Source organism: Vicugna pacos, unplaced genomic scaffold, assembly GCF_048564905.1.
Source record: "Vicugna pacos unplaced genomic scaffold, VicPac4 scaffold_21, whole genome shotgun sequence".
In the NCBI taxonomy this organism is placed as follows: Eukaryota; Metazoa; Chordata; class Mammalia; order Artiodactyla; family Camelidae; genus Vicugna; species Vicugna pacos.
This window is the reverse complement of record NW_027328742.1, coordinates 9483100-9550788: the sequence shown is the minus strand read 5'-3', so window position 1 is coordinate 9550788 and position 67689 is coordinate 9483100. Positions and strand designations below refer to the sequence as shown.

Genomic DNA, 67689 nt, shown 5'->3' with positions numbered 1-67689 from the left:
ACCGTGAGCTTGAACACGCCTTCCTACTTTCTTCATCTTCCCTGAAGCCATCAGAAAAATCGATGCCATCCTGTTAGAATCACGACCAGGGTTTGAGAACCACATTTACGGGCACATCTGATGGAGTATGGGCAAAAGGACAGAGCCATAAATACCACAACCAAACAATATCCCACCTGAGAAGTGACCGTGCTTCTAAGCTTTGCATGAAATGCCTTCATTCCTTTATGACTTCAGAGGAGGGATGGACAGCCTCCTGCCCATCAGAGTTTGCAAAGGTGGAGGGCAGAGGGCTGCCCACCCCTCTGGCCAGGTGTCTCATGAGGGGCCACTCACAGCGTAGCCCACATCGTCAGTGACTGAAACAAAGTTTGAGACACAACGAGGGACTGAAATCAGCGTCTGAAACAGTGGGTTGTATTTGTCTGTTGAGCCAACCCCAAATGCACTTCCATCGCCTGCCTCACCTCAGAGTGATCTCAGGCCTGGTCTTGCCCTGACTCTGCCCCTGGACGGTTCCTCGTCATAACAACTTGCCTCAATGCAAACAAACAAAATCTATGAAAACATGGGTGTTGTTTCTCCCTTGGAGTCTGCAGCTTTATGTTTCCAAAAGAAGAAAATCTGATAGCAGTGAATATATGTCTTGGAATGGAAGGAACTAGAGAAATGTACATGAACCACAGAGGAGTCAGAAGAGACCTCCAGAATGTAAGGCAATCTGCTCTCAGCGTGGACCCAGTCTAATGACATCCAGCACAGGACGGCTATGAAAGGGCACATGCCTGGGCTTCACCCGGACCTTCTGGGTCAGAACCTCTAGGTCGTGGGCTTCTGTACTCTCATAACCTCTCCAAAGGACTCTTAAGCACACCAAAGTCTGGGAACCACGAGTTAACCTCTGCTGGCCAAGTTCAAGCCAGAGGTATCGTGGGCTCTGCAACCAAGGGCCCACACCCATCTCAGCCTGGAAGGCAGTCACTTGGCCTGAGTGTGACAAACACAGATGGAGATGCCCGCAGTTAATGAGTGGAATCCCTGACGAGAGCATGAGAGGCCCAGTGCAGGACACTAACACGCTGCTGCCCTATAGGGAGGCTCACAGGGGTACGTTCCTCAACTTTTAGGACCCTGGAGCTCTCCTTGGGATTCTTTCTCAAGAAAGGACCCTGTAGCCCCCATCCTGTCCCCTAACTCTTCATAGCAGCAAGGTTGAAGCTTGCTTATCCCCAGAAAGTCCCCCAGAACTGGCCTGAAGCAGCACTGGTCATCTCTCCATTCATATAAAATTTCATGTCCACGCAGTCCATTTCTTTTGTAATTCCCAAGGCAGAGTTTTCTGGAAGTGGATGTGGAGATTGGTGTAGTGAAATCCAGGAGCACGGTCCAGGAATCAAAACACTGGGATGCTACCCATGGAGGTCAGAGCTTTGGCTTCCCCACCCTAAATGAGGAGGTGGGGTTCAGTGCTTTCTAAAGGTCCTTCCTGCCCCATTGCCCTGTAATCAATCTCTAAGAAAAAAGCCAGAGTCACTTCCTGAAAGAGTCGGGTATTCCGCCTCCTCCGGAATACATATGGAAGACAGTTTATACCTCTTCACTGCACACCTCTGCTAGCAGTAATTTAGGACAGAAAGGTCCGAGGCAAAGTAGCAGAGGACCTGAAAACTACCTTCAAAAAGTAAGAAAGGAACCAAACTGCAAATGCTGTTTGTCATGGGCCTGGCGCCATCTGGTGCATTTGGAGACCATGTCGTGCTGGCTGGGGCATGTTGGTGTACCCTCCTTACTCTCATGTTCTGACACCAAGTGAATGTTCACGACTATACTTCTACTGAGTACACACTGTGCACATTCTGTGAATGTTGTACAATAAATTATTTTAGTGACAACCTGATAATTTTAGTGAGTCTAGTGGAAAAATGGTAAACCCAAGGTTTTATTGAAACAAAAGCAGAATCGAAGTTAAAATATACTTGATCCTTTTTTGAAAAGCATAATAAAATGCCATTGTGAGGCAGGAGGGTATAGCTCAGTGGTAGAGTACCTGCTTAGCATGCATGAGTCCTGGGTTCAATTCCCAGTACCTCCATCAAAAACAATTAGAATAAATAAATAAACCTAATTAGCTCCCCCACCCCGATTTTTTTAATGCCATTGTGGAATCTATCTCTGTATCTATCTTCTGAGACGGCACTTCACTAACAATGTGATATGTAGAAGCACACATGAAAGCGGAACATCAAGGTTCATGACCCTGCCCATCCAAATCACTGGGCTCCCATGTTTCCATTGCACCCCACTTCTTCCCACTCCAACGCAAATACCAACAACAACAAAGCTGAATTTTAAAGTGTAAGGGAAGGTAATAGAGCTTATGGAAGATAATGAATAAAATGAATGTTTAGCTTGGGAGAGATTTCTTAAACAATAGGCAAATATTGCAAACCTCAATGAAAATATCATAGTGAAATAAAACACTTTTGGACAACAAGAGATATCATAAAATGAAAAAATAAGTCACAGCCTGGAAAATGATATCTGTAATGGAATCTAGAATAAAGAATTGCTGCAAATCAATAAGAAATAGACACAGAACTCCCCTGCCCTTAAACAAAACATGAAAGCCTAAATGACCAATAAATATGAAATGATGCCAGCCTTATTAGCCTTCAGAGAAATGTAAATCAAAGCAAAAAGGAGATATCAAAGTACAGCCACTGAGTACAGCAAAGTACGTCAAAAAAAACAAAACAAAACAAATGCTAATCCAAGCATTTGCATAGAAGGTTCATACACTGCTGGTGGGAGTAAACAATTTGGCTAAAAGGGAAAGAAATTTGTCTATCTTGTATACCTTTGGGTGGGGAAAGTATCTCTCTAGGTAATCTAGAATACACACCTGCCCTCGGTGGGCCTGAGATTCAGAATATGCTATTGGAGTAATCTAGGAAAACACAAGCCAAGGAATTAAATTAAAGCAGTCCAAGTTTCATAGTTTCTTGGGGCACCTGTGAGAAGTAAAAACATAATCTGGAGAAATGCATGCTTATTACAGGCTTCACAGGATTCCCACAAATAAGCATTTCCATGTGAGTTTAAAATGCAAAATTACAAAACACGTGAGGAAACAAATCACCATGAATGAAAATCAATAAAAATAATAAATCGCAGTATTAGACCCCTCAAGAATGCAGAAAAAGGAATTTGCAGGTGCATAATAAAGTAAGTGTATCATATTAAAGTAATTTAAAAAATGGAATCAAAGACATGAGAAAGGTATACAGCATTATCCAAAAGGTCAGGCAAATTTGGAAATTAAAAAAATATATAAAATTAGATTAAGTAGTCATTGAAAATTTAAAACTCAATGGTCATTTTAAACAGCAGATCTAATGATCCAGCTGGAAAGAGAACTGATTAATTGGGATATACATCTGAAGAAAATCACCCATAACGCAGCACAGAGACATAAAGAATGGAAAATATGAAAGAGAGGTTAACAGAAATAAAGGATAAAAAAAGTCCTATTTACTGTCTAACGGGAGTTCCAAAAGAAAATAATAAGGAAGAGGTAATATTAAAAGAAGACAAATGGCTGAGAATTTGCCAGACCAGTATGATAGGAATGAATTTCTCAGACTGAGGAACTACAATCAGTCTGAAGCAGGGAAAATAAATAGCTACACTTTGACATTACAACGAATATATAGAATGCCAAAGAAAAACAACTTACCTGTAAAGAATGACAGATTTATAGCAAACTTCTCAATAGCAACAGTAAAAGTCAGAAATCGATATGATGTTATCTTCAAACACTGAGAAAAAAAACTGTCAATTTAGAATGGTATGTTACTAAATAATCATTTAAGTATGAAAATGAGATGAAAATATTTGCATTCAAATAAAAGCTGAGAGCATTCACCATTAAGATACTCTCACTAAAGACATTTCTTCAGGGTGTCCTTGAAGGAAAGGATCCTAGAAGGAAGGTATGAAGCACAGGAGGAACAAAGAATTTGCTAAAATGTGAGTAACTGGCCAGACATTATAAAACTGAATTACTTAAATAAAATTAAATTATTTCTTAAGCCAGTTGAAGTGAACATGGGCATTCATAATTTTATCCTTTATTCCTTATTGTGGGGCTAAAATAGCCTACTGGATTTTTTTTAATAATGCAGGGAAGAGAACTCCAGGCAAAGGCCCTAAGGTTGGAAAGAGCTTCACCGAGTTACAGAACTGAAAAAGGCCAGAGTATCTGGAGCACAGTGAGGAGGAGTGGGGCAAAATGAAGCTACAGAGGTCAGCAGAGACCAAATCAAAGAGGCCAAATCGAAGGCCATTTTAAGGATTTGTCACAGTCAAAAGGAAGCCATTAAAGAATTCCACACAAAGGATTTAAACAATCTAAAATGCAAACGTAATTCTATCTGCTCTGTTGGAAAGATCTGGGAGGTACCAATACCTAATATGTGAGGTCTAAATGTATGTCACTGTATTTGTCACTGACCCTGATTTACCCAAGATTTATTCAACTGTACCAAAGGCATAATTCTCTCCAGCCTGCCTGGTGATATTCAGACATGACTCCTCTGTACTGAACCACATTCAGTTCATCTTATGACACAAGAGGTACCCCTATGCAACAAGATTGTCATTATTCAAATTACATTAGAGATATCCTAATGGAAAAGGAGATTGCAGCTACATGCTCCAGTATTGAGTGCAGGGAGAAATCTGAAGGTTGTGAGGCACAGGTGGTTCTAAAACTGACCCATGAATGATGAGGAAAAAACATGAACTGATGGAGAAAGGAGTGGGCACTGCAGATGAGGGGAACAGGCAACACCACTAAAAAAATGTTGTAGAAACATTAGCACGTTACATGGGAATACTGGCTTGATTAGTACTCTGAATTCCATTATGGATTAGTAGTAGAAACTACTGGATGGTAGCATGGAGATGTATTAATGAATCAGTACTTTTTCCTGAGGTCTACAAAGTAAACAGATTTTTGAGTAGGGGTGAGCTTTTTTAAAATTGAACTATAGTTGAATTATAATATTGTGTTAGTTTCAAGTGTACAGCATAGTGGTTCAGCTTCTGCTTTTTGTTTTTGTTCTTTGCAAATTATATTCCATTATAGGTGATTATTGGGCGTAATTTCCTGTGTTGTACCATAAATCCTTGTTGCTTTTCTATTTTATGTATAGTAGTTCATATATGTTAATCCCATAGTCCTAATTTGTCCCTCCCCCCTTCCACCCCATCCCACTTGGTAGCCATAAATTTGTTTTGTCTGTGAGTCTGTGTCTGTTTCATATATAGATTCATTTGTATTTTTTTATTCCACATGTGATATTATATAGTATTTGTATTTCTTTGACTAATTTCACTAAGTGTAATATTCCCTGGGTCCATCCATGTTGCTGCAAATGGCAAGATCTCATTCTTTTTTATGACTGAGCAATATTCCATTGTATATGTGTACCACATCTTCTTAAGCCAATCATCTGTTTATGGGCACTTCGAGTTACTTCCATGTCTCAGCTATTGTAAATAGTACTGCTATGAACATCAGGCTACATGTATCTTTTCCAACTAGAGTTTTCATTTTTTTCCAGGTATATATGAATTGCTGGACCATATAGTAGTTTTAGACCATTTGTAGTTTTTTAAGGAAACTACCTGCTGTTTTCCATAGAGGCTGCACCAATTTACATTCCCATCAACAGTGTACGAGGTTCCCTTTTCTCCATATCTTCTCCAGCATTTATTATTTGTAGATTTTTTGATGATAGCCATTCTGACTGGTGGGAGGTGATACCTCATTGTGGTTTTGATTTGCATTTCTCTAATAATTAGCAATGTTGGACATCTTTTCATATGTCTGTCAGCCATCTGTATATCTTCTTTGGAGAAATGTCTGTTCAGGTCTTCTTCCATTTTTTGATAGGGTGGTTTGTTTTTTAATATTGAAATGTGTGAGCTGTTTGCACATTTTGGATATTAATCAGGGGTGAGCTTTTGCATAGAATACTTCTATTTCCAAAAAAAAAAGTATACAGAAAAGAGAAAATGAAGACTGTATGCAGGCTTTTATTCGTAGCAGCTGAATGCACCCTGCCATCTCCAGATGCTTCCTCCACAATATACCTGCCGCACTGTTACCAGATCACATCATTCCTTGCTCACACAATTTGGCCAGCACTCTACTGCTTAAATGGTGAAGTCCAAACTCCTTAGTCCGGCATTCATGACCCTGTAAGGCTCAACTACAATATACCTCTCCAAAAAGCTCACTGTAAGTCAAGTTAATACTCTGGCCAAATGATCTATAAGTTAAATTCCGAATAGACCACAGCATCTCCCACCTAGTTTCTCTTGCTTATGCTGTTCTTTCTCCCTGGAATGCCTCATTTACCCTGTTTACTTCCGCAAGACCCACCCAGGTATTAAGGTCTAGTGGAAACCCTCTATCCTCTAGGAAGGCTTTTCATACAACGCAGATAATTCTTTTCTCTCACTCTCCTCCGGCATTTAACACAAGCTACCGTACTAGAAGTTACCCTTTAGGTAGAGGCCTCCATACCTCTCAAGCGGGAACCTGTTAGTTTGTAAATTTTTAGCACCCTCAACTGTTCCCGACCCAGTGCCTTGTACACCGAGAGTTTGACAGCTGTTGGCAATCATGACCACCTTAGTCTGAAGTAGCTAACCCATCCCCCTACCGGTAGGCAGCTGGGCCGGCTTCCTCACCGAAGCCCCTATGATGCATGAGGGAAGGGGGACGACTTCAACGTGAAGGATGGTTCACCCCCTGTGAGGTCAACAGCAGTGGAAGGAATGCTGTGTGAAGTCTGATTTAAATGCAGTAAGAGTGCCAAGGCGGTGACGCTCAGACTAAGATCGGACGGGGAAACGGTTTTTGATCACCTCGCGCATCGTTTCTCCGAGGGCTGCAAAACAGAAACAGCCCGCGTGCCCCGCTGGCCGGGGGGGGGGGGGGGGGCTTCAATTTCCTTGCCCCTGATTGGCTCTCTGGAGCCGCCGCCTCCGGTGATTGGCCACTGCCGCGAGGGACGTCGGCCCGCACGCGGCGGGCGCCCTCCGAGCCTGAGGAGGCGGCGATGGCGGCTGAGGCGTTGAGGGCTCGGCGCGGCCCGTCTTCCTGCGGGCAGGTGGAGAGGCAAGCCCGAGCCCAGGCCACGAGGGAGGCCCTGTGCGCCCGGTGTGGAGGAAGGGCGCCCGGAGCGTCGGGTGAGGGCCTGAGGGTCAGCCCGCGGCCCGCGCGGGGGCGGGGCGGGGCGGCCGCGGCGGCGAGGCGTGCGCGGGTCGAGGCCGGGCCCGGAGCCCGCGGGCCGCGAGGCGAGCGAGGCTGGGACGCGCTGAGACGGGCGAGGGCGGCTCTCCTCACCCCCAGCCTCCCCGTGCGCCGCCCCTTCCTCACCGGCCGGTTCGCAGGTCGGTGAGAGGGGAGCTGTGAGGCCCTAGCCGTCATCCTGTGGTGAAGCAACGGAACATGGCTTCCTTGTGTAGTTTTTGTTGTAGTAACGAATAGACCACTGTGAAATGTTTCTAAAATTACACAACGGACGTTGGGGATGGGCCGGGGCACGCGGCTCGGTTTGGCAGACAGCACCTCACTTCTGTGCGTCTTGCGTTCTGACCTTGTGCGGCAAGGGAACGAGCGCCCTTGATTCGCTCCCTCAAGACTCCCCTCAGGTGGAACAGGTTCAAGTTACTTAATGTAACCGGAAAGGCGGTACGGCGCTGTGTCTCTGCCAGGGGCGAGTTGTTGAATTGCAACTCCTGGAGCTGCTGAAAGCCTTATTACGCTGTGTACCTGTTAAATCTTTGCACTTTCGAAGGGAAAGTCAGTTTTCTCAGTCCCTCCAAGACGGACTCCATTTGGGAGACATGAGCGAGTGGGAAAAGTCGGTTAGTTGTGTTTTCGGTGGGGAGCCAAATTTCCCCTACCCCAAATTTCGATCACTGCTGTTGCATAGAAAATCGCCATTATTCGAATGAGATAGTATTACAAAGAAAAGTTTTAGAACATGGCATTTTAAAATCACTGCTTCTTCCATACATTTTTATTATAATGCTGAGAAGTACTCAATTGGAAAGATAGTGCCCGTGCATACAAAGTTGTGAAACTGCTGTAAGCTGTAATGCAGCACAAGTTATTTTGCTTTGTACAATGCCAGAAACCTTATAAAAGTAAAACAATTGAAATAGTTTTGATTTCTTTAGTAACATTATCTCTGGAATTTAAACGAGCTTTAAAATTTAGCTTGATTGTGAGCTAGCTTCAGATGTTTCAGTTGGCTTTAAAACTAAAGCTTTTTTTAATCAAAAGAATGCAATTATTATAATATAAATTAGCAAGAACACTAATTTTATAGTGAATGGTGACTAATTTTATCTAGTTTCTTTTTCCCTTTTTTTCTTGCAAAGTCTTTTAAAACGACAACCTGTGAAAGTGACATAGCTATAATGAATGCTTATTATGATAAACTCCAAATTCTACTTAGATTATTAACATCTTGATACTAGGTTTTTCAATCAAAATTACGGTATCATACAGAGGAGAGGCAAGACTCAAGACCACCTTGCTGGTGTGAACATGGCACAGGGGTTAGGGTTCTGGAATTGGCCGCAACATCATTTGCAACATCCTGATTGTGGCACGGGCAATAGAGCCATTGGCATTCCAGTTCTCAGTGTGGTCGGGGAATCACTCTCTGGTTTCTTTTTTATTGTGGTTTAAAAAAAAATACCATTAAATGTACCATCTGAACCATTTTTAAAAGAACAGTTCAGTAGTGTTAAGTATATTCACATTGTTGTATAACAGATCTCTAGAACTTTTTCATCTTGCAAAACTGAAATGCTACCCATTAAACACTAATTCCCTCCCTACTCCAAAGATAAGATTATGGTATTTCCCTTCATAAATGCTAAGTTTGTGAAGATGATCTTTATATGAGTCATGTGTGTGTGACATTAGTGGCATCTGACTTCTGTCCTTGCCAGTGTCTTAGATCATGAAGAGAATGGTCTTGCCAGTGTCTCAAATTGGCCCTCTCTGTCCCATCACAGGTTGGGAGATACAAATTAGCAGAGGGCAGTATGATCAAGTAGAAAGAACATTAGACTTGGAAACAGAACTAGATTGGAGTCTAGATTATACCATTTACCCCAGATCACTAAAATGTTTACCCATCCCTAGGTTGAATAAAATATTCCCAGCCTTCTTAGCCATGCAATTTACAATGATCAAATGAAGTATGTGAGAGCACTTTATATGATTATAAGAGATGTCAAATTTGAAGAAGTATAGGTGCTAAATAACCATCTAAATGAATGCAAACAATATTACATAGCTCTGCCTGGTTTTTCTTCTCATTTTTCTCCCTCCTTCTGACCTGTTTTGTTTCTCCTGAATTTCGTTTAATAAGTCATCCATTTCCAACTAAACTACATATCTTTTCCTATACAAGAGAATCCCCTTTAACTTTCCGTCTGATTATACTGAACATTCAACATTAACAAATTGTGCAAAGTTTAATTCACAATAAAATTTCATCTGTAGGTCACCATCATGAACTTCAGTGTGGACATGCTTTTTGTGAACGGTGCTTGTTAGTAACTGAAGAATACAGCACAATTATATGCCCTGATTGTGAGGTAAGTTTTAGTCTTTCATATTGAATGCACTACAACCTAATGTTAAAGGTGAAAATATTGGAGAAATAAGACATACTTTTAGTTAGGAACTAAAAACTTGCATTTTTGCTCCTGAGTCTAAGGAACCTAGCAAAAGATAAGCTGTTCATATCCACTTTATGATTGTTCAAAGTGATCAAAGGGAATGCAAGGTTAAGTTTATACACTTAGCCTATATATTTTGACTTTTTTGGACATTTTTGTGGAATATTGCCTCTATTTATTTTTATCTTAATGAAGTAATATTCCTTTCAGATTTGTACCTGCATTTTCCACACCAATACCATGCAAGCAAATTTTGAACTTTGCCCTGCCCCTCAACCTTTGTGTGTCATCAAATTTACATTCGTAGAGATGCTAGAGTGAAAAAAAAAAAGTTAGAAGTTAAGAATCTTTACACAGTTTTAACTGAAATATTTTAAATCAGTTGTATTTAATAATTTCTTAAATTTTCTGGAAGAAATGTCCTGTATCAAATCTGTTGATAGTAACATTAAGCTCTTACTATGAAATGCCAGGCCAAAAGGGCATAAATGAAGAGGCAGATAGAAATAATAAGTTTTAGTCCTCAGTTCTGAGGGGACACTCTTAAAAATAACAATTGCTCCATTGTGATTTTCCTAAAGTAACACTTTTACCCTGATAACCTAATAATACATGACTATCTTTGGTACCTTATACTTAAAACCTTCCCAGAACATCCTCTTTCCCACCAGAGGTATATATTTAAATGAGAGACTATCGCATTTAGTAGTCTGCTTTATTTTTCTTAGCAGCATTAACCTATTCTCATGAGAGTCTCCTACATTACTTTTTTTTAATTGAAGTATAATCAGTTTACAATGTTGTGTCAATCTCTCCATAATAGTTCAGTCATACATATACATACATTTATTCATTTTCATACTTTTTCATTATAGGTTACTACAAGATATTGAATGTAGTTCCCTGTGCTATGCAGTAGAACCTTGTTGTTTATCTGTTTTGTATATAGTAGTTAGTATCTGCAAATTTCAAACTCCAAATTTATCCCTTCCCCCCACCCCCTTTCCCCTCTGGTAACAATAAGTTTGTTTTCTATGTCTGTGAGTCTGTTTCTGTTTTGTTATTAAGTTCATTTGTCTTTTTTTTAGTTTCCACATATAAGTGATATCATATGGTATTTTTCTTTCTCTTTCTGGCTTACTTCACTTAGAATGACAATCTCCAGGTCCATCCATGTTGCTGCAGTACTTTCAAAGACTATATAATAAACTATGGTACATAAGAGCTGTAATTCTTAACTAATCTCTTTATGATAAAACATTTAGGTGGTTTTCAAAATTTTTCACCATATCTTTGCACAATTCTTGAAACCCACTCCCACCAAAAAAATCTTATCTGCAGATTCTGTTAGTTTCCAGGTCTAAAAAATATCTGTGTTTGAGTTTGTCCATTTTTTTTAATGTTTGACCATTTAATGGACAAAAAGTGGGTATCTCCTTGTTTTAAATTGAAATTCCCTGACTACTAGTGAAATTGAGCAATTTTTCATATGTTGACTTCTTAGCTCCTCTTCTGGGAGGATTTTTAACGGATCCTTTTTGGTCCTTTCCATACTTTTCTTTTGAATTGTCTTTTTCTAGCTTGTCAGACTATTTCATGTGATAGAGATATTAACACTTTGTCCTGTGTATTTTAAATGTTTTCTCCCAATTTTTCACTTTTAATTTTGTTTATTACATTTTACCATTCAGAAATGTTTCCTTCTTGAATTGTTTTTCCTCCTCCTTAGTGGCTTCTAGGTTTTCTTTGATTAGGCAGATTTTCCATCTCAGAGTTACAGTACTTTTTTTTCAATACTTTTTTTTTTAAAAGTAAGTATTAAATCCCTTTATATTTTATATGATGTATGTGACTTTCTTCTTCAGAATAATTAGCTGACTTTCCCACATGATTTATTGAATAATCAATCTTTCCTCTATTTAATTGAAATGCCCCTTATAGTCTATATGAAGTTCCCATATATTTGTGGATCTGTTTCAGGGCTCTGTTCTATTCATTTACAGTTGTCCCTTGGTCAGTGCAGGTTTGAGCTGTGTAAGTCCGCTATGTAGATAAATACTATAGTACTACATGGTTTGCTGTTGGTTGAATCCGTGGATGCAGAAGCACCACACATGTAGAGGGCCAGCTGTAAATTACATGCACATTAAGCCCTGCGTTGTTCAAGGGTTGACTTGTATTGTGCCACTACCTTAGTGTTTTAATTACAGTAGCTTTATTTTCTGGTGGGATAAATCTCCACTGAATGTTATATTAAAAATTTTATATTCTTGCTCATTATGTTTTCATACGAACTTCAGAATTGTATTAATTTTATATCAGTTGTGTTTTAGGGTTTTAAATCTTTGTCTTCAAGACCCTAACCTAATTCTCCATTTATTCAGTTCTTGTTTATGACTGCCAATAAAGTTTTTTGTTTTCTTTTCTTAGAGCTTGTATTTTTCTTACTATAGTTATTCCCAAGTATTTTAGAGTTTTGTACGTACCTTAAAATAGCATTGTAAAAATTTTACAGTGAATTTTAAAAGTATTGTTCCAAGTATTTCCTTTAGAAATGTAGCAGAGTGAAGTATAGTTAATGTTCTGCTTAATTAATTGCCAATTAAATGATTTTTTAAAAAAAATAAAGTAGGATAAAAACATGTAAATGTTGCTTTTTCTTTGATTTAAAGAGGATTTCAGGATCTTTAGAGCTATTTTCAACTTTATCTATGGATGACACACTAGGTTTTTGAATTCTGGATAAACAGAATTTATTGAGTGACTTTCTGGTTTCTTACTTTCATCTTTTATCCTAAGGTTGCTACAACTATAAATACAAAACAAGGATACTGCCCAATAGATGGATATATTAAAGAAGAGTCTTTTATGGAAAAACTGCAGCCAAAAAAGTATGTTCTGTGTGCACTTATTTTAGTGTTTGAAGTTTAACATATTTCTCGAAGAGTTATTTTAGAATTATTGGTAAAATGTCATTCTTAGATTAGTGTTTGTAACCCATTGTTTATACATTGCTCTTTAGGTTTGTAATTTATCTTAGCTGTAAATGAAATGGAGACTCCAACTCCTAAAGAAGCAGCATTAGTTTGTTCTTATTTAAAGTGGGGAAAGAAAAGAATGCAAGATTGCCACATCAGAGTAAGAGAAGCTGAGAATAGACTTCAGCAAAAACTAGTGTGCTGAGTGAGAAGATAATGGAGGAAAAAAATAAGAACGTACATTTCTATTGATTCTCAACAGTAGTATGAGTACAATATAATGCAGGATTTTGAAAAGAAGTGGTTTGAGAGGTGATTTATAGAAAGTGATAACTTTGAGATTATTTTATTCATTTTTCCATTCTTGTGTAAGATTTTACATGTATATGTATTAATAAATTCTCTTCTTGAAATAGTATGCAAAGTTTTTTTTAACATATTCCAGCTGGAGATGAGCACCTGTGTTTTTTTTAATTGCACTTATTTATATTTGTCATCTTCTTCTAGTCTACAAGCCCCTTTAATGGCAAGGGCCATATTTTATTGTTTTCTACATCCCTGGTGCTGGACACAGAGTAAACATTTTATAAATGTTAGACGAAGAACCGTGATATTTTGACATTTGCTGTAGTTTTTCTGAAAATCATTTTTTGATCCTAGGCGAATGTACATTTAGGGTTGACTGTGGAATGAATCATGATTTAAAAAATGGTGAAGTTTGACTTCACAACTTTTTAAGGGTCAAAGAATCTTCTTATTAATTTACCAAGACGCTACTCAGATGGTAATTATATTTTTGTATAACTTTTAACTTCTTAAATCATATTTAATATGGAAGTAAGTTATATGAGAAATAAAACAAATATAGGGTTCCCTCAAGGAACAGTCTCATTTGAAACTTTTCAATTTTGTTATTGGCCCAAACATCTATAGATCACCCAGTTCCTCATATCTCATCCATCTTACCTCCTGAAGATTCTATTTCCACAATATCACCCATATTTATAATTTATCTTCCATTTCTACACCCTGTTTGATTCTTTTAGTCTCTTTTGGCTACCTCCTTAGGACTTCAGACCCTTTCCTGCTCTATGGTTTTCATTACCTATCCAGGTAAAATCCAAAATCCTTTAGACTAACTGTCATGACTTTTCATGTTATTGCTGTAGCTTCTCTGTCCAGATTTATATGCATGCATAGAAACCAACAGAACAGTTTTTCCTTTGGGTAGCATAACCACTTAGCTAAAGTCCAGCAGTTGGTTATTGAGAGAACCAGAGGTGAAACTCAGGCTCATGGAATACCAGTACTGCTCCCAACTGCTGTATTTGCATTCCACCGGTCACTTCCTCCATAGGCTCTGAGTGAATAGAGTAATCACTTCAGGAATCTTTTTGGCTTCCTGTGAGTCAGTGGCCATAAAAAATTTGAACACCTACAGGAATCTAGCAGATGACTTACTGGGTGAGACAGACTGACATTAAATGAGCGTTAAGGATTGTGGCAGACAGAAGGTTTACCCACTCCAAAGCAGGTAGCCTGTACTCAGCTCCAGCCAATTACTGCTTTGTGTTAAGACCATCCCAGTGTTGCGAGATTATCCTTTTTTTTTCCCAAGAGAAAATATAAATGTGGGCTTCTGTATGAATCTTTCTTTTTATACATCGTCCAAGTCAAATTTGATTGTACTTTTGTCTAGATCTATATAATATTGAATATGGTTGCAAAGTGAAATTTCATTTTCAGAAGTAGATGAATCTGTTTTAGGTACCCCAGTTTTTTCTGAATTACCATTTTAAAATTAGTTCTCCATGTCAAATATACTTATGTTAGAAACTCCTCTATTTCCTAATTTCAGTAGAATTTGGTTTAAATGGTTATATCTTTTAAAATAGAAGTATCTTTTGATACATGATGTGTTTCCTTCCTGATTTGTCTTTTAATATTTTGAAACAGGAATTGAATAATGGACTCCTTATGGCCAAAGCATTCACATATGTTTTTAAGAACATGAATGTTCACTTTTTAAGTAATAGAATGTTTAAAAATTATCTAGTCTATTATTTCTCTCTATGAGAGTAACATATTTAATAATAGTTTCTTCCATGAAGTGTCATAGGCTTCTGATTTACTTATCCAACAAACACTGAGTGCTTATTGTGTGCTAGCTAACATAGGGATATAAAGATAAAAATAGGCAAAAACTCTAGCATCTGTACTCAAGAAATGTAGCTTACTTTTTCTTTGAAACTAACTTATCTGGTAAATTCATTACCTTTATATACATTATCTAGGCCTATAAGTACATTTTTTAATAGCTGGCATTTGTGTATATAAATAATTGAGCTTGAGACAGTTAAAGGATTATCAACATGTCTACCAAAAAATATCAGAGAAGGAGAGATGGTTAGGAAATTCAAGCACAATTTATACTGTAAGCTATTATTTTTAGGAATTTGTTAAGAAATTGAATTCTTGCTTAAAATTAAGTTTTATATGAAAGCATATTTAGTCATGGTTTCCCTGTCTTTACTTACCATAGATAATTGAGAGCCCACTGTTAAGTGTTCTTAGAAGTCATGGTATGATTTATTTTTTTAGTTTTTTTGAGTGGGGAGATAGTTAGGTTTATTTATTTATTTATGTTTAATGGAGGTACTGGGGATTGAACCCAGGATCTCGTACATGCTAAGCACACAGTCTACCACTGAGCTATAACCTCCCCCTGAATTATTTTTGAGAGAGAGTAAAAATCAGACTAGAGGATTGAAACCATTATATTAATGTTGGTATTTAAAATAAATGTACTTGACATTTTCCAGAATAAAGAACTGTTCTCAGGACTTTAAAAAGACTGCTGACCGGCTAACTGTTGGTTTAGAACATTCAGCCTTCACACGTGGGACTGTTCTGAACCCATCAGCTGTAATGGAGGTATGAAGAATGTTATTCATCAAGTGACACGTGGCCAGACGTTTTTACTTTGTCTCTGGTAGCTTCACTTTCCTCTTCTCTCAAGGTTCCTATAACTGTAGATTCTTTTGAAAACATGAAGGTAACAGAGGTAAACCTATACTCCCTTGCTTGAATCTCTTGATTTGTTCTGAACTGTTTTCAGCAATTCTCTTTTCCTCCCAAGTTAGCCCATTCTGCCTTTGACCAGCTCTGTCAGTGCTCTTGATATTTACCTGCACGTAGCTTCCTCCTTTTGAACCTAGTTATTGAATTCACATTCTGTGAGATTGTATAAAGTGCAAGTTTCTAAATTCTAAGGGTGATTTACCAGGTATTTTATCGGTGACTGAAAGGATGGTGTAATTGTTGTTGGAAGATTGAGTTTTACCTGTTACTACTCCATATCACTTTAAATAATGTATTCTTCTAATTTAAGACTAGAAACAGGACAAACTCCAAAATACTGCTGAATGAAGTATTACATCTTTTTGTTAAGGGGATCATTAGTGGGCTGGGAGAGAAGACAGAGCGCTGTCTTCACCTTCATTGTTTAAATCTTAACATAGCCAAATTATAATCTTTTTTTCTTAAGAACTGTTACTTTTTATGTATATATATTTATTGCCATGATAAATTTTTCAGGTAGTTTTAAGATGCAAAATGGTTGTAGGACATAATTCCATTTTTTCCAAAAAGGTACCTAAAAGAAATTTGGGATGCTATCACCAAAACTAAAATGTTAATTGTTGCTTCTTTTCTGATTTCTGTAGTGGGTCTGTAACCGCAATGGTAGCTTGATGCGTTTGCAGCTGCTATGTTGTATCTAAGCATCTATGTTTATACTTTGTGTTTGTATATTCCCCTTCCCTTTCTTAGGAGACTAAAACTGTGGAAGAAATTGATGAAGCATTGAAGATAGCAGGCCAGAATTTTGAAGAATTAAGTATTGCTGTAAAAGTAAGCATTTTGAATGATTAAATTCTATCATAAATTAAGGCATGTTCTCTTTAACTGTGTAATTTGGATGTAATATCACTGAAATTGGAGCTTAGCATTCAGTTATTAAGTATGACTATCAAATGATAAGAGAAATATACAAAAGAATGGACACCTCTCATGGCCTGCTAGCAGTAATCTCATAGCATTGTTGTGCTAGCAGCATGCTGAAATTGGAGCTCTGTTAAGGAGCTGTGATTTCCGCTTGCTGTGAGCTGAGTTTTGTCTTGGAAGCATTGCAGATCACCTTTCTAGCATTGCGTGTTATCTGGCTGTAGATCGTTACACAGAGTCTTATGCTCTTTTCTCCTTAACCCTGTCACCCGAGAGAGAGAGAGAGAGAGAGAGAGAGAGAGAGAGAGAGAGAGAGAGAGAGAGAGAGAGAGAGAGAGAGACTTCTTTATTGAGAAGGAACAAATTCCTTACACCCAGCAGCAGCAAATTCACAGCCAAGGCACTCAAAGGGTTATAGCTGATACGGGAGTTAAGACTTCAACAGGTGAATCTGAAAGGGGAGTGGGGTACAGAATTCAACCCATAGCAGTCTGCCCTTTGGCCCTCCCAGATTCATATCCTTCTCACATGCAAAATACATTCATCCCATCTCACATACCCCAAATTCTTAACCTATTTCAGCGTCAACTCTAGCTCCAAAATCTCATCTAAGTATCTTCTAAATCAGGTATAGGTGAGACTCAGAGAATGACTCATGCTGGGGCAAAATTCCTCTCCAACTGTGAATGTGTGAAACTAATAAATTATCTCCTAAAATACACTGGTTGGATAGGCATAGGTAGATATTCCCATTCCAAAAAGAAATTGGAAGAAGAAAAGGTCACAGATACCAAGCAGTGATTCTTTGAAAATATGAAGAAGTATGTGAAATAGTTAACACTTTATTTCAAATATTTTTAATACTACATTTTAAGTTTTATAAATTTAAGGAATCCTACCAGAGAGAAATTCAGCTATCCAAAACGATTCATTTCCTGTACTGATTGAAATGATAAGAAGTTTAGAAAACTTAGTGGGTTTTCTAGGCCTTTTTGCCAGTTTATCAAAACTTTTGCCAAAAAAGATGTGATCTTGCTAACAAGTACCAGGATTTAAAGTTTAACCTTGTGAATTAGTCCATTTTTATCATCTAATCTCCTCTTGTGTTGTTATTTTGAAAAGTCCAAAAAGTATCTTTTACTTTCAAAATTATGTTAAAGAGTACAGTTCCTCCAAAATAGAAATACCAAATTATATCTTTGTATTATGTTCTTCCCAGATGCTCGAACACGTACACAGTCAAACAAAAGAGGAAACAGTCAGTCTTATAGAGGTTCTGGAGAAACAGTTTGATCAGCTTTTTACTTCTCTTGATTCCAGGTAATAAGTTAAAAATATAGACTCAATGAAACTGAAGCTTTTAACATTAACTTGTCATTTTATTCCTTTGCATAGATTAAAGTAATGAGTAACTTTTAAACTAGTTTGGAAGGTTATGGGTGGTCCCTATAGGCTGATGTTTACAGCTTCAAAATGAAGAGCAGCGTTTTTTTTGTTTTTGTTTTTTTTGGCTATTTGCCTTCTGATCCAAAGCTGTTCAGATAATTTCTTTCTTAAACCAGTTAGCATAGATAAATGATTTCAAATTCTGAATCCCGTTGTAGAATTCAGCATACTTGGGAAAATGCAAACATACTCTTTCTGGTACGTAATTTCATCATTTTTTCTTGTGTTTATTTGCATCACAGAAAATAATAACATACTTTCTAATACTCATTTGTAAACAAATACCACCATACTGTTATATAGCCATCCTTTTTTAAAACTTTGATATATAAGAGCTTAAATAATCTTTAATCACATTTTTGTATTTCAAGAGGCAGGCTCATAAAAGTAAGAAATACATTTGGTAATGGTACTTGCCCCTTTGGTCTGGGTTCTTTTTATTTTTTTTTAGTCTAATTAGGATATCTAGAACATAGGCTCAATACACGATGAATGAATCATATTCTTTATTCCTCAATGTTGTTGGTATCTCATGTTTAATACTCAGTTATAAAATTTTAAGTGATAGGTCATGTGCATACATTTTTATTACATTTTTTAACAGTGGTATATATGCATAATGAAGTTTACTTTTGTAACCATTTAAAAATGTACAGTTTAGTGGCACAGGGTACTTTTATGTTTATCTTGTTAAGAACTACCAAACTGTTTTCTAAGTTGGCTACACAGGTTACATTCCCACTAGCAGTGCATAAGAGTTCCAGTTTCTCCACATCCTTACCAACACTTGTTAATTCTCTTTTTTAAAATACAGCCATTTTGAGGATGTGAAGTGGTATCTGATTTTGTATTTGACTTGCATTTCCATAATAGCTAGTGGTATTGTGGACCATATCCTTTCAATTGACCATTTGCTTATTTTTTTCTGGAGAAATATCTATTCCAGTCCTCTGCCCATTTTTGAATTGGATTATTTGTTTTGTTGTTGCTGGGTTGTAGGAGTTCTGTATCCATTATGGATATTAATCCTTTATCAAATATATCATTTTCAGATAATTTCTCTTGTTCTGTGGCTTTTTTTTTTTTGACTTTTTAAATTGAAGTGCATTTGATTTACAATGTTGTGTTAATTTCAGCCGTACAGCAAAATGATTCAGTTATATATATATTCTTTTTCAGATTATTACAAGTTAGTGAATATAGTTTCCTGTGCTTTACAGTCAGTCCTTGTTGTTTATACGTTTTATATATAGTAGTGTGTATCTGTTGATCTCAAACTCCTAATTTATCCCTCCACCTTTTCCCTTTTGGTAACCATAGTTTGTTTTCTGTGTCTGTGAGTCTGTTTCTGTTTTGTAACTAAGTTCATTTGTATCACTTTTTTAGATTGCACAGATAAGTGATATCATATGATATTTATCTTTGACTTACTTCACTTAGTATGATAATCTCTAGGTCCATCCATATTGCTGCAAAGGACATTATTTCATTCTTTTTTGTGGCTGAGTAATATCCATATATATATATATATATATATATATATATACGTGTATATATATATATGTTTATGTATGTATGTGTGTCACATTGTCTTTATCCATTTATCTGTTGATGGACATTTAGGTGCTTCCATGTCTTAGATACTATAAATAGTGCTGCTATTAACATTGGGTGCATGTATATTTTCAAATTAGAGTTTTTGCCTTTTCCAGATATGTGCCCAGGAGTGGGATTGCTGGATCATGTGGTAACTCTATTTTTAGTTTTTTTAGGACTTGCCATGCTGTTTTCCATTGTGGCTGCATCAGTTTACATTCACACCAACAGTTGTAGAAGGGTTCCGTTTTCTCCACAGTCTCTCCAGCATTTATTATATTTGTATAATTACAGACTTTTAAAATATTTATTTATTTATTTATTTGGGGAGTAATTAGGTTTACCTATTTATGTTTCAAAGAGGTACTGGGAATTGAACCCAAGATCTTCTGCATGCTAAGCATGCACTTACCACTTGAGCTGTACCCTCCCCCTATTTGTAGACTTTTTGATGATGGCCATTCTCACTGGTGTGAAGTGATATACTTCATTGTGATTTTGATTTGCATTTCTCCAGTAATTTGTGATGTTGAGCACCTTTTCATGTGCCTGTTGGCCGTTTGTATGTCTTCTTTGGAGAAATGTATGTTTAGGTCTTCCACCCATTTTTCTATTGCATTGTTGGTTTGGGGTTTTGGGTTTTTTGATTTTTTTTGATGTTGAGCTGTAAGAGCTGTTTGTATATTTTGGAAATTAAACACCCTGTCAGTTCCACCATTTGCAAATATTTTCTCCCAGTCCATAGGTTGTCTTTTTGTTTTGTTTATAATTTCCTTTGCTGTGCGAAAGCTCGTATGTTTGATTAGGTCCCATCTGTTTATTTTTGCTTTTATTTCTTTTGCCTTGGCAGACTGACCTAAGAAAACATTGCTTCTGTGGCTTGCCTTTTCACTCTCTTGATAGCATTCTTTGATCTAAATAAGTTTTTAATTGATAAAGTCTGTTTTATCTATTTTTTCTTTGTTGCCATGTTTTGGTGTCATATCCAAGAAATCATTGCCAAATCTAATACTGAAGCTTCCTCTCTGTGTTTTCTTCTAACAGTCTTATGGTTTTAGCTCTAACATTTAGGTCTTTGAGTCATTTGGGGCTGATTTTTGTATATAGTGTAAGGAAAGGGCCTAACGTCATTCATTCCCAGTACCATTTGTTGAAAAGAGGGTCTTTTCTCCATTGAATGGTCTTGGCACTTTTGTCGAAACTCAGTTGACCATATATGTGAAGATTTAATTCTGGGCTGTCTGTCTGTCTGTCCTTGTGGCAGCAGAGCAATGTTTTCATTACTGTGGCTTTGTAGCGAGTTTTGAAATCAGGATGTGTGAGCTCTCCGACTTTGTTGTTCTTTTTCAGGATTGTTTTGGAAGGTTGGGTTCCCTTGAGATTCCATGTCACTTTTAGGATGGGTTTTTCTGTTCTGATTTTGATAAGGATGGCTTTGAATTGTAGATTGCTCTGGGTAGTATTGACATCTTAACAGTGTTGTCTTCTAATTCATGAACATGAGAGATCTTTGCATTTAGTTTACCTTCTTTAATTTCAGCAGTGTTGGGTAGTGTACACGTCTGTTGCCTCCTTGGTTATGTTTATTCCTAAATACATTCTTTTTTTTTTTTATTCTATTGTAAATGGTTTTCTTAATTTCCTTTTCAGACTGTTCAGTGTAGCCGAGTTTTTTTGGAGGCCAGATTTGATTTTGAGGAAATCATTTTACTCATTTGTTTGATGAATAAAATGAGCAATTAGACACTATAATTTTTGGTGCAAAATATCTTTATTTCCATAATAAAGTAATTGCAACATAGGCACAGAAAATTTCTTGAGTAAAATGAGGTAAGTAATGAAGGAGTAATACTATAAGCTTCCTGAGTGATTACTTTTAAGATAATAGTTAATTAAGTTCTGGTTTGGTGAAGTATTTATAAATATCATTTTAAGTTCATGTAATATGTATCTACTTATAGAAATATTTTAATGTACAGATAGATTCTTGTGAGAAATGAGCACAGAATGTGTTTGATGTAATGGCACAAATGACAGCAAGATGGCCAGGGTTCCTCCTACTTTTAAAAGTGGTGGTGGAATCATCCAGGGTTTATCTTACTATGCAGCTCTGACAGCTGTCTCTGTGACATGATAACTGTGTCCTCCTACAGAGGCTGATTTTTCTCTAGTTACATGCACACAGCTTCCACTCTAATACATTTTAGTTCAACTGAATGCCCCTTTTAATAATCTTACTTTATTTACGTTCACAAAATAGTGAAATTATCTTTTCAATACTGTTGAGTTACTGTAAACTTACTGTCATAAAAATGTTTATGAAATACTGAAAAATAACTTTATCGTAAATGAAGGAAAAAGAACCTGTGTGAAGAAGTAGTAAGAAATACAGGTGATTATTTATCAAATGTAATGATGGCTAAGAGCTACATTGAGGAGAAAAAAAATGATTTGGATGCAGCTATGAAGATAGCAAGAGAATTAAAATCGGCACCTTCTCTAAGGACATACTGTGACCTGAATCAGGTAGTTTTAATATTTCATGTGAATTATTTCTGTGGTAGCTTATTTTACCTACTTTGGAATATGATATTTAAAACCTAAGAAAAATTTGTTTTTCAGATTATCCTAACTTGTAATGGCATCAGTTTAGAATTCTTAGGTGTTTGAATTCTAAGACAAACATTAATAAATGTGTTTGGACTTTTGTTATATTATTTATCACTCAGGGAAATGATGTAACACGATTCAAGAACAAGTAGGGTGACCCTCAATCTAGAGTTGTTTCTAGGTCACTAGAATAGAAAATGAGGACAAGTAAGAGTAGCAAATTAAATAGGACTCTATTTTCCTTTTATAAGCAGTTAGGTATGATTGTCAGCTCTTGGCTTAAAAACTTACCAAGATCCCATTCAGGTTTTTCTCTCAGCCTGCCACCCCAAGATGTGCAGGTCAAGAGACAGGATGCTTCACTCTATCCTGTCCTCTAGTGATGTGCCTGGAGTTGTGCAGAGAGAGAAATATGTTTCTTATGCGCTCGTTGGCAGGACAAGGTTAACCATCAGTCCTCTTTGCTAATTTCTGTCTTGCTCCCTTGGGGTATAGATCCTACTCTATTGTCTTTGAATCCTCAGGGCCTCATTACCCATAGATAATGAGATGTTTGGACTGAACTGAGGTACAAAATAGAAGCCATTGGTTTACCTGCCTCTAAAGTCTTGAACTGCAAATTAAAGGAGAAGAGTTTACCACCATCTCACTTGGCCAGGCCTCCCTCCAGCTATAGTTCTAAAAACAGTAATCGTCAATTTCTGTGTATTACATGTGAGGCATTAGGAAGTTAAAAAAGTAGTAAAATTTGGTCTTTATCCTAGTTAGTCTAGTTAAGAAGATGGGGGAAAAAAAGAAAAACATGAGGATAGCAATGCAGATGCAAAATAAATCTGATCAGAAATGCCTCTGGAACTGTGTAGCTATATTCCATTTATTAACTAGTGTCCTGTGTTGTTGCTGTCTGTTAATACGTATCTCCAAGAGATTTTAAATTTTGGAGTTGGGGGAGTCACAGACACTTACATGCATCCCTCATTTTACTTGCCTAAGATCAAACTGTAAGCATGTTACTTAGTGAAATACCTAAAGGGTATAGTTTTGCTTCTCAAATCTCATTCTGTTTCAACAGTATTTATAACAAAATAAAATGCACACATAAGTGATACTTCTCTTCTGATTCTAGATTATTCAGACTTTGAAGCTAACATTTGAGAGTGAATTGTCACAGGTTAGCTCTCTAAAACTAAGGAACTCTCCCAAGTAAGTTATAATTCAGGAGAACATCATAATTAAGTATAAAGATGTATTAGAGCCTAAATTTATTAAAATAGCAAGCAATTATTGATTGATAATTCAGTTCAAAAATGTTTCCCAAGTTAGCAACTAAATTAAAATAAGTAATTTATGATAAATTACAAAGTTATTAAATGTTCTGTATTTTGGAGTTTTTAATGTCAGCAACTAATTTTTATTAGAGAAAGTAGTAAACTTATATTAGAACATTTTTTTATGTGAAGTATTTAATTGTAGGTTGAACATGAATTGCGGTGAGATCATCTGTATGTTCAACACTATGGGAAAGATTGAATTTGAAGACTCAACAAAGTAAGTATTTAAAAGAATAGCAACATGCCATTAGTGTCTGACATGGCCTAAGGGACAGAAATATTATCTAAGGGACAGAAAAATTGATGTTTAGTGTCGTACTTGTGAGTCAAAAGCTGAAAAACAATGTAAAGGGCAGCGTGGTTTCTATCATTTAAATTCTGTGTAAGATATTTAAGAATTAAAAGACGTAGAAGGAATCAGCACTCAATGATACGTGTCTGAATCATCTTTGAGAGCCGTTCATTCAGCCAGCATTGAACACTGATTTTATGCTAGGTACTAATACCCCAGGTACTGAGATTTATGCAGAGAAGTTGCACTAAGTAGAGAATGACCCTTGTAACGAAGTGCGTAATTGCTGTGAAAGTTGCACATGCAGAATTTAATGGAGCTGCAAAGGAAGGACATGAGCAGCTCTTGGGGCAGGGGGTAGGTAACAGGGGACTTGGAAAGAGGAGATTTTATGTTTCTTCGTCCATGAGAAATGAGTAGCAGTTGGAGAGGGAGGCAGGTATCTTAACAGGAAGATAACATACTACATTCAAGGAACTGCATGTATAATACCACATGGCAGAAGGTACATGGAGGCTAAATCCTAGACTTTGTATGCTGTGCGGGGGCGTCTGCACTTAGTTTCCTAGACCTGTGCTATCCAATATGGTGGCCACTAACCACATGTGGCCATTTAAATTTAAGCATACATTAATTAAAACTGAATGAAATGAAGAGTTCAGTTCTTTGGTTGCACTAGCCCCATTTCAGGTGCTCAGCCATGTGTGGTTAGTGGCTGCTGTATTGGGTAGCACTGCACCATTTCATTATCGCAGAAGGCTCTGTTGGACAGCTCAGCTGTGAATAATAGAAAACCACTGAAAGATTTGCAGCATGAAAGCAAATAGAATTAGGTTACATTTCTTAAAGATAACTCTAGTGACCATTGAGAGGATTCTTTGGAAGAATATGAGGTTGCAAGCTGAAGGATGGTTTAGGCTGTTATATAGATAGTGTCAGCAAATGATGAGAAACCAAACATAGGTAGAGCACTGGAGAGGAATAGATAATGACAAATGTTAAGTTGGGAAAAGTGATGAAACTTAGTAGTTTGTTGGGTGTGAGGAATGAAGAAAAGGGAGGCGTCCTCGATGAGTTATAGGTCTGTCTTTGGTGACTAAGTTGGTGGACTGTGGTATTATCCACCAAGGCTGGGACACAGGAAAGAAAGAAGTTGGGAGGGGGAGATAGTGGGGTATGTGGTTGCTGTGGTTTACTGTGTCTCTAGGGCAAAATGTCCAGAGGGAAGTAGGCCGTATGTGCTGAAACTTAAGAAGAGGTTCTGGACTTGACTCTTTGCTCAGGAGTAGTCCAAATATAAATACTTTAGAAACCACCCCCTGCAGAAGAAAGTAAGTTCATCCAGCTGTAGGTGGTATGTCTCCTGGGGAAATCATCCCCTTAGAAGCACCACATTCATCACCTTGGGAAACTAATGAGGGTCCCACCCACAGCCTCATCAGCTCAGAAACAGGCATGAGCAGATCTAGTCTAAGCCAAGTAAACTCTTGTAAGAGTGCCAGTTTATTAAATTGAGTGCAGTTTATTAAATTAAGGGGCAAATAGAATTGCCACGGGAACTAGAACAGTCACGTTGGCATTCTCTTCCAACATCCAGACAGACACAAGAAGCCAAATCATCAGAGGTTGCTTTGTTTGCAGCATTTTGGGAATAAAGAGAGTAAGATTTATCAAATAACTGAACTGCATCAGTCCTAGACAGCATGCTGCAGCCCTTGCCCCACAGGGAGGATGTTACGAGAGGACTTTGTCTCAAGTCATCATCCCCCGTACATGGAGCCCTGGCCCCCGTTTTCCTCTGTGACTTGACGTTTTACACTTCCATGGATAATCATCCTTTCCAGTCATTACATGCATCTGGATATTTTCATGACTAGAATATGGTGACTGTCAGTTATTTTTAATCCTAGATGCTATTCTGTCTCTGTAAGAGTTTGTATTGATTCAAATTTAACTCTGAGTAATCTTAAAGTTCTTCCTAGTTTTTAGGGAAAGTATCATTGTGACCTGCCTCTACCGTTTACAGGTGGTAATAAAGGAATCGGTTTGCCCAGTGAGAGCAAATATTGAAGTAGATCAAGTACAGTGCCCTCGAAAAATAATAAATTTTAAATTAGGGACAGGGTAACCTGCAAAAAACAAAACAAAACTGAGAAGGAGCAGGAGAGAGTGGTGTTCTAGAAGTCAGAGGAGAGGTTTATGAGACTGGAGTTGGTTGATGGTGTTAAATGTCTCAGAAAGTTCAGATGAGAGTTGGTTGTGGAAAGAAATGTTTCAGTTACAAAGTTGTGTACATATGTGTGTTGTCAGGAGGTGTTTGGACCTTTATTCAGTGTGTGTTAAGAGACAGATAAGATAGGTCAGTGCTGATTCCAGTTGGCTTTGTTAGTTCTTATTTCTGAAATCGCTCTTAAATGGTGATCTGTGAAGAAACTAAATCTATCATGAGTTAACTAAAACTTTTGCGACTCAACCTCATTTCTTTGATAGAATTTCTATACTTGAGAGCCCAAATCTGTGTGGATTTGTAAAGAAGACAGAAAAATAATGGAGCAAAGTGAATAATCAGCTGTAGGTTGGTGACTGTTGAACAGTCATTCCCAAAGTATTCAAACGAATGGTGACTTTTAGCCTAGGTGGAGGTTTCTAGTAATTTGCTTAGGATTGGATTGTACCCCTCACTGCTTCCTATACTTTATTTTTACTTCAGTGAATTAAAAGAAATAATCTTAACATAATTTAAAATTAAATACCTAAGCCAAATAAAAATTTGAAGCTGGTTTTTTTTAGAGTTCTTAACAGTTTTTTTTATTCCAGTACAGTCAGTTACAATGTGTCAGTTTTGAAAATGGATTGAAATTAAAAACTACATCCAGTGTTCTTTTAGGATCAAATCATTGTGATGTGACTATGTCAGGTTCTTTCTTCAGCCTCTCATTGATTTTTACCTCTTGACCTTTTAAAACCCTTGGGCTTGCTTGAGAATGGGCAAAAGTTTCTTTTAGGGTAATGGAAATATTCGAAATTAGATTGCAATGGTTACACAAGTAAATTTAGTAAAAATTACTGGATCTGACAGTGTGTAAATGATACATTAATAAAGCTGTTAAAAACCCGTGAGACACCTGTGTGACTAACTCTGCACATGTCACAGTATTAACTGTCAGGTGTAAAGGAAACGGTTTGAAGGTGGATATAAAAAATTTATCAAATGACTTAAAGTAGCCTTTATATTTTTAAACAGATGTGATCCTCAAGAAAATGAAATTGGACAGAATGTTCTAAAGAACAATAATCATAAAAAGGAATTTGCTTGTAGTCGTACACAACCATCACTAAAAAAGAAGAAGTTTGACATTTCTGTCCTAACTAATGAAGCCCCACCAACTACTTTGCGATGGGAAACCAATAATGTGCATTTAGAAGCAAAAAACTTCCAGCCACAGAAAGAGATTGTTGCAACAACATCCCCTAAAACCACTGCTGCTTTACCTCAGATGGGATCCAGCCCTGATGTGATCATTGAAGAAATTATTGAAGAAAACCTGGAAAGTGAGTAAAAATACAAAAGCAAAGAAATAATGTATCATGTCTGGAATTAGAGGCAAAATTAGTTCTTCTTTGTCCCTGTACTTAAACATGTTTTTGTTACTTACACCTCACTGTGAGTTAACACCTATTGATTCCATGCCTCTACTGTCACATTCCTAAAGTTCAGATTATTTTTATTTTTAATTCAAGAATATTAGCTAAGCTCTGAGATGTAATTTTAAGATTAGAGTATTTGACTTTTTAGTGTTCCACCCATATAAAAGATGAGAATAGTGGGAAGGCTATAGCTCAAGCGGTAGAGTGCATGCTTACCCTGCACAAGGTCCTGGGTTCAACCCCCAGTACCCCCTCCAAATATAAATAAATAAACCCAATTACCTCCCCCTCATAAAACAAAACAAAACAAAAAAGGCCAAAAAAAAGATGAAAATATTATAAATAAATGAGAGATTGTGACTTTGTCCTTAAATTTAAGAAGACCATGTCTTAAATCTTTGTTCTGAGATACCTCCTGTTATAAAATGAACTATCATGAGTACAATAGCATCTGAGTGGTCACACTTTAAATGTATCACAGCTGTTTGATTGGGTTTCCAGTGGTGTCTCCCATCAGCACCAGAGTGAGATCACGCTGTGTGCAATTATCCCGTCAGTCTTCTTCAGGACCATTTTCAAGATCCACTTCGGTTTTTTCCTTCCCCCACCCCACCCCCCCCCCAGTCTGTTTCATTGGTTGACTTTCCAGAATATTTTGGATACATAAAAAAGGACACGCTATTTTCTCTCATTTCCACTGGATGATTATTGTCACTGATTAACTCAGTGAGTTAAGAAAACTATCAGTATTTTGCCTACTGATACGGGGGTCCTGCCACTCCAGTGTTTTACCAATTCAAGTACAGCTTTTTAAACAGTATGTTAAGTGTGCCATTGCCAACATAATAAAATTAATACAGTTGTCTTTCTTCCCTATTTTGATGAAGCATGCTGCACAGATTATCTTACGGAGACACCTAAATATCAAAAAAAGCCTCTTCAGAAGAAATCTCCTTTTGGATCAAAAGCAGGTACTTTATGTATAGTAACTCTTAAGAAGAGTGAGGCCATGAGTAACATGAATTTTACTGATATGTAAAACGTCTTCCTTTTTAATGGTTAAAGTTCTGGCTGTTATTGGCAAAAATATTTCTGAAATTTATAGCACTTCTCTCAGCGATCTCCCCAGTTACACGTGCTTATCTCTTTACCTCATTCTCAGTATGCATATTTTTCTTTGCAGTCTGTTTTGGATAGGTAAAATGATCTGTTTGTTCTGTTTTTATCATCTATCCTTCAATTCCTTCAAGTCTTTGTTTTTTAAACATTTTTACTAGATTTACTAGAACATCTACATTGTTCAAAAATTAAATGTATACATATTAAAACACCCCATGAAACTTTTCCCCTAACCTGTTCTCTTTCCATCTAGTCTCCTCTTCCCTTCCAGAGTTTCTTTATGCATATTCGAACAAATACACAGATATTATTTTTCTAGTTCTCGTTTTTTGTTTTTGTGCACAAAACGTAGCATGCCATACACACTGTTCTGTTCTTTTAATTCCTTTCTTAACATTGTACTCTGAGATCTTTTCATATCAGTAAAAACACTTGGCTTAATTACTACTATATACAAAAAATTTCTCACTGTCTTATTCTACCCAACCCTTGCTTCCACCAAAACATGCACATCTTCCCCTCAATTGCTGCTCAATATGTTGGCTTTCCCAGGCATTTTTTTCATACCTCTCCAGCCTGACAAGATTTAGGAGTCAGAGTGGCTATGAGCTAATTATTGGTTCTTTTGATTTAGTACAGTTTAAAGGAGATTTGGAGCTATACTGGAAACCTAATCATTATCAAGGGGGTTCCAAGTTCCAATTATATTTATAAATAAACGTTGGTGTTTTGTTGTAAAACAGTAGAGTTATAGCACATACTCTGACTTTAGAACCTAACTACCACAGGAACTACAGCTCATTTATTTAACGCATTTTACAAGTAAAATAAAATGTTCATGGTTCGGGTTGCAAAAGAAATCTGTGAAAGTGGGCTCTATTTGTTTTATCAGTCTAGTTACTGTTTTATCGTTTGGACTCTTGTGGGGCCTAGGTCTTCTAGAGTTTGCAGTGCTACAAGACACTTATTATTCTTTTAGAGGATATTGCATTCTGTTTTTAGTGAATTTTTTCCTAACTTTTGGTTTCTTAATATGGTTTAAATATTCTTATCCAGGTTCTCCAGAGCTAGTTTTTGTAAGCCATGTAATTACATCCTTGCCACTTCTATATTCGGAAGTATTCACAAATAAAAGATGCAACAGTATTGGAAAAGAAGGTGAACCAGTTTTGCAATAAGAGTTTACACCTTGATCCTTCAGACATTTTGGAGCTAGGTAATGAAATATTACTCCAAGTTAAAATCTGAAGTTTATTTAAATATTGTAATATTTGGCCAACCCATATGGACTTTTTTTGTGATACAGATTTGTACAAGCGTAAAAGGCTTTGAAATTGTTTAACATAAGTTTAATTTTATTTAACTTATTTAGATAACTTAACTAAATATTAAAATAGACTGTCAAATGAGGTACACAAACACTCCACTATGGAGTAAGGTGAGATATTTTTTAAATATCTTCCTGGGCCACACAGCATGGTAGGTACACTTAATCAGCCCATCTTAATTCTAAGGCTGTATGTGATTTGCTGTAATTTAAACTTTCATTACAAATACTTCCCTTATAACATGGATTAAATATGGTGTATCTATAATAAGATGAGGCTATGATTTGACTTATTATTATAGCATTTTTCTCATTCTGCTAACATTGGTCAACACCTGCATATAACTGATACCAGAAAGTACTGTATGATCTGTTTAGCTTTATATAGTAGTTCTTTAAAAGTGTGATTAATTCCCAGCTTGTCTGTGTCTTTTTTCAGAATATCAGAAGACTAGAACCATCATATACTAACAAAAATGAATAATAATTTTCAAAGTTAAAAAACAGGGTTTAAATTATGAGCATCTAAAGCGGGAAGTGTAGTGTTAAACTTATTTTTTTATGGCTGGAAATAATTCTTTAAATTTAATATATGCCCAAAAGCTCAGTTTAGATTCAGAAAATATGCTAAGAAAGCCAGAAATTCATCCTTTGCTTTAAATTGTCAAGGATAATTATTATTTCAAGGCAAATATACATGATTTAAATACTCATTTATCTTTTGAGAAGTGGTTGGTAAGGGAAGAAATGTGATATGATGCTTTAGCAGAGTATCCCCTGTTCCCTTTTCCTACCTATGTTCTTCATTATAAGGACTAACAAGTAGCTCCAGTAGACTTGTATCTCACCTACTGCAAGAAAGAATGTTTTAATAGCATGTAGTTTAAAACTAAAAATATAGGTCATGTGGTATATAGCAACATAAGAAAAGGGTTGATGACAATCTCAAGGCCAAACTAATGTTTTGGTAGAAGTTAAAATTGCCTCTCAGCTATCCTGTGTTTATTAGCATATACAGAGGGGATTATAGAGCATCTTTGTATATAATCTGTGACCAGGTCATACCAAATTTCTCTCTAATGCTGAATTAGTTAAAAGGATGGCCTCCAACACCACCTGCTACCTCTCCTTAGTAGCTACGAGGCTCTGTCTGCCTACTTTCCTCACACATTTGGGTGGAAGACCACTTTCATGGGGTTGTTGTGGGGAGGAGGTGAACTCACACACAAAGTATTGAGAATGTTGCTGAGCCCATTGTAAACGTAAAAATTCGGGCCTCTTTCTGGCTTGATCTTTTTTTTCCTGGTTATTTATTTGTAATTCATCTGATGCCTCCATGAGGCCCTCCTCTGCTGCTACGTCCTTGGTTCGTCTTCCCCTTTTCTGAAGTCCACTGTGTGTACATTTCTTAATTTTGGCCTTTCCCACTCTGCCTTTCTTGGTTCCTTTACTCTCACTCCACTTTTAATTGAGGGAAGGTAATTGCTTCTTCCTTTATGCTTCCAAAGAAGTATGTTACAAATTTCAGCATGCATGTATCTGTGCACATGTGTGTGTACATGCAAAAGGCTAGAAGTTCTTTTTTCTTTTAATGTTTTGCATAGTGTATTATAGTAACTTAATTTGCCTGTCTCTTTTCCTTTCTTGAGCTTCTTGAGGCAGCATGGTCTCATTCATCTTTGTTACAGTTCATAAAACACAGGTCCTCAGTAAAGGACTGCTGACTTTGTATTCTTTGTTTTTACCTCCCTGTCTAGCTCATGAGTTTCTGTATTACAGAAACTGTCAGAATATACTAGCTTTATTTATCCCTCTCATAGCATTTGACAAGGGGCTGTGTATTCACTGTATGTCGTCAGTAAATACATGAATTAAGACTTCTTAGTGGTGAAACTAATGTACATGTTTGTAACTTAGAGGTTATTGGGTGTTTTTCTCCATAAACATTGATAATGATTCATCTCCCTCATTGTTTAGGTGCAAGAATATTTGTCAACAGTATTGAAAATGGAATGTGGTGTCGAGGAACTATTACTGAATTAATTCCAATAGGAAGTGAAAATATCAGAAGACGTAGTCCAACCAAATACTTAGTCCACGAAGTTGCACTGATACAAATATTCATGATAGATTTTGGAAATTCTGAAGTCCTGGTTGTCCCAGGGTATGTTATTTTATGATTATTATGTGTTCTTGGCCTGCTTAGACACACTCGTATGTGGAGGAGGGAGATACTAAAGAAAAAACTGGACAGGTAGGGAGGAGTCATTTATCCTTTTTCACTTCCAAGGTATAGACTTTTTATTTTGCTCTGTAATTTGTCTTATTAATTACTAAATTGGTAAAGTGGTATGATTTGTCTGTGTTATTAAGATGGGGAGCTTGCAAAAGGAACTTTCCAATATATCAAACTTAAATACTCTTCTCTGTTGCTTCAAAGCAGGGCATGAGGCACAAAAATAGTCCTACTAAAAAAGTGTTACAGTTAGTTACCAGATGATTGAGTACAGTTTTTAATGAGATTTCCAAAATTTAATTGACATTAGAATTCAATCTATGTGTTCAAAAATGTTTCCTCAATCTCCTAGGAAAATAAACTGATATTGTTCTTGTGGTAAGGACTAGTATTAATTATAGCATGGTCACTTCATTTAATGGTCATAGCTTTATAAATAAATATATTTCTGTGTGGGACTGTCATGCCTTTCAAGTTTAAACTCAATGGGTATATGAAGGACAATCCAGATGAAGGCAGTTGAGATTTATTTCTATGGATAGAAATAATGTCTGTGTTTATAAAAGCTAGATTGAATCTATATAGTGAGATAGCATGAATTAAAATACAACTTTCTAGAAGATTTAACTTAAGGAGAGTATTCTTAGAAATGTATACCTTTTGTGAGGGAAGGCAAGTTTGGGTTTAAAGCATCCTTTTTTTTAAAATTTTTTAAAATATGCGTTTTTATTGAAATATAGTCAGTTTACAATGTCATTGTCAATTTCTGGTGTACATCGTAATGCTTCAGTCATACATGAACATACATATGTTTGTTTTCCTATTCTTTTCCACCATAAGTTACTATAAGGTATTGAATGTAGTCTCCTATTCTATACAGTATGAACTTGCCATTTATGTATTTTATACATATTAGTATCTGCAGATCTTGAACTCACAATTTATTCTTTTCTACTCCCTTCCCCCTCCCAGTAAACACAAGTTTGTTTTTTGTCTGCATCTGTTTTGTAAGTAAGATCATTTGTCTTTTTTTTTTAAGATTCTGCATATAAGTGATATCATACGGTATTTTTCTTTCCTTTTTGACTTACTTCACTTAGAATGACAGCCTCCAAGTCCATCCATCTTGCTGCAAATGGCATTAATTTATTTATGATGGCTGACTAGTTTTCCATTATATAAATATGCCACAACTTCTTTATCCAGTCATCTGTGGATGGACATTTAGGTTGTTTCCATGTCTTGGCTACTGTAAATAGTGCTGCTATGAGCACTGGGTGTCCTTGCGTGTCCCACTCAGCCTGCTCTGGGGGCGGTCTCTGCTGCCCCAGGGTCCCTGGAGGCTTGTCCTCAGGTGATCCTGCTCCTGAGAGGTGGGCGTGGTGCAGTCAATGTGCAGGGGCGGGGGCAGCGACAAGGACAGAGACAGCGACAGCGACAGAGACAGAGGGCAATGGGAGCAAGTACCTGGCTAGTAGTATGGGTCAGCCCCAATCCTGCCATCTCCAGCTCTGCTGCTGCCACTGCCGCCGCCCCGCCCCCCTGGCCATAGCCGGCCTGCCTCCCAGGGGCAGGCTGACAGGGGGAAACTCCTTCCAGGAAGCTCTGGCAGCAGAGGCCAGGCGGCGGGGGAATTGGGAGCAAGTGGACTTGCTCTCCCAGGACAGCCGCCCTATCCCGCCTCCGCCGCCTCCGCCGCCACCCCCACTACCACTGCCACTGCCACTGCTGCCCGCTGTCCATCCCGGGGGCCGAGGGCCGGGCTAAGGCTGCACCCTCCCTCCCCGCACCAGCATCAAGCAGCCAAGGCCCACTGGCGAGCGGTATGCAGCTCGGGACCACCTATCCCATGGGCTCTGAGGAGGCATTGGGCTTCGGGGTGGGATGGGGGCGTGGGGGTGGGGCAGGGAATTGGAATGGCCTCAAGCCCCGCCCACACGGCCGCCAGGGCCGCGCCCCTGGGAGCCAGGACTGCGTGCCTGCCCTGGGCCCGGGGCATCCCTGTCTAGCGGCTGTCGCGGTGGTGATCGGAGCCCGGAGCGCCCGGCTCTCGCGAGGAGAGGGCTGAGGGGGTCATCTGGGGTAGGGGTGCACTCCGGGTGTGCGGCGATCTGGCGATGAGGGCGGACAGGGTGAGGGGGAGGGGTTGCTGGGAGCGGAAGTGACCCGGCTGAAGGGTGGGGGCTCATTCCTAGGTGAAGGGTTAGGGGAGTATCTGCGGACGGTGGGGGGACCTGGAGTGAGGCCCGAGGGGTGATCGCGGTTTACAGGGGCTGTAGCTTAGGACCTAGTGGGGCGCAGACCTGGGGCGGGATTTGGGTGTGAGGAGAAGCAGCTTTGTCTCGGGGGTGCAGTGGATCGGGGACCGGGCGTGGCAGGGGGTGCGGAGGCATTGACTGGGTGGGGGGTCGGCGAGCAGTGGTAGCGGGGCTGGTGGGGTGAGGCCTGGCCCTGGGCCCGTGGTGGTCCTACTTGGGGGCCGGGACCCTGGAGGAGGGCGTGGGGGTCCGCGTTGGTGCTGGGGACCCGGCCAGCCCTGGCCGCGGGCTGGGCTCGCCCCACCGCCCCACCGCCCCACCGCCCGAAGCTCCACCGGCCCACTGCCCGGCCCCACTCGCAGCATCCCTACTGCTGGAGTGGCAGCCAAGCCTCCATGCTGCTGTCAGGCAGGCGGGAGGGGGAGGGGCGCTGAAAGCTGCGCGTGCGCGCGCGCGCGCACGGGCGCCGGGACGCCGGGGCGCTGGGGCGCGCGCAGAACGTGAGGAAGCTGGGCGGGAGCTGGGTGCTCCTGGACCAGCTCCCGGAGGAGGAAGGCTGCCTGGGGTCTCGGCCTCCCGCCGCTTGCTGTCGCCTCTGCTGCCGTCGCGAGCCAGGTAAGGGGGCGCTGGTGGGGGCGCGCAGGTCGGGGAGTCGGCGGGTGAGGCCTGGGCTTTGTAGTTGGGGAGGCGCCCGGGGGTGGGGGGAGGGGTGCGTCGGTGGGGGTCCAGGCCGCGCGTCCAGGTTGGGACCGTGAGGCGGGTCCCGGGGCCCCCCCCCCGGCCTGGTTGGGGTGCCTTCCTCCCCCTCCTTAGTACTGGCTGAACCGCGCGGCTTTCTTGGCCGCCGCTCACAGGCGGCTTTGGCAAAGTGGGAGCAGCCCCGGGAGATGGGAGGGCGCTGGACGGCCCCGGGCCAGCCGAGACTGGCCCTCAGGCCTTGCGAGGCCTTCCCGCGCGGGTGGCCCTGCCCTGGGAGGTGAGGCCGCCCCGGACCCTGTGGGGCACAGGCGAGCTGGGGCAGAAGCAGGGGCGAGGCCGGGCCTTTGGGAGCTTGTTGGCCTCCCCCCGAGATCCAAAGCTTCTGACCAGTGTATTTTCCGTCTTTGGAGGACCCTCCCTCCTGTTTTGCACAGTGGCTGCAGCAAACGACATTCCCACCGACAGTGTAGGAGGGATCCCTTTTCTCCACAGCCTCTGTAGCCTTGATCCTGTGTGGGCTTTGGAATGGTGGCCACTCTAACTGGGGCGAGATGCCACCTCATTGTAGTTTTGCCTTGTATTCCTCGGATAATGAGCAACCTTGAGCCTGTTTTGTCATGTGCCTCTCATTGGTCGCTGGTGGGTCTTCGCTGGAGAATTGCTTCCTGAGGTCGTCTTCTGCCCATTTTTGGATTGGGTCATCTTCTGTCCGTTGAGTCGGATGAGCTGTTTGTATATTGTGGAAATGAACCCCCAGTCAGTCTCATGTTTGGCAAAGATTGTCTCCTATTTCGTAGGTCGTGGTTTAGTTCTGCTTCTGGTTTCCTTTGCTGTGCCAAAGCTGATGAATTCAGTTTGCTCCCGTTTGTGTTTGTATTTTTGCTGAGTTTTCTGTTGCTTGGGGAGACTACCCTAGGAGAAAATGGGTGAGGTGTACGTGGGATACTGTTTGGCCTACGTTTCCTACCGAGAGGTGTGTGGTGTCTTGTCTTACGTTTAAGTGTCTAAGCCATTTTGAATTTATTTCTGCGTATGCTGGCGCTGTATGCCCAGGGGCCGGGATTGGGGTAGGGGGCGGGGCGGCTGCAGAGAGGGCAGCATCGAAGGACTGGAGCTGCCCAGGCAAACCTTTGGGTTTCCTCCCGTGTCCCTCGCAGCCTGCTCTGAGGGCGCCCCATGCTGACCCAGGTTCACTTGGTGCACATCTCCTTGTTGGCTGGCTCCCTGGACGTGGGCGCTATACACTCAGGGGTCCTTCTTCGGGGCAGGGGGCGGGGCGGCTAGAGAGAGTATGGCAGCGTGAGGCGGGGGCTGCGCAGGTAAGCTTTAGATTCCTCCCGTGTATCCCTCTGCCTGCTCTGTGGGCGCCCTCTTCTACCCCAGTTTGACTTGGTGTAATTCCCAGGGTTGGCTGGCTCCAACGATGCTGGAGCAGTATGCCCAAGGGGCGGGGTCATTGGAGGCGGCCAGGTGGCTTCTGACAGGGCAACAGGGAAGTATGGCTGCAGCCCATGAAAGCCTGTGTATTTCTTCCCTTGTCCCCCTCAGCCTGCTCTGGCGGCGCCATCTGCTACCCTTCGTGCACGGGGTGCACTTCCCCGTGTTGGCCGGCTCGCGGGATGCTGGGGCGATATTCCCAGGGGGCGGGGTCGAGGAAAGGGGCGGGCGGCTGCGAGAGGGCAGCAGCGAAGGATGGGGCTGCTCACGGAAGCCTGTGGATTTCGTCCACTGTCCCCCTCAGCCTGCTCTGGGGGCGGCCCTCTGCTTCCCCAGGTTCACTGGGTGCACTTCCCCGTGCTGGCTGGCTCCCAGGGTGCTGGCGCGGTATGCCCAGGGGGCAGGATCGGGAAAGGGGGTGGGGCGACAGCAGACAGGGCAGCAGTGAATGATGGGGGCTGCCCAGGCTAGGCTGTGTATTTCTTCCCTTGTCCACCTCAGCCTGCGCTGGGCCGCCCACTATTACCCCAGGTTCACTAGGTGCACTTCCCGATGTTGGCCGGCTCCTGAGATATTCTCGTGATATGCCTAGGGGCTGGGGGCGGGGAAGGGGTGTCGGGGCGGTTGCAGACAGGGCAGTAGCGAAGGTTGGCTGCTGTGCAGGCAAGCCTGTGTGTTTCCTCCCTTGTCCCTCTCAGCCTCCGCTGGGGGCGCCCTTGCTCCCCCAGGTTCACTGGGTGCACATCTCCTTGTAGGCTGGCTTCCTGGAGGAGGCTTCCTCTGCGGTCATGGGGTGGCGAAAGGGGCTGGGGCGACGCGGCCACAAGGAGGGCGGCAGAGGGGGCTGCGGGCTGCCCAGGCAAGCCTGTGGGTTTCCTGCCGGGTCCCCTTCAGCCTGTTCTAGGGGCGCCCACTGCTGCATGGGCTTCACTGGGTGAACATCTCCTTGTTGGCTGGCTCCAAGGAGGCGGGCGCTGTGCGCTCAGGGGTCCTTCTAAGGGGTAAGGGGGGGAGGCTCCAGAGAGTGCGGCAGCGAGGGGCGGGGGCTGCGGAAGTAAGCTTTGGATTCCTCCCATGTCCCCCTCAGCCTTCTCTGAGGGCGCCATCTGCTAACACAGCTTCACTGGGTGCACTTCCCCGTGTTTGTCGGCTCCAGGGATGCTGGCGCGCTATGCCCAGGGGGCGGGGCGGCTGCAGACAGGGCAGCAAGGAAGGACTGGGCCTCCCAGGAAAGCCTGCGGATTTCCTCCCGAGTCCCCCTCAGCCTGCTCTCTGGGGTCCTTCTACTGCCTCAGGGTGGCATTTGACATCCTTCCAGGTCAGTCGAGTCCTGGGAGGCTTCCTCCAATACACAGACAGACACACATATCAATAGAGAGGCAGAAACACTAGTCTCTTCATTCGTTTATTAACAAATAGATATACTAACCTCCTCCTCCTCCTCCTCCATTAGGTAGGTACACACATACATAGATACAAAGACAGACACACACACACGCACGCACGCACACACACATACACACACACACACACACACTACCCTCCTTCTCCTCCTCAATTAGGCAGACAGACAAGCACACTAGCCTCCTCTGCATCCTTCGTTGCACAGATAGATTGGCAGAGATATAGGTAGGCAGAGAGATAGACCGACATACTAGCCTCCTCTGCCGCCCTCCTTGTGGCCGCGTCGCTCCAGCCACTTTCACCACCCCATGACGGGAGACGAAGCCTCCTCCAGGAAGCCAGCCTACAAGGAGATGTGCACCCAGTGAACCTGGGGGAGCAGAGGGCGCCCCCAGCGGAGGCTGAGAGGGACAAGGGAGGAAACACACAGGCTTGCCTGGACAGCAGCCAACCTTCGCTACTGCCCTGTCTGCAGCCGCCCCGACACCCCTTCCCCTCCCCCAGCCCCTAGGCATATCACGAGAATATCTCAGGAGCCGGCCAACATCGGGAAGTGCACCTAGTGAACCTGGGGTAATAGTGGGCGCCCCAGCGCAGGCTGAGGTGGACGAGGGAAAAAATACACAGCCTAGCCTGGGCAGCCCCATCCTTCGCTGCTGCCCTGTCTGCTGTCGCCCCACCCCCTTTCCCGATCCTGCCCCCTGGGCATACCGCGCCAGCGCCCTGGGAGCCAGCCAGCACGGGGAAGTGCACCCAGTGAACCTGGGGAAGCAGAGGGCCGCCCCCAGAGCAGGCTGAGGGGGACAGTGGACGAAATCCACAGGCTTCCCTGGGCAGCCCCCATGCTTCGCTGCTGCCCTGTCTGCAGCCGCCCCGCCCCCTTCCCAGATCCTGCCCCCTGGGCATCCTGCGACAGCATCCCGTGAGCCAGCCAACACGGGGAAGTGTACCCCGTGCACGAAGGGTAGCAGATGGCGCCGCCAGAGTAGGCTGAGGGGGACAAGGGAAGAAATACACAGGCTTTCGTGGGCTGCCGCCATACTTCCCTGATGCCCTGTTAGAAGCCACCCTGCCGCCTCCCATGACCCGGCCCCTTGGGCATACCGCTCCAGCATCCTTGGAGCCAGCCAACCCTGGGAATTACACCAAGTCAACCTGGGGTAGAAGAGGGCGCCCACAGAGCAGGCAGAGGGATACACGGGAGGAATCTAAAGCTTACCTGCGCAGCCCCCGCCTCACGCTGCCATACTCTCTCTAGCCGCCCCGCCCCTGCCCCATAGAAGGACCCCTGAGTGTATAGCGCCCACGTCCAGGGAGCCAGCCAACAAGGAGATGTGCACCAAATGAACCTGGGGCAGCATGGGGCGCCCTCAGAGCAGGCTGCGAGGGACACGGGAGGAAACCCACAGGCTTGCCTGGGCAGCTCCCGTCCTTCGCTGCTGCCCTCTCTGCAGCCGCCCCGCCCTCTACTCCAATCCCGGCCCCTGGGCATACAGCGCCAGCATACGCAGAAATAAATTCAAAATGGCTTAGACACTTAAACGTAAGACAAGACACCACACACCTCTCGGTAGGAAACGTAGGCCAAACAGTATCCCACGTACACCTCACCCATTTTCTCCTAGGGTAGTCTCCCCAAGCAACAGAAAACTCAGCAAAAATACAAACACAAACGGGAGCAAACTGAATTCATCAGCTTTGGCACAGCAAAGGAAACCAGAAGCAGAACTAAACCACGGCCTACGAAATAGGAGACAATCTTTGCCAAACATGAGACTGACTAGGGGTTCATTTCCACCATATCCAAACAGCTCATCCGACTCAACGGACAGAAGACGACCCAATCCAAAAATGGGCAGAAGACGACCTCAGGAAGCAATTCTCCAGCGAAGACCCACCAGCGACCAATGAGAGGCACATGACAAAACAGGCTCAAGGTTGCTCATTATCCGAGGAATACAAGGCAAAACTACAATGAGGTGGCATCTCGCCCCAGTTAGAGTGGCCACCATTCCAAAGCCCACACAGGATCAAGGCTACAGAGGCTGTGGAGAAAAGGGATCCCTCCTACACTGTCGGTGGGAATGTCGTTTGCTGCAGCCACTGTGCAAAACAGGAGGGAGGGTCCTCCAAAGACGGAAAATACACTGGTCAGAAGCTTTGGATCTCGGGGGGAGGCCAACAAGCTCCCAAAGGCCCGGCCTCGCCCCTGCTTCTGCCCCAGCTCGCCTGTGCCCCACAGGGTCCGGGGCGGCCTCACCTCCCAGGGCAGGGCCACCCGCGCGGGAAGGCCTCGCAAGGCCTGAGGGCCAGTCTCGGCTGGCCCGGGGCCGTCCAGCGCCCTCCCATCTCCCGGGGCTGCTCCCACTTTGCCAAAGCCGCCTGTGAGCGGCGGCCAAGAAAGCCGCGCGGTTCAGCCAGTACTAAGGAGGGGGAGGAAGGCACCCCAACCAGGCCAGGGGGGGCCCCGGGACCCGCCTCACGGTCCCAACCTGGACGCGCGGCCTGGACCCCACCGACGCACCCCTCCCCCCACCCCCGGGCGCCTCCCCAACTACAAAGCCCAGGCCTCACCCGCCGACTCCCCGACCTGCGCGCCCCCACCAGCGCCCCCTTACCTGGCTCGCGACGGCAGCAGAGGCGACAGCAAGCGGCGGGAGGCCGAGACCCCAGGCAGCCTTCCTCCTCCGGGAGCTGGTCCAGGAGCACCCAGCTCCCGCCCAGCTTCCTCACGTTCTGCGCGCGCCCCAGCGCCCCGGCGTCCCGGCGCCCGTGCGCGCGCGCGCACGCGCAGCTTTCAGCGCCCCTCCCCCTCCCGCCTGCCTGACAGCAGCATGGAGGCTTGGCTGCCACTCCAGCAGTAGGGATGCTGCGAGTGGGGCCGGGCAGTGGGCCGGTGGAGCTTCGGGCGGTGGGGCGGTGGGGCGGTGGGGCGGTGGGGCGGTGGGGCGAGCCCAGCCCGCGGCCAGGGCTGGCCGGGTCCCCAGCACCAACGCGGACCCCCACGCCCTCCTCCAGGGTCCCGGCCCCCAAGTAGGACCACCACGGGCCCAGGGCCAGGCCTCACCCCACCAGCCCCGCTACCACTGCTCGCCGACCCCCCACCCAGTCAATGCCTCCGCACCCCCTGCCACGCCCGGTCCCCGATCCACTGCACCCCCGAGACAAAGCTGCTTCTCCTCACACCCAAATCCCGCCCCAGGTCTGCGCCCCACTAGGTCCTAAGCTACAGCCCCTGTAAACCGCGATCACCCCTCGGGCCTCACCCCACGTCCCCCCACCGTCCGCAGATACTCCCCTAACCCTTCACCGAGGAATAAGCCCCCACCCTCCAGCCAGGTCACTTCCGCTCCCAGCAACCCCTCCCCCTCACCCTGTCCGCCCTCATCGCCAGATCGCCGCACACCCGGAGTGCACCCCTACCCCAGATGACCCCCTCAGCCCTCTCCTCGCGAGAGCCGGGCGCTCCGGGCTCCGATCACCACCGCGACAGCCGCTAGACAGGGATGCCCCGGGCCCAGGGCAGGCACGCAGTCCTGGCTCCCAGGGGCGCGGCCCTGGCGGCCGTGTGGGCGGGGCTTGAGGCCATTCCAATTCCCTGCCCCACCCCCACGCCCCCATCCCACCCCGAAGCCCAATGCCTCCTCAGAGCCCATGGGATAGGTGGTCCCGAGCTGCATACCGCTCGCCAGTGGGCCTTGGCTGCTTGATGCTGGTGCGGGGAGGGAGGGTGCAGCCTTAGCCCGGCCCTCGGCCCCCGGGATGGACAGCGCGCGGCAGTGGCAGTGGCAGTGGTAGTGGTAGTGGGGGTGGCGGCGTCGGCGGCCGAGGCGGGACAGGGCGGCTGTCCTGGGAGAGCAAGTCCACTTGCTCCCAATTCCCCCGCCGCCTGGCCTCTGCTGCCAGAGCTTCCTGGAAGGAGTTTCCCCCTGTCAGCCTGCCCCTGGGAGGCAGGCCGGCTATGGCCAGGGGGGCGGGGCGGCGGCAGTGGCAGCAGCAGAGCAGGAGATGGCAGGATTGGGGCTGACCCATACTACTAGCCAGGTACTTGCTCCCATTGCCCGCTGTCTCTGTCGCTGTCGCTGTCGCTGTCTCTGTCTCTGTCCCTGTCGCTGCCCCCGCCCCTGCACATTGACTGCACCACGCCCACCTCTCAGGAGCAGGATCACCTGAGGACAAGCCTCCAGGGACCCTGGGGCAGCAGAGACCGCCCCCAGAGCAGGCTGAGGGGGACACGCGAGGAAATGCACAGGATTGCCTTGGCAGCCCCCGCCCCACGCTGCCGCCCGCCCTCTCTGCAGCCGCCCCAGACCCCGCCACCACCACTGCCCCCTGAGCACACCGCGCCAGCATCCCGGGAGCCGGACAACACGGACATGTGCACCCAGTGAACCTGGCTTAGCACAGGGCGCCCCCTGAGCAAGCTGAGGGGTCACGAGAGGAAATCCACAGGCTTACCTGGGCAGCCCTCGCCACCGCTGCCGACCTCTCTGCAGCCTCCCCTTCCCCGCCCCGGGCCACCATCCCCTCAGCGCACCGCGCCTGCCTCCTGGGAGGCATCCAACACCTAGGCGTGCAGCCAGGGAACCTGGGTTATCAGAGTCCGACCCCAGGCCAGGCCAAGGGATCATGGGAGCAAATCCTCGGGCTTCTAGGGCAGCCCCGCTTCCTCTCTGCAGACCCTGACCGAACCTCCCCAGCCTCCCATGACCTGGCTGACAAGGAGACTTCAATCCCGCAAACCTGGGGTGGCAGAGGCTGTCCCCAGGCCAAGGAGAGGGGGAGATGGGAGGAAACTTACCAACTCGCCAGGGCAGCCCCCTTAGCCGCAGTGCCTCCGGCCCCTCCACCACTGACCTCTTTCACTGACCGCACCACGCCCGCTCCCAAGAGCAGGCTGATTAAATGGCTTGAGTCTGAGGAACGTGGGAGAGCGGCGGTCGCCCCCAGGCTAGGCCATTGGGGACATGGGAGAAAATCCTCTGGCTCACCAGGGGCACCCCAGTCCCCGGACCCTGTCCCCATCACTGTCCCCTGACTGCACTCCACCTGTAGTGAGTGTGTCTGTCCGTCTGCCTGCCTGCCTGCCTGCCTGCCTGCCTGCCTGCCTGGCTGTCTATCTGTTGGAGGAGGGGAGAGGCTAGTCTATGTCTGTGTGTCTCTGTGTGTCTATGTAATGGAGGAAGAGGAGGCTAGTATGTCTATCTCTCGGCCTATCTATCTCTCTGACAATCTATCTAAGCAATGGAGGAGGCAGAGGAGGCTAGTGTGTTTGTCTATCTACCTAATTGAGGAGGAGAAGGAGTGTAGTGTGTGTGTGTGTGTGTGTGTGTGTAAGTGTGTGTGTGGGTCTGTCCATTTCTGTATGTGTCTATCTAATGGAGGAGGAGGTGGAGGAAGCTAGCGTGACTTTCCGTCTGTCTGTCTGCATACGCACCTAATGAAGTAGGAGGAGGCTACTATGTTCGTCTAAGTGTCTTTCTATTGGAGGAGGTGAGTGTGTCTGTCTCTCAGTCTGTCTGTGGGTTTCTTTACCTACTAGAAGAGGAGGCTAGTGTGTCTATCTACTTACCTACCTGATTGAGGAGGAAGAGGAGGCTGCTGTGTGTGTGTATCTCTCTGACAATCTATTTCATGGAGGAGGAGATTGGTGTGTCCATCTACCTACCTAACTGAGGAGTAGGAGGAGGCTTCTGTGTGTGTGTGTGTGTGTGTGTGTGTGTGTGTGTGTGTGTTGGTGTGTGCCTGTCTGTCTTTGTATGTATGTATCTGTGTACCTATGTAATGGAGGAGGAGGACGAGGTTAGTGTATCTATCTGTTAATAACAAAGAAAGAGACTAGCGTGTCTGCCTATTTATATGTCTGTCTCTCTGTGTATTGGAGGAAGCCTCCCGGGACTCCATTGACCTGGAGAGATGTCAGATGCCACCCTGAGGCAGAAGAAGGCGCCCAGAGAGCTGGCTGAGGGGGACTCGGGAGGAAATCCACAGGCTTGCCTGGGCAGCTCCCGTCCTTCGCTGCTGCCCTCTCTGCAGCCGCCCCGCCCCCTACCCCAATCCCGGCCCCTGGGCATACAGCGCCAGCATACGCAGAAATAAATTCAAAATGGCTTAGACACTTAAACGTAAGACAAGACACCACACACCTCTCGGTAGGAAACGTAGGCCAAACAGTATCCCACGTACACCTCACCCATTTTCTCCTAGGGTAGTCTCCCCAAGCAACAGAAAACTCAGCAAAAATACAAACACAAACGGGAGCAAACTGAATTCATCAGCTTTGGCACAGCAAAGGAAACCAGAAGCAGAACTAAACCACGGCCTACGAAATAGGAGACAATCTTTGCCAAACATGAGACTGACTAGGGGTTCATTTCCACCATATCCAAACAGCTCATCCGACTCAACGGACAGAAGACGACCCAATCCAAAAATGGGCAGAAGACGACCTCAGGAAGCAATTCTCCAGCGAAGACCCACCAGCGACCAATGAGAGGCACATGACAAAACAGGCTCAAGGTTGCTCATTATCCGAGGAATACAAGGCAAAACTACAATGAGGTGGCATCTCGCCCCAGTTAGAGTGGCCACCATTCCAAAGCCCACACAGGATCAAGGCTACAGAGGCTGTGGAGAAAAGGGATCCCTCCTACACTGTCGGTGGGAATGTCGTTTGCTGCAGCCACTGTGCAAAACAGGAGGGAGGGTCCTCAAAAGACGGAAAATACACTGGTCAGAAGCTTTGGATCTCGGGGGGAGGCCAACAAGCTCCCAAAGGCCCGGCCTCGCCCCTGCTTCTGCCCCAGCTCGCCTGTGCCCCACAGGGTCCGGGGCGGCCTCACCTCCCAGGGCAGGGCCACCCGCGCGGGAAGGCCTCGCAAGGCCTGAGGGCCAGTCTCGGCTGGCCCGGGGCCGTCCAGCGCCCTCCCATCTCCCGGGGCTGCTCCCACTTTGCCAAAGCCGCCTGTGAGCGGCGGCCAAGAAAGCCGCGCGGTTCAGCCAGTACTAAGGAGGGGGAGGAAGGCACCCCAACCAGGCCGGGGGGGGGGCCCCGGGACCCGCCTCACGGTCCCAACCTGGACGCGCGGCCTGGACCCCACCGACGCACCCCTCCCCCCACCCCCGGGCGCCTCCCCAACTACAAAGCCCAGGCCTCACCCGCCGACTCCCCGACCTGCGCGCCCCCACCAGCGCCCCCTTACCTGGCTCGCGACGGCAGCAGAGGCGACAGCAAGCGGCGGGAGGCCGAGACCCCAGGCAGCCTTCCTCCTCCGGGAGCTGGTCCAGGAGCACCCAGCTCCCGCCCAGCTTCCTCACGTTCTGCGCGCGCCCCAGCGCCCCGGCGCCCCGGCGTCCGTGCGCGCGCGCGCACGCGCAGCTTTCAGCGCCCCTCCCCCTCCCGCCTGCCTGACAGCAGCATGGAGGCTTGGCTGCCACTCCAGCAGTAGGGATGCTGCGAGTGGGGCCGGGCAGTGGGCCGGTGGAGCTTCGGGCGGTGGGGCGGTGGGGCGGTGGGGCGGTGGGGCGAGCCCAGCCCGCGGCCAGGGCTGGGCGGGTCCCCAGCACCAACGCGGACCCCCACGCCCTCCTCCAGGGTCCCGGCCCCCAAGTAGGACCACCACGGGCCCAGGGCCAGGCCTCACCCCACCAGCCCCGCTACCACTGCTCGCCGACCCCCCACCCAGTCAATGCCTCCGCACCCCCTGCCACGCCCGGTCCCCGATCCACTGCACCCCCGAGACAAAGCTGCTTCTCCTCACACCCAAATCCCGCCCCAGGTCTGCGCCCCACTAGGTCCTAAGCTACAGCCCCTGTAAACCGCGATCACCCCTCGGGCCTCACCCCACGTCCCCCCACCGTCCGCAGATACTCCCCTAACCCTTCACCGAGGAATAAGCCCCCACCCTCCAGCCAGGTCACTTCCGCTCCCAGCAACCCCTCCCCCTCACCCTGTCCGCCCTCATCGCCAGATCGCCGCACACCCGGAGTGCACCCCTACCCCAGATGACCCCCTCAGCCCTCTCCTCGCGAGAGCCGGGCGCTCCGGGCTCCGATCACCACCGCGACAGCCGCTAGACAGGGATGCCCCGGGCCCACGGCAGGCAAGCAGTCCTGGCTCCCAGGGGCGCGGCCCTGGCGGCCGGGTGGGCGGGGCTTGAGGCCATTCCAATTCCCTGCCCCACCCCCACGCCCCCATCCCACCCCGAAGCCCAATGCCTCCTCAGAGCCCATGGGATAGGTGGTCCCGAGCTGCACACCGCTCGCCAGTGGGCCTTGGCTACTTGATGCTGGTGCGGGGAGGGAGGGTGCAGCCTTAGCCCGGCCCTCGGCCCCCGGGATGGACAGCGGGCGGCAGTGGCAGTGGTAGTGGTAGTGGGGGTGGCGGCGTCGGCGGCGGAGGCGGGACAGGGCGGCTGTCCTGGGAGAGCAAGTCCACTTGCTCCCAATTCCCCCGCCGCCTGGCCTCTGCTGCCAGAGCTTCCTGGAAGGAGTTTCCCCCTGTCAGCCTGCCCCTGGGAGGCAGGCCGGCTATGGCCAGGGGGGCGGGGCGGCGGCAGTGGCAGCAGCAGAGCTGGAGATGGCAGGATTGGGGCTGACCCATACTACTAGCCAGGTACTTGCTCCCATTGCCCGCTGTCTCTGTCGCTGTCGCTGTCGCTGTCTCTGTCTCTGTCCCTGTCGCTGCCCCCGCCCCTGCACATTGACTGCACCACGCCCACCTCTCAGGAGCAGGATCACCTGAGGACAAGCCTCCAGGGACCCTGGGGCAGCAGAGACCGCCCCCAGAGCAGGCTGAGGGGGACACGCGAGGAAATGCACAGGATTGCCTTGGCAGCCCCCGCCCCACGCTGCCGCCCGCCCTCTCTGCAGCCGCCCCAGACCCCGCCACCACCACTGCCCCCTGAGCACACCGCGCCAGCATCCCGGGAGCCGGACAACACGGACATGTGCACCCAGTGAACCTGGCGTAGCACAGGGCGCCCCCTGAGCAAGCTGAGGGGTCACGAGAGGAAATCCACAGGCTTACCTGGGCAGCCCTCGCCACCGCTGCCGACCTCTCTGCAGCCTCCCCTTCCCCGCCCCGGGCCACCATCCCCTCAGCGCACCGCGCCTGCCTCCTGGGAGGCATCCAACACCTAGGCGTGCAGCCAGGGAACCTGGGTTATCAGAGTCCGACCCCAGGCCAGGCCAAGGGATCATGGGAGCAAATCCTCGGGCTTCTAGGGCAGCCCCGCCTCCTCTCTGCAGACCCTGACCGAACCTCCCCAGCCTCCCATGACCTGGCTGACAAGGAGACTTCAATCCCGCAAACCTGGGGTGGCAGAGGCTGTCCCCAGGCCAAGGAGAGGGGGAGATGGGAGGAAACTTACCAACTCGCCAGGGCAGCCCCCTTAGCCGCAGTGCCTCCGGCCCCTCCACCACTGACCTCTTTCACTGACCGCACCACGCCCGCTCCCAAGAGCAGGCTGATTAAATGGCTTGAGTCTGAGGAACGTGGGAGAGCGGCGGTCGCCCCCAGGCTAGGCCATTGGGGACATGGGAGAAAATCCTCTGGCTCACCAGGGGCACCCCAGTCCCCGGACCCTGTCCCCATCACTGTCCCCTGACTGCACTCCACCTGTAGTGAGTGTGTCTGTCCGTCTGCCTGCCTGCCTGCCTGCCTGCCTGCCTGCCTGCCTGGCTGTCTATCTGTTGGAGGAGGGGAGAGGCTAGTCTATGTCTGTGTGTCTCTGTGTGTCTATGTAATGGAGGAAGAGGAGGCTAGTATGTCTATCTCTCGGCCTATCTATCTCTCTGACAATCTATCTAAGCAATGGAGGAGGCAGAGGAGGCTAGTGTGTTTGTCTATCTACCTAATTGAGGAGGAGAAGGAGTGTAGTGTGTGTGTGTGTGTGTGTGTGTGTAAGTGTGTGTGTGGGTCTGTCCATTTCTGTATGTGTCTATCTAATGGAGGAGGAGGTGGAGGAAGCTAGCGTGACTTTCCGTCTGTCTGTCTGCATACGCACCTAATGAAGTAGGAGGAGGCTACTATGTTCGTCTAAGTGTCTTTCTATTGGAGGAGGTGAGTGTGTCTGTCTCTCAGTCTGTCTGTGGGTTTCTTTACCTACTAGAAGAGGAGGCTAGTGTGTCTATCTACTTACCTACCTGATTGAGGAGGAAGAGGAGGCTGCTGTGTGTGTGTATCTCTCTGACAATCTATTTCATGGAGGAGGAGATTGGTGTGTCCATCTACCTACCTAACTGAGGAGTAGGAGGAGGCTTCTGTGTGTGTGTGTGTGTGTGTGTGTGTGTGTGTGTGTGTGTGTGTTGGTGTGTGCCTGTCTGTCTTTGTATGTATGTATCTGTGTACCTATGTAATGGAGGAGGAGGACGAGGTTAGTGTATCTATCTGTTAATAACAAAGAAAGAGACTAGCGTGTCTGCCTATTTATATGTCTGTCTCTCTGTGTATTGGAGGAAGCCTCCCGGGACTCCATTGACCTGGAGAGATGTCAGATGCCACCCTGAGGCAGAAGAAGGCGCCCAGAGAGCTGGCTGAGGGGGACTCGGGAGGAAATCCACAGGCTTGCCTGGGCAGCTCCCGTCCTTCGCTGCTGCCCTCTCTGCAGCCGCCCCGCCCCCTACCCCAATCCCGGCCCCTGGGCATACAGCGCCAGCATACGCAGAAATAAATTCAAAATGGCTTAGACACTTAAACGTAAGACAAGACACCACACACCTCTCGGTAGGAAACGTAGGCCAAACAGTATCCCACGTACACCTCACCCATTTTCTCCTAGGGTAGTCTCCCCAAGCAACAGAAAACTCAGCAAAAATACAAACACAAACGGGAGCAAACTGAATTCATCAGCTTTGGCACAGCAAAGGAAACCAGAAGCAGAACTAAACCACGGCCTACGAAATAGGAGACAATCTTTGCCAAACATGAGACTGACTAGGGGTTCATTTCCACCATATCCAAACAGCTCATCCGACTCAACGGACAGAAGACGACCCAATCCAAAAATGGGCAGAAGACGACCTCAGGAAGCAATTCTCCAGCGAAGACCCACCAGCGACCAATGAGAGGCACATGACAAAACAGGCTCAAGGTTGCTCATTATCCGAGGAATACAAGGCAAAACTACAATGAGGTGGCATCTCGCCCCAGTTAGAGTGGCCACCATTCCAAAGCCCACACAGGATCAAGGCTACAGAGGCTGTGGAGAAAAGGGATCCCTCCTACACTGTCGGTGGGAATGTCGTTTGCTGCAGCCACTGTGCAAAACAGGAGGGAGGGTCCTCAAAAGACGGAAAATACACTGGTCAGAAGCTTTGGATCTCGGGGGGAGGCCAACAAGCTCCCAAAGGCCCGGCCTCGCCCCTGCTTCTGCCCCAGCTCGCCTGTGCCCCACAGGGTCCGGGGCGGCCTCACCTCCCAGGGCAGGGCCACCCGCGCGGGAAGGCCTCGCAAGGCCTGAGGGCCAGTCTCGGCTGGCCCGGGGCCGTCCAGCGCCCTCCCATCTCCCGGGGCTGCTCCCACTTTGCCAAAGCCGCCTGTGAGCGGCGGCCAAGAAAGCCGCGCGGTTCAGCCAGTACTAAGGAGGGGGAGGAAGGCACCCCAACCAGGCCGGGGGGGGGGCCCCGGGACCCGCCTCACGGTCCCAACCTGGACGCGCGGCCTGGACCCCACCGACGCACCCCTCCCCCCACCCCCGGGCGCCTCCCCAACTACAAAGCCCAGGCCTCACCCGCCGACTCCCCGACCTGCGCGCCCCCACCAGCGCCCCCTTACCTGGCTCGCGACGGCAGCAGAGGCGACAGCAAGCGGCGGGAGGCCGAGACCCCAGGCAGCCTTCCTCCTCCGGGAGCTGGTCCAGGAGCACCCAGCTCCCGCCCAGCTTCCTCACGTTCTGCGCGCGCCCCAGCGCCCCGGCGCCCCGGCGTCCGTGCGCGCGCGCGCACGCGCAGCTTTCAGCGCCCCTCCCCCTCCCGCCTGCCTGACAGCAGCATGGAGGCTTGGCTGCCACTCCAGCAGTAGGGATGCTGCGAGTGGGGCCGGGCAGTGGGCCGGTGGAGCTTCGGGCGGTGGGGCGGTGGGGCGGTGGGGCGGTGGGGCGAGCCCAGCCCGCGGCCAGGGCTGGGCGGGTCCCCAGCACCAACGCGGACCCCCACGCCCTCCTCCAGGGTCCCGGCCCCCAAGTAGGACCACCACGGGCCCAGGGCCAGGCCTCACCCCACCAGCCCCGCTACCACTGCTCGCCGACCCCCCACCCAGTCAATGCCTCCGCACCCCCTGCCACGCCCGGTCCCCGATCCACTGCACCCCCGAGACAAAGCTGCTTCTCCTCACACCCAAATCCCGCCCCAGGTCTGCGCCCCACTAGGTCCTAAGCTACAGCCCCTGTAAACCGCGATCACCCCTCGGGCCTCACCCCACGTCCCCCCACCGTCCGCAGATACTCCCCTAACCCTTCACCGAGGAATAAGCCCCCACCCTCCAGCCAGGTCACTTCCGCTCCCAGCAACCCCTCCCCCTCACCCTGTCCGCCCTCATCGCCAGATCGCCGCACACCCGGAGTGCACCCCTACCCCAGATGACCCCCTCAGCCCTCTCCTCGCGAGAGCCGGGCGCTCCGGGCTCCGATCACCACCGCGACAGCCGCTAGACAGGGATGCCCCGGGCCCACGGCAGGCAAGCAGTCCTGGCTCCCAGGGGCGCGGCCCTGGCGGCCGGGTGGGCGGGGCTTGAGGCCATTCCAATTCCCTGCCCCACCCCCACGCCCCCATCCCACCCCGAAGCCCAATGCCTCCTCAGAGCCCATGGGATAGGTGGTCCCGAGCTGCACACCGCTCGCCAGTGGGCCTTGGCTACTTGATGCTGGTGCGGGGAGGGAGGGTGCAGCCTTAGCCCGGCCCTCGGCCCCCGGGATGGACAGCGGGCGGCAGTGGCAGTGGTAGTGGTAGTGGGGGTGGCGGCGTCGGCGGCGGAGGCGGGACAGGGCGGCTGTCCTGGGAGAGCAAGTCCACTTGCTCCCAATTCCCCCGCCGCCTGGCCTCTGCTGCCAGAGCTTCCTGGAAGGAGTTTCCCCCTGTCAGCCTGCCCCTGGGAGGCAGGCCGGCTATGGCCAGGGGGGCGGGGCGGCGGCAGTGGCAGCAGCAGAGCTGGAGATGGCAGGATTGGGGCTGACCCATACTACTAGCCAGGTACTTGCTCCCATTGCCCGCTGTCTCTGTCGCTGTCGCTGTCGCTGTCTCTGTCTCTGTCCCTGTCGCTGCCCCCGCCCCTGCACATTGACTGCACCACGCCCACCTCTCAGGAGCAGGATCACCTGAGGACAAGCCTCCAGGGACCCTGGGGCAGCAGAGACCGCCCCCAGAGCAGGCTGAGGGGGACACGCGAGGAAATGCACAGGATTGCCTTGGCAGCCCCCGCCCCACGCTGCCGCCCGCCCTCTCTGCAGCCGCCCCAGACCCCGCCACCACCACTGCCCCCTGAGCACACCGCGCCAGCATCCCGGGAGCCGGACAACACGGACATGTGCACCCAGTGAACCTGGCGTAGCACAGGGCGCCCCCTGAGCAAGCTGAGGGGTCACGAGAGGAAATCCACAGGCTTACCTGGGCAGCCCTCGCCACCGCTGCCGACCTCTCTGCAGCCTCCCCTTCCCCGCCCCGGGCCACCATCCCCTCAGCGCACCGCGCCTGCCTCCTGGGAGGCATCCAACACCTAGGCGTGCAGCCAGGGAACCTGGGTTATCAGAGTCCGACCCCAGGCCAGGCCAAGGGATCATGGGAGCAAATCCTCGGGCTTCTAGGGCAGCCCCGCCTCCTCTCTGCAGACCCTGACCGAACCTCCCCAGCCTCCCATGACCTGGCTGACAAGGAGACTTCAATCCCGCAAACCTGGGGTGGCAGAGGCTGTCCCCAGGCCAAGGAGAGGGGGAGATGGGAGGAAACTTACCAACTCGCCAGGGCAGCCCCCTTAGCCGCAGTGCCTCCGGCCCCTCCACCACTGACCTCTTTCACTGACCGCACCACGCCCGCTCCCAAGAGCAGGCTGATTAAATGGCTTGAGTCTGAGGAACGTGGGAGAGCGGCGGTCGCCCCCAGGCTAGGCCATTGGGGACATGGGAGAAAATCCTCTGGCTCACCAGGGGCACCCCAGTCCCCGGACCCTGTCCCCATCACTGTCCCCTGACTGCACTCCACCTGTAGTGAGTGTGTCTGTCCGTCTGCCTGCCTGCCTGCCTGCCTGCCTGCCTGCCTGGCTGTCTATCTATCTGTTGGAGGAGGGGAGAGGCTAGTCTATGTCTGTGTGTCTCTGTGTGTCTATGTAATGGAGGAAGAGGAGGCTAGTATGTCTCTCTCTCGGCCTATCTATCTCTCTGACAATCTATCTAAGCAATGGAGGAGGCAGAGGAGGCTAGTGTGTTTGTCTATCTACCTAATTGAGGAGGAGAAGGAGTGTAGTGTGTGTGTGTGTGTGTGTGTGTGTGTGTAAGTGTGTGTGTGGGTCTGTCCATTTCTGTATGTGTCTATCTAATGGAGGAGGAGGTGGAGGAAGCTAGCGTGACTTTCCGTCTGTCTGTCTGCATACGCACCTAATGAAGTAGGAGGAGGCTACTATGTTCGTCTAAGTGTCTTTCTATTGGAGGAGGTGAGTGTGTCTGTCTCTCAGTCTGTCTGTGGGTTTCTTTACCTACTAGAAGAGGAGGCTAGTGTGTCTATCTACTTACCTACCTGATTGAGGAGGAAGAGGAGGCTGCTGTGTGTGTGTATCTCTCTGACAATCTATTTCATGGAGGAGGAGATTGGTGTGTCCATCTACCTACCTAACTGAGGAGTAGGAGGAGGCTTCTGTGTGTGTGTGTGTGTGTGTGTGTGTTGGTGTGTGCCTGTCTGTCTTTGTATGTATGTATCTGTGTACCTATGTAATGGAGGAGGAGGACGAGGTTAGTGTATCTATCTGTTAATAACAAAGAAAGAGACTAGCGTGTCTGCCTATTTATATGTCTGTCTCTCTGTGTATTGGAGGAAGCCTACCGGGACTCCATTGACCTGGAGAGATGTCAGATGCCACGCTGAGGCAGAAGAAGGCGCCCAGAGAGCTGGCTGAGGGGGACTCGGGAGGAAATCCACAGGCTTGCCTGGGCAGCTCCCGTCCTTCGCTGCTGCCCTCTCTGCAGCCGCCCCGCCCCCTACCCCAATCCCGGCCCCTGGGCATACAGCGCCAGCATACGCAGAAATAAATTCAAAATGGCTTAGACACTTAAACGTAAGACAAGACACCACACACCTCTCGGTAGGAAACGTAGGCCAAACAGTATCCCACGTACACCTCACCCATTTTCTCCTAGGGTAGTCTCCCCAAGCAACAGAAAACTCAGCAAAAATACAAACACAAACGGGAGCAAACTGAATTCATCAGCTTTGGCACAGCAAAGGAAACCAGAAGCAGAACTAAACCACGGCCTACGAAATAGGAGACAATCTTTGCCAAACATGAGACTGACTAGGGGTTCATTTCCACCATATCCAAACAGCTCATCCGACTCAACGGACAGAAGACGACCCAATCCAAAAATGGGCAGAAGACGACCTCAGGAAGCAATTCTCCAGCGAAGACCCACCAGCGACCAATGAGAGGCACATGACAAAACAGGCTCAAGGTTGCTCATTATCCGAGGAATACAAGGCAAAACTACAATGAGGTGGCATCTCGCCCCAGTTAGAGTGGCCACCATTCCAAAGCCCACACAGGATCAAGGCTACAGAGGCTGTGGAGAAAAGGGATCCCTCCTACACTGTCGGTGGGAATGTCGTTTGCTGCAGCCACTGTGCAAAACAGGAGGGAGGGTCCTCAAAAGACGGAAAATACACTGGTCAGAAGCTTTGGATCTCGGGGGGAGGCCAACAAGCTCCCAAAGGCCCGGCCTCGCCCCTGCTTCTGCCCCAGCTCGCCTGTGCCCCACAGGGTCCGGGGCGGCCTCACCTCCCAGGGCAGGGCCACCCGCGCGGGAAGGCCTCGCAAGGCCTGAGGGCCAGTCTCGGCTGGCCCGGGGCCGTCCAGCGCCCTCCCATCTCCCGGGGCTGCTCCCACTTTGCCAAAGCCGCCTGTGAGCGGCGGCCAAGAAAGCCGCGCGGTTCAGCCAGTACTAAGGAGGGGGAGGAAGGCACCCCAACCAGGCCGGGGGGGGGGCCCCGGGACCCGCCTCACGGTCCCAACCTGGACGCGCGGCCTGGACCCCACCGACGCACCCCTCCCCCCACCCCCGGGCGCCTCCCCAACTACAAAGCCCAGGCCTCACCCGCCGACTCCCCGACCTGCGCGCCCCCACCAGCGCCCCCTTACCTGGCTCGCGACGGCAGCAGAGGCGACAGCAAGCGGCGGGAGGCCGAGACCCCAGGCAGCCTTCCTCCTCCGGGAGCTGGTCCAGGAGCACCCAGCTCCCGCCCAGCTTCCTCACGTTCTGCGCGCGCCCCAGCGCCCCGGCGCCCCGGCGTCCGTGCGCGCGCGCGCACGCGCAGCTTTCAGCGCCCCTCCCCCTCCCGCCTGCCTGACAGCAGCATGGAGGCTTGGCTGCCACTCCAGCAGTAGGGATGCTGCGAGTGGGGCCGGGCAGTGGGCCGGTGGAGCTTCGGGCGGTGGGGCGGTGGGGCGGTGGGGCGGTGGGGCGAGCCCAGCCCGCGGCCAGGGCTGGCCGGGTCCCCAGCACCAACGCGGACCCCCACGCCCTCCTCCAGGGTCCCGGCCCCCAAGTAGGACCACCACGGGCCCAGGGCCAGGCCTCACCCCACCAGCCCCGCTACCACTGCTCGCCGACCCCCCACCCAGTCAATGCCTCCGCACCCCCTGCCACGCCCGGTCCCCGATCCACTGCACCCCCGAGACAAAGCTGCTTCTCCTCACACCCAAATCCCGCCCCAGGTCTGCGCCCCACTAGGTCCTAAGCTACAGCCCCTGTAAACCGCGATCACCCCTCGGGCCTCACCCCACGTCCCCCCACCGTCCGCAGATACTCCCCTAACCCTTCACCGAGGAATAAGCCCCCACCCTCCAGCCAGGTCACTTCCGCTCCCAGCAACCCCTCCCCCTCACCCTGTCCGCCCTCATCGCCAGATCGCCGCACACCCGGAGTGCACCCCTACCCCAGATGACCCCCTCAGCCCTCTCCTCGCGAGAGCCGGGCGCTCCGGGCTCCGATCACCACCGCGACAGCCGCTAGACAGGGATGCCCCGGGCCCACGGCAGGCAAGCAGTCCTGGCTCCCAGGGGCGCGGCCCTGGCGGCCGGGTGGGCGGGGCTTGAGGCCATTCCAATTCCCTGCCCCACCCCCACGCCCCCATCCCACCCCGAAGCCCAATGCCTCCTCAGAGCCCATGGGATAGGTGGTCCCGAGCTGCACACCGCTCGCCAGTGGGCCTTGGCTACTTGATGCTGGTGCGGGGAGGGAGGGTGCAGCCTTAGCCCGGCCCTCGGCCCCCGGGATGGACAGCGGGCGGCAGTGGCAGTGGTAGTGGTAGTGGGGGTGGCGGCGTCGGCGGCGGAGGCGGGACAGGGCGGCTGTCCTGGGAGAGCAAGTCCACTTGCTCCCAATTCCCCCGCCGCCTGGCCTCTGCTGCCAGAGCTTCCTGGAAGGAGTTTCCCCCTGTCAGCCTGCCCCTGGGAGGCAGGCCGGCTATGGCCAGGGGGGCGGGGCGGCGGCAGTGGCAGCAGCAGAGCTGGAGATGGCAGGATTGGGGCTGACCCATACTACTAGCCAGGTACTTGCTCCCATTGCCCGCTGTCTCTGTCGCTGTCGCTGTCGCTGTCTCTGTCTCTGTCCCTGTCGCTGCCCCCGCCCCTGCACATTGACTGCACCACGCCCACCTCTCAGGAGCAGGATCACCTGAGGACAAGCCTCCAGGGACCCTGGGGCAGCAGAGACCGCCCCCAGAGCAGGCTGAGGGGGACACGCGAGGAAATGCACAGGATTGCCTTGGCAGCCCCCGCCCCACGCTGCCGCCCGCCCTCTCTGCAGCCGCCCCAGACCCCGCCACCACCACTGCCCCCTGAGCACACCGCGCCAGCATCCCGGGAGCCGGACAACACGGACATGTGCACCCAGTGAACCTGGCGTAGCACAGGGCGCCCCCTGAGCAAGCTGAGGGGTCACGAGAGGAAATCCACAGGCTTACCTGGGCAGCCCTCGCCACCGCTGCCGACCTCTCTGAAGCCTCCCCTTCCCCGCCCCGGGCCACCATCCCCTCAGCGCACCGCGCCTGCCTCCTGGGAGGCATCCAACACCTAGGCGTGCAGCCAGGGAACCTGGGTTATCAGAGTCCGACCCCAGGCCAGGCCAAGGGATCATGGGAGCAAATCCTCGGGCTTCTAGGGCAGCCCCGCCTCCTCTCTGCAGACCCTGACCGAACCTCCCCAGCCTCCCATGACCTGGCTGACAAGGAGACTTCAATCCCGCAAACCTGGGGTGGCAGAGGCTGTCCCCAGGCCAAGGAGAGGGGGAGATGGGAGGAAACTTACCAACTCGCCAGGGCAGCCCCCTTAGCCGCAGTGCCTCCGGCCCCTCCACCACTGACCTCTTTCACTGACCGCACCACGCCCGCTCCCAAGAGCAGGCTGATTAAATGGCTTGAGTCTGAGGAACGTGGGAGAGCGGCGGTCGCCCCCAGGCTAGGCCATTGGGGACATGGGAGAAAATCCTCTGGCTCACCAGGGGCACCCCAGTCCCCGGACCCTGTCCCCATCACTGTCCCCTGACTGCACTCCACCTGTAGTGAGTGTGTCTGTCCGTCTGCCTGCCTGCCTGCCTGCCTGCCTGCCTGCCTGGCTGTCTATCTATCTGTTGGAGGAGGGGAGAGGCTAGTCTATGTCTGTGTGTCTCTGTGTGTCTATGTAATGGAGGAAGAGGAGGCTAGTATGTCTATCTCTCGGCCTATCTATCTCTCTGACAATCTATCTAAGCAATGGAGGAGGCAGAGGAGGCTAGTGTGTTTGTCTATCTACCTAATTGAGGAGGAGAAGGAGTGTAGTGTGTGTGTGTGTGTGTGTGTGTGTAAGTGTGTGTGTGGGTCTGTCCATTTCTGTATGTGTCTATCTAATGGAGGAGGAGGTGGAGGAAGCTAGCGTGACTTTCCGTCTGTCTGTCTGCATACGCACCTAATGAAGTAGGAGGAGGCTACTATGTTCGTCTAAGTGTCTTTCTATTGGAGGAGGTGAGTGTGTCTGTCTCTCAGTCTGTCTGTGGGTTTCTTTACCTACTAGAAGAGGAGGCTAGTGTGTCTATCTACTTACCTACCTGATTGAGGAGGAAGAGGAGGCTGCTGTGTGTGTGTATCTCTCTGACAATCTATTTCATGGAGGAGGAGATTGGTGTGTCCATCTACCTACCTAACTGAGGAGTAGGAGGAGGCTTCTGTGTGTGTGTGTGTGTGTGTGTGTGTGTGTGTGTGTGTGTGTGTTGGTGTGTGCCTGTCTGTCTTTGTATGTATGTATCTGTGTACCTATGTAATGGAGGAGGAGGACGAGGTTAGTGTATCTATCTGTTAATAACAAAGAAAGAGACTAGCGTGTCTGCCTATTTATATGTCTGTCTCTCTGTGTATTGGAGGAAGCCTCCCGGGACTCCATTGACCTGGAGAGATGTCAGATGCCACCCTGAGGCAGAAGAAGGCGCCCAGAGAGCTGGCTGAGGGGGACTCGGGAGGAAATCCACAGGCTTGCCTGGGCAGCTCCCGTCCTTCGCTGCTGCCCTCTCTGCAGCCGCCCCGCCCCCTACCCCAATCCCGGCCCCTGGGCATACAGCGCCAGCATACGCAGAAATAAATTCAAAATGGCTTAGACACTTAAACGTAAGACAAGACACCACACACCTCTCGGTAGGAAACGTAGGCCAAACAGTATCCCACGTACACCTCACCCATTTTCTCCTAGGGTAGTCTCCCCAAGCAACAGAAAACTCAGCAAAAATACAAACACAAACGGGAGCAAACTGAATTCATCAGCTTTGGCACAGCAAAGGAAACCAGAAGCAGAACTAAACCACGGCCTACGAAATAGGAGACAATCTTTGCCAAACATGAGACTGACTAGGGGTTCATTTCCACCATATCCAAACAGCTCATCCGACTCAACGGACAGAAGACGACCCAATCCAAAAATGGGCAGAAGACGACCTCAGGAAGCAATTCTCCAGCGAAGACCCACCAGCGACCAATGAGAGGCACATGACAAAACAGGCTCAAGGTTGCTCATTATCCGAGGAATACAAGGCAAAACTACAATGAGGTGGCATCTCGCCCCAGTTAGAGTGGCCACCATTCCAAAGCCCACACAGGATCAAGGCTACAGAGGCTGTGGAGAAAAGGGATCCCTCCTACACTGTCGGTGGGAATGTCGTTTGCTGCAGCCACTGTGCAAAACAGGAGGGAGGGTCCTCAAAAGACGGAAAATACACTGGTCAGAAGCTTTGGATCTCGGGGGGAGGCCAACAAGCTCCCAAAGGCCCGGCCTCGCCCCTGCTTCTGCCCCAGCTCGCCTGTGCCCCACAGGGTCCGGGGCGGCCTCACCTCCCAGGGCAGGGCCACCCGCGCGGGAAGGCCTCGCAAGGCCTGAGGGCCAGTCTCGGCTGGCCCGGGGCCGTCCAGCGCCCTCCCATCTCCCGGGGCTGCTCCCACTTTGCCAAAGCCGCCTGTGAGCGGCGGCCAAGAAAGCCGCGCGGTTCAGCCAGTACTAAGGAGGGGGAGGAAGGCACCCCAACCAGGCCGGGGGGGGGGCCCCGGGACCCGCCTCACGGTCCCAACCTGGACGCGCGGCCTGGACCCCACCGACGCACCCCTCCCCCCACCCCCGGGCGCCTCCCCAACTACAAAGCCCAGGCCTCACCCGCCGACTCCCCGACCTGCGCGCCCCCACCAGCGCCCCCTTACCTGGCTCGCGACGGCAGCAGAGGCGACAGCAAGCGGCGGGAGGCCGAGACCCCAGGCAGCCTTCCTCCTCCGGGAGCTGGTCCAGGAGCACCCAGCTCCCGCCCAGCTTCCTCACGTTCTGCGCGCGCCCCAGCGCCCCGGCGCCCCGGCGTCCGTGCGCGCGCGCGCACGCGCAGCTTTCAGCGCCCCTCCCCCTCCCGCCTGCCTGACAGCAGCATGGAGGCTTGGCTGCCACTCCAGCAGTAGGGATGCTGCGAGTGGGGCCGGGCAGTGGGCCGGTGGAGCTTCGGGCGGTGGGGCGGTGGGGCGGTGGGGCGGTGGGGCGAGCCCAGCCCGCGGCCAGTGCTGGGCGGGTCCCCAGCACCAACGCGGACCCCCACGCCCTCCTCCAGGGTCCCGGCCCCCAAGTAGGACCACCACGGGCCCAGGGCCAGGCCTCACCCCACCAGCCCCGCTACCACTGCTCGCCGACCCCCCACCCAGTCAATGCCTCCGCACCCCCTGCCACGCCCGGTCCCCGATCCACTGCACCCCCGAGACAAAGCTGCTTCTCCTCACACCCAAATCCCGCCCCAGGTCTGCGCCCCACTAGGTCCTAAGCTACAGCCCCTGTAAACCGCGATCACCCCTCGGGCCTCACCCCACGTCCCCCCACCGTCCGCAGATACTCCCCTAACCCTTCACCGAGGAATAAGCCCCCACCCTCCAGCCAGGTCACTTCCGCTCCCAGCAACCCCTCCCCCTCACCCTGTCCGCCCTCATCGCCAGATCGCCGCACACCCGGAGTGCACCCCTACCCCAGATGACCCCCTCAGCCCTCTCCTCGCGAGAGCCGGGCGCTCCGGGCTCCGATCACCACCGCGACAGCCGCTAGACAGGGATGCCCCGGGCCCACGGCAGGCAAGCAGTCCTGGCTCCCAGGGGCGCGGCCCTGGCGGCCGGGTGGGCGGGGCTTGAGGCCATTCCAATTCCCTGCCCCACCCCCACGCCCCCATCCCACCCCGAAGCCCAATGCCTCCTCAGAGCCCATGGGATAGGTGGTCCCGAGCTGCACACCGCTCGCCAGTGGGCCTTGGCTACTTGATGCTGGTGCGGGGAGGGAGGGTGCAGCCTTAGCCCGGCCCTCGGCCCCCGGGATGGACAGCGGGCGGCAGTGGCAGTGGTAGTGGTAGTGGGGGTGGCGGCGTCGGCGGCGGAGGCGGGACAGGGCGGCTGTCCTGGGAGAGCAAGTCCACTTGCTCCCAATTCCCCCGCCGCCTGGCCTCTGCTGCCAGAGCTTCCTGGAAGGAGTTTCCCCCTGTCAGCCTGCCCCTGGGAGGCAGGCCGGCTATGGCCAGGGGGGCGGGGCGGCGGCAGTGGCAGCAGCAGAGCTGGAGATGGCAGGATTGGGGCTGACCCATACTACTAGCCAGGTACTTGCTCCCATTGCCCGCTGTCTCTGTCGCTGTCGCTGTCGCTGTCTCTGTCTCTGTCCCTGTCGCTGCCCCCGCCCCTGCACATTGACTGCACCACGCCCACCTCTCAGGAGCAGGATCACCTGAGGACAAGCCTCCAGGGACCCTGGGGCAGCAGAGACCGCCCCCAGAGCAGGCTGAGGGGGACACGCGAGGAAATGCACAGGATTGCCTTGGCAGCCCCCGCCCCACGCTGCCGCCCGCCCTCTCTGCAGCCGCCCCAGACCCCGCCACCACCACTGCCCCCTGAGCACACCGCGCCAGCATCCCGGGAGCCGGACAACACGGACATGTGCACCCAGTGAACCTGGCGTAGCACAGGGCGCCCCCTGAGCAAGCTGAGGGGTCACGAGAGGAAATCCACAGGCTTACCTGGGCAGCCCTCGCCACCGCTGCCGACCTCTCTGAAGCCTCCCCTTCCCCGCCCCGGGCCACCATCCCCTCAGCGCACCGCGCCTGCCTCCTGGGAGGCATCCAACACCTAGGCGTGCAGCCAGGGAACCTGGGTTATCAGAGTCCGACCCCAGGCCAGGCCAAGGGATCATGGGAGCAAATCCTCGGGCTTCTAGGGCAGCCCCGCCTCCTCTCTGCAGACCCTGACCGAACCTCCCCAGCCTCCCATGACCTGGCTGACAAGGAGACTTCAATCCCGCAAACCTGGGGTGGCAGAGGCTGTCCCCAGGCCAAGGAGAGGGGGAGATGGGAGGAAACTTACCAACTCGCCAGGGCAGCCCCCTTAGCCGCAGTGCCTCCGGCCCCTCCACCACTGACCTCTTTCACTGACCGCACCACGCCCGCTCCCAAGAGCAGGCTGATTAAATGGCTTGAGTCTGAGGAACGTGGGAGAGCGGCGGTCGCCCCCAGGCTAGGCCATTGGGGACATGGGAGAAAATCCTCTGGCTCACCAGGGGCACCCCAGTCCCCGGACCCTGTCCCCATCACTGTCCCCTGACTGCACTCCACCTGTAGTGAGTGTGTCTGTCCGTCTGCCTGCCTGCCTGCCTGCCTGCCTGCCTGCCTGGCTGTCTATCTATCTGTTGGAGGAGGGGAGAGGCTAGTCTATGTCTGTGTGTCTCTGTGTGTCTATGTAATGGAGGAAGAGGAGGCTAGTATGTCTCTCTCTCGGCCTATCTATCTCTCTGACAATCTATCTAAGCAATGGAGGAGGCAGAGGAGGCTAGTGTGTTTGTCTATCTACCTAATTGAGGAGGAGAAGGAGTGTAGTGTGTGTGTGTGTGTGTGTGTGTGTAAGTGTGTGTGTGGGTCTGTCCATTTCTGTATGTGTCTATCTAATGGAGGAGGAGGTGGAGGAAGCTAGCGTGACTTTCCGTCTGTCTGTCTGCATACGCACCTAATGAAGTAGGAGGAGGCTACTATGTTCGTCTAAGTGTCTTTCTATTGGAGGAGGTGAGTGTGTCTGTCTCTCAGTCTGTCTGTGGGTTTCTTTACCTACTAGAAGAGGAGGCTAGTGTGTCTATCTACTTACCTACCTGATTGAGGAGGAAGAGGAGGCTGCTGTGTGTGTGTATCTCTCTGACAATCTATTTCATGGAGGAGGAGATTGGTGTGTCCATCTACCTACCTAACTGAGGAGTAGGAGGAGGCTTCTGTGTGTGTGTGTGTGTGTGTGTGTGTTGGTGTGTGCCTGTCTGTCTTTGTATGTATGTATCTGTGTACCTATGTAATGGAGGAGGAGGACGAGGTTAGTGTATCTATCTGTTAATAACAAAGAAAGAGACTAGCGTGTCTGCCTATTTATATGTCTGTCTCTCTGTGTATTGGAGGAAGCCTACCGGGACTCCATTGACCTGGAGAGATGTCAGATGCCACGCTGAGGCAGAAGAAGGCGCCCAGAGAGCTGGCTGAGGGGGACTCGGGAGGAAATCCACAGGCTTGCCTGGGCAGCTCCCGTCCTTCGCTGCTGCCCTCTCTGCAGCCGCCCCGCCCCCTACCCCAATCCCGGCCCCTGGGCATACAGCGCCAGCATACGCAGAAATAAATTCAAAATGGCTTAGACACTTAAACGTAAGACAAGACACCACACACCTCTCGGTAGGAAACGTAGGCCAAACAGTATCCCACGTACACCTCACCCATTTTCTCCTAGGGTAGTCTCCCCAAGCAACAGAAAACTCAGCAAAAATACAAACACAAACGGGAGCAAACTGAATTCATCAGCTTTGGCACAGCAAAGGAAACCAGAAGCAGAACTAAACCACGGCCTACGAAATAGGAGACAATCTTTGCCAAACATGAGACTGACTAGGGGTTCATTTCCACCATATCCAAACAGCTCATCCGACTCAACGGACAGAAGACGACCCAATCCAAAAATGGGCAGAAGACGACCTCAGGAAGCAATTCTCCAGCGAAGACCCACCAGCGACCAATGAGAGGCACATGACAAAACAGGCTCAAGGTTGCTCATTATCCGAGGAATACAAGGCAAAACTACAATGAGGTGGCATCTCGCCCCAGTTAGAGTGGCCACCATTCCAAAGCCCACACAGGATCAAGGCTACAGAGGCTGTGGAGAAAAGGGATCCCTCCTACACTGTCGGTGGGAATGTCGTTTGCTGCAGCCACTGTGCAAAACAGGAGGGAGGGTCCTCAAAAGACGGAAAATACACTGGTCAGAAGCTTTGGATCTCGGGGGGAGGCCAACAAGCTCCCAAAGGCCCGGCCTCGCCCCTGCTTCTGCCCCAGCTCGCCTGTGCCCCACAGGGTCCGGGGCGGCCTCACCTCCCAGGGCAGGGCCACCCGCGCGGGAAGGCCTCGCAAGGCCTGAGGGCCAGTCTCGGCTGGCCCGGGGCCGTCCAGCGCCCTCCCATCTCCCGGGGCTGCTCCCACTTTGCCAAAGCCGCCTGTGAGCGGCGGCCAAGAAAGCCGCGCGGTTCAGCCAGTACTAAGGAGGGGGAGGAAGGCACCCCAACCAGGCCGGGGGGGGGGCCCCGGGACCCGCCTCACGGTCCCAACCTGGACGCGCGGCCTGGACCCCACCGACGCACCCCTCCCCCCACCCCCGGGCGCCTCCCCAACTACAAAGCCCAGGCCTCACCCGCCGACTCCCCGACCTGCGCGCCCCCACCAGCGCCCCCTTACCTGGCTCGCGACGGCAGCAGAGGCGACAGCAAGCGGCGGGAGGCCGAGACCCCAGGCAGCCTTCCTCCTCCGGGAGCTGGTCCAGGAGCACCCAGCTCCCGCCCAGCTTCCTCACGTTCTGCGCGCGCCCCAGCGCCCCGGCGTCCCGGCGCCCGTGCGCGCGCGCGCACGCGCAGCTTTCAGCGCCCCTCCCCCTCCCGCCTGCCTGACAGCAGCATGGAGGCTTGGCTGCCACTCCAGCAGTAGGGATGCTGCGAGTGGGGCCGGGCAGTGGGCCGGTGGAGCTTCGGGCGGTGGGGCGGTGGGGCGGTGGGGCGGTGGGGCGGTGGGGCGAGCCCAGCCCGCGGCCAGGGCTGGCCGGGTCCCCAGCACCAACGCGGACCCCCACGCCCTCCTCCAGGGTCCCGGCCCCCAAGTAGGACCACCACGGGCCCAGGGCCAGGCCTCACCCCACCAGCCCCGCTACCACTGCTCGCCGACCCCCCACCCAGTCAATGCCTCCGCACCCCCTGCCACGCCCGGTCCCCGATCCACTGCACCCCCGAGACAAAGCTGCTTCTCCTCACACCCAAATCCCGCCCCAGGTCTGCGCCCCACTAGGTCCTAAGCTACAGCCCCTGTAAACCGCGATCACCCCTCGGGCCTCACCCCACGTCCCCCCACCGTCCGCAGATACTCCCCTAACCCTTCACCGAGGAATAAGCCCCCACCCTCCAGCCAGGTCACTTCCGCTCCCAGCAACCCCTCCCCCTCACCCTGTCCGCCCTCATCGCCAGATCGCCGCACACCCGGAGTGCACCCCTACCCCAGATGACCCCCTCAGCCCTCTCCTCGCGAGAGCCGGGCGCTCCGGGCTCCGATCACCACCGCGACAGCCGCTAGACAGGGATGCCCCGGGCCCAGGGCAGGCACGCAGTCCTGGCTCCCAGGGGCGCGGCCCTGGCGGCCGTGTGGGCGGGGCTTGAGGCCATTCCAATTCCCTGCCCCACCCCCACGCCCCCATCCCACCCCGAAGCCCAATGCCTCCTCAGAGCCCATGGGATAGGTGGTCCCGAGCTGCATACCGCTCGCCAGTGGGCCTTGGCTGCTTGATGCTGGTGCGGGGAGGGAGGGTGCAGCCTTAGCCCGGCCCTCGGCCCCCGGGATGGACAGCGCGCGGCAGTGGCAGTGGCAGTGGTAGTGGTAGTGGGGGTGGCGGCGTCGGCGGCCGAGGCGGGACAGGGCGGCTGTCCTGGGAGAGCAAGTCCACTTGCTCCCAATTCCCCCGCCGCCTGGCCTCTGCTGCCAGAGCTTCCTGGAAGGAGTTTCCCCCTGTCAGCCTGCCCCTGGGAGGCAGGCCGGCTATGGCCAGGGGGGCGGGGCGGCGGCAGTGGCAGCAGCAGAGCAGGAGATGGCAGGATTGGGGCTGACCCATACTACTAGCCAGGTACTTGCTCCCATTGCCCGCTGTCTCTGTCGCTGTCGCTGTCGCTGTCTCTGTCTCTGTCCCTGTCGCTGCCCCCGCCCCTGCACATTGACTGCACCACGCCCACCTCTCAGGAGCAGGATCACCTGAGGACAAGCCTCCAGGGACCCTGGGGCAGCAGAGACCGCCCCCAGAGCAGGCTGAGGGGGACACGCGAGGAAATGCACAGGATTGCCTTGGCAGCCCCCGCCCCACGCTGCCGCCCGCCCTCTCTGCAGCCGCCCCAGACCCCGCCACCACCACTGCCCCCTGAGCACACCGCGCCAGCATCCCGGGAGCCGGACAACACGGACATGTGCACCCAGTGAACCTGGCTTAGCACAGGGCGCCCCCTGAGCAAGCTGAGGGGTCACGAGAGGAAATCCACAGGCTTACCTGGGCAGCCCTCGCCACCGCTGCCGACCTCTCTGCAGCCTCCCCTTCCCCGCCCCGGGCCACCATCCCCTCAGCGCACCGCGCCTGCCTCCTGGGAGGCATCCAACACCTAGGCGTGCAGCCAGGGAACCTGGGTTATCAGAGTCCGACCCCAGGCCAGGCCAAGGGATCATGGGAGCAAATCCTCGGGCTTCTAGGGCAGCCCCGCTTCCTCTCTGCAGACCCTGACCGAACCTCCCCAGCCTCCCATGACCTGGCTGACAAGGAGACTTCAATCCCGCAAACCTGGGGTGGCAGAGGCTGTCCCCAGGCCAAGGAGAGGGGGAGATGGGAGGAAACTTACCAACTCGCCAGGGCAGCCCCCTTAGCCGCAGTGCCTCCGGCCCCTCCACCACTGACCTCTTTCACTGACCGCACCACGCCCGCTCCCAAGAGCAGGCTGATTAAATGGCTTGAGTCTGAGGAACGTGGGAGAGCGGCGGTCGCCCCCAGGCTAGGCCATTGGGGACATGGGAGAAAATCCTCTGGCTCACCAGGGGCACCCCAGTCCCCGGACCCTGTCCCCATCACTGTCCCCTGACTGCACTCCACCTGTAGTGAGTGTGTCTGTCCGTCTGCCTGCCTGCCTGCCTGCCTGCCTGCCTGCCTGCCTGGCTGTCTATCTGTTGGAGGAGGGGAGAGGCTAGTCTATGTCTGTGTGTCTCTGTGTGTCTATGTAATGGAGGAAGAGGAGGCTAGTATGTCTATCTCTCGGCCTATCTATCTCTCTGACAATCTATCTAAGCAATGGAGGAGGCAGAGGAGGCTAGTGTGTTTGTCTATCTACCTAATTGAGGAGGAGAAGGAGTGTAGTGTGTGTGTGTGTGTGTGTGTGTGTAAGTGTGTGTGTGGGTCTGTCCATTTCTGTATGTGTCTATCTAATGGAGGAGGAGGTGGAGGAAGCTAGCGTGACTTTCCGTCTGTCTGTCTGCATACGCACCTAATGAAGTAGGAGGAGGCTACTATGTTCGTCTAAGTGTCTTTCTATTGGAGGAGGTGAGTGTGTCTGTCTCTCAGTCTGTCTGTGGGTTTCTTTACCTACTAGAAGAGGAGGCTAGTGTGTCTATCTACTTACCTACCTGATTGAGGAGGAAGAGGAGGCTGCTGTGTGTGTGTATCTCTCTGACAATCTATTTCATGGAGGAGGAGATTGGTGTGTCCATCTACCTACCTAACTGAGGAGTAGGAGGAGGCTTCTGTGTGTGTGTGTGTGTGTGTGTGTGTGTGTGTGTGTGTGTGTTGGTGTGTGCCTGTCTGTCTTTGTATGTATGTATCTGTGTACCTATGTAATGGAAGAGGAGGACGAGGTTAGTGTATCTATCTGTTAATAACAAAGAAAGAGACTAGCGTGTCTGCCTATTTATATGTCTGTCTCTCTGTGTATTGGAGGAAGCCTACCGGGACTCCATTGACCTGGAGAGATGTCAGATGCCACCCTGAGGCAGAAGAAGGCGCCCAGAGAGCTGGCTGAGGGGGACTCGGGAGGAAATCCACAGGCTTGCCTGGGCAGCTCCCGTCCTTCGCTGCTGCCCTCTCTGCAGCCGCCCCGCCCCCTACCCCAATCCCGGCCCCTGGGCATACAGCGCCAGCATACGCAGAAATAAATTCAAAATGGCTTAGACACTTAAACGTAAGACAAGACACCACACACCTCTCGGTAGGAAACGTAGGCCAAACAGTATCCCACGTACACCTCACCCATTTTCTCCTAGGGTAGTCTCCCCAAGCAACAGAAAACTCAGCAAAAATACAAACACAAACGGGAGCAAACTGAATTCATCAGCTTTGGCACAGCAAAGGAAACCAGAAGCAGAACTAAACCACGGCCTACGAAATAGGAGACAATCTTTGCCAAACATGAGACTGACTAGGGGTTCATTTCCACCATATCCAAACAGCTCATCCGACTCAACGGACAGAAGACGACCCAATCCAAAAATGGGCAGAAGACGACCTCAGGAAGCAATTCTCCAGCGAAGACCCACCAGCGACCAATGAGAGGCACATGACAAAACAGGCTCAAGGTTGCTCATTATCCGAGGAATACAAGGCAAAACTACAATGAGGTGGCATCTCGCCCCAGTTAGAGTGGCCACCATTCCAAAGCCCACACAGGATCAAGGCTACAGAGGCTGTGGAGAAAAGGGATCCCTCCTACACTGTCGGTGGGAATGTCGT

At 49.9% G+C, this 67689-nt stretch overlaps 1 protein-coding gene across 4 annotated transcripts; it reads left to right on the top strand.

Annotated features, from left to right (window-relative positions):
• Positions 1–7119: 7119 nt before the first annotated feature.
• LOC116283276 (RING finger protein 17-like) lies at positions 7120–32832 on the top strand. Of its 4 annotated transcripts, none has more exons than XM_072957697.1 (13): positions 7120–7263; positions 9602–9696; positions 12580–12671; positions 15581–15692; positions 16590–16670; positions 17983–18083; positions 22160–22331; positions 23542–23618; positions 23889–23963; positions 27283–27590; positions 28574–28657; positions 29862–29963; positions 32110–32832. In XM_072957697.1, exons 1-13 carry the CDS (start codon positions 7134–7136, stop codon positions 32310–32312), a joined length of 1632 nt encoding a protein of 543 aa, XP_072813798.1. In that variant the 5' UTR covers positions 7120–7133; the 3' UTR covers positions 32313–32832. The 4 variants fall into 4 exon arrangements, with proteins under 4 accessions (XP_072813798.1, XP_072813797.1, XP_072813799.1 ...); XM_072957696.1 differs by having other exon boundaries at positions 28547–28657; XM_072957698.1 differs by having other exon boundaries at positions 28547–28657; positions 29862–30021; positions 32110–32234.
• The last annotated feature ends 34857 nt before the right edge of the window (positions 32833–67689 follow it).

What these genes read in the sequence shown, in the direction of transcription:
- LOC116283276 (XM_072957696.1), top strand. Translation starts at nt 7,134, where the DNA reads ATGGCGGCTGAGGCGTTGAGGGCTCGGCGCGGCCCGTCTTCCTGCGGG. An exon ending in CATACTGTGACCTGAATCAG is followed by an intron (nt 22,332 to 23,541) that starts GTAGTTTTAATA and finishes TTCTGATTCTAG; the next exon opens with ATTATTCAGACTTTGAAGCT. An exon ending in CAACAGTATTGGAAAAGAAG is followed by an intron (nt 29,964 to 32,109) that starts GTGAACCAGTTT and finishes CTCATTGTTTAG; the next exon opens with GTGCAAGAATATTTGTCAAC.